The sequence below is a fragment of the Paroedura picta genome, chromosome 3, assembly GCF_049243985.1.
Source record: "Paroedura picta isolate Pp20150507F chromosome 3, Ppicta_v3.0, whole genome shotgun sequence".
In the NCBI taxonomy this organism is placed as follows: Eukaryota; Metazoa; Chordata; class Lepidosauria; order Squamata; family Gekkonidae; genus Paroedura; species Paroedura picta.
In genome coordinates, this window is record NC_135371.1 from 124,124,037 (window position 1) to 124,196,125 (window position 72,089).

The window sequence follows — 72,089 nt, forward strand, 5'->3', positions numbered from 1 at the left end:
CCTATGTAAGATGCATCTAGACCTCTCCTGTATCAAAACTGTGGACATTTTGCATCACCTCTGCTCGCAAATCAGTCTATATCTGGTGTGCTCTAGCACCTGAAAATACGGCAGAGATACTTTGTATTGAATGATCAGTCTTGGACATGTGATGGGTCCCTTATCCACCTAAGTGTTTAAGTGTCCCGCTATGCATATTGTTGAAAGGTCTGTGCTGGCTGCCAGATTTGTATCGTTTCTTGACACAACCTGTGAGACCTTGTGCCTCCCTGCTTCCAAATGTAGTATACTGCTGACAAGTTGTCTGGTGCCACTAGTACCCTTTTTACCTTTTAACAGCTCTGCAAATAAAAAGAAAGCATATTCAATTGCCCTTAATGTTAATATGAAGGGTCGTTTCTACTTGGGACCAACATCCTGTTATAATGGACTGCAAGCAGTGGGCCCCCCAACCGTATAATGAGGCATCCATAAAAAAATCTAGGGTACCCAGTGCCATTTCCTTAATTTGCACCATCCCAAAGACTTCGGTACAGGCCTCAATCTATGACGTCTAAGGAACCATGACTGTAGCAGTCACATGAACAACATGAACAATTGGGAATGACCACTGTGGTGCAGGCCATATGGCTCAATAACTTCTGTATGTCAAGCAGCCTCTAGTAGCAATTGTGGATAAATCTGTACACAACCAAAGAAAAGAGTGCCACCCTGTCAGGAGTCAGGGATGCTAAGTTGTGGTCAGTGTCCAACAAGGCCCCAATAAATTCCAACTTACGTGAAGGTGATAAAATAGATTTTGCTGAATTAATGACAAATCCCAGTGACTTCAAGAGAGATACCCAATGTGAGATGGATGAACTAAAGCCTTCTGGGGAGTCTCCAACCAGAATCTAGATATGGACAAGTAAAAGAAGATCATTACTCAGGCTGGCTGGCAATTTAAAGGGCTATCCAAACCTGCAAAAATGGTTTTGTTATAGGATTGCCAACTCCAGGCTTGGAGGTTCCTGAAGATTTAGGGAACAGATCATGAAGAGGGCAGTGTTTGGGGAGGGAAGGGAGCTCAGTAGGGTTATGATGCTATGGAGTCCACCTTCCAAGGCAGCCAGGGGAACTGATCACTGTAGGCTGGAGATCAGTTGTAATTCTGGGAGAATGCAAGATCTCAACTGGAGGTTGGCAACCCTGCTTGTTTAGAGCTGATTACAGCTCAGAACAGATATTTGAAAACCAAGGGCAAAGGTGGCCTGCAATATTGCCATTACCCATGCATAAAATATAGCAATTCTCTGAGCAAAGAGAAGTAGTTTGGCTTCATTTGTTGAGCAAAATTTAGTTTTTTTTGGGGGGGGGGGAAACCCCACTCTAACTTCAGCACAAAAAAGTCCCATGAAAGAAGTGCTGCCATAATGGCTTGCAAGAATCAGTTCAGAGACAAAATCCATTTTCACTGATCAAAAATTGCTTTCTAAATCATTTCAGAGAAAATTTATCTAGGAAACATGACATAAAATGACTGGAACATCAAGTCTGTTATGAAACAACACTGCCTCCTTGTGGCACGAAGTGTCCTTTCTGGACCTTGCTGAAATAGCTGTTTCTTAAGAATCCCAATAAGTGTTTGTTTTCTTAAATTTGTTCCCATGAATTATATTCTGCCATTCACAAGGCAAATTATACATAGTGAATCAGTACAGACAATGAAATGGGACATTTAGTGACCAGTGCATTAGGATATTAAAAGTCTGGAGCCACCAGAGAGAACTGAAGCACAGCGTACATATTAGTGTGACTGTTGTCTCTATGGACATTCAGAAACCTCAAGCTTCCATTAAGGACTGGAATCCTGAAGTTTTGTTAAGGATTTGATGGGTCCTGGTTACAGTCAATTAGCAAGCAGACTTATGTACCAATCATGGGCCTCTGTTAAGGGCCAATCGTTTGTCTTGGCAGGAGTCTCAGGAATGCATATAAGTTCCTAGTTATGGTTGTCCATGTTCAGTATTTCTGTTTCCAGTAAAGTTGTTGGAGGCGAGTGTCCATGTCTAGCTGTACCCACAAATTTATTAGTGACACATTAAGCGGTTCAGAAATAACATAATAGATGCCTACTTAAAATAAGATATATACAACAGTATAGGCCACAGTTCCAATAAAGTTGTAAACCGTTTTCCACAGGGCGACTGTACTACCTGCTCAGAAAAGGCATCTTGAATTATTCATTTCTGCCTAATTTGTGGAAGGCCAGGAAAGTGGCAGCTTTCCTGACCACCTTGGGCAGGCCATTCCATAAGGTGGGAGCCACAATGGGAAAAGCACATGTACAGACAGTTGTTTGCCCATCTGCAGGCTGGCACCTGCAGGAGCTCCTGCTGACATGAGCGAAGTTGCCATGGCAAAGCATAGCGAGAAAGGCAGCACCCACAAATAAGAAGGGCCAAGGGCTTTGTATGTGATAGCCAATACCTTAAAATGAGCTCAGTAGCAAATGGGCAGCCAATGGGATGTCTGCAGAATGGGAGTAATGCGAATGCTATCAGATGGCTCTCTTTAGTTAAAGAGCACATTGCTAGGGTCAGTGAGGGCAACCATTTGCCACCTGATCCCTGTCTGTGCTGGTTGCTCAAATCAGGCAAAAGACAGGTAGGAGGCCTCTTGAGGGTTATTATCAATTTCTCTCTGGTATCAGGAGAGTTTCCCGAAGGGCTGAAGGAGGCAGTGGTCCACCCTCTCCTGAAAAAAGCATTGCTGAAAAAAACATTGCTGGATCTGCAAGACTCTGACAACTATCACCCAGTCTCACACCTCACGTTTCTGGGTAAGGTAGTTGAAAGGGCTGCTGCAGAGCAGCTCCGGGCTTCTTGGAGGAAACCTCAGCCCTTGATCCATACCAGTTGGCCTTCCATCCTGGCCATGCAGTACTAGTCACCTTGATGGATGATCTCCGTCGCTAACAGGATTAGGGAAGTTTGGCTACCCGCCTCAAAAGGACCGGGATTAGGGGGGGGGGCAGCCTTACAGTGACTGGTCTGTTTTCTCCAGCACCAGACACAGAGGGTGGCAGCCAGCGTAGAGCTGTCTGGCCCCTTTGCGTTCCCCTGTAGGATGCCACAGTGGGCAATAATCTCCTCCAAGCAGGAACAGAGCCAGCTTGGTGTAGTGGTTAAGAGCGCGGACTTCTGTCAAGCCGGGTTTGATTCCCTGCTCCCCCACATGCAACCAGCTGGGTGACCTTGGGCTCACTACAGCACTGATAAAGCTGTTCTGACTGAGCAGTAATTTCAGTGCTCTTTCAGCTTCACCTACCCCACAAGGTGAAGAAAGGGCCGCGCGGCTCGCAGTTGCTTCCTTGTCGGCAGGGCACCTGCCAATTGGCCCGGCCGATGGTCTGTCCGGAGGAAGGGGCCAATCGGCACCCTTCCTCATCCTGGACCGAGCCCGCCCTAACTCCTCCCGCTAAGCCTTTACAGCTTTATTTAGTCCCCCACAAGTCAGCAAGCCGGACTGGTTTGGGGAGTGGTGGTGGATAAATGCAAATATGAATGAATGAATGAATGAATGAATGAATGAATGAATGAATGAATGAATGAATGAATGAATGAATGAATGAGCGAACGAGTCCTGCTAATAGTTGAGCCACAGCGTTCTAGACCAGATGGAATTTCCAAGGTGATTATGAGGGGAGACCAATGTGCATTGCACTGTGCCATTTGACTTGAAGACAGGCCTTATGGGTGGGAAGAAAGGCACCGACAACTGATGGCATTAACATGGCCACAGCTTTAATTTGCATACATTTCTGTTGGCATATAAATGAGCACGGTTTTCGGAGAGCGTAAACTGCGGCCATAGCCGCCCCAGCTTGGTCCAGCTTCCCAGGGTGTCCCCTGCCTCCATCCTCAAGAGCACAGGTTACCCTTATGGCTGGGCCATCCTTTTGTAAGAGATCCTTCTTGATGTGCCGGAGAGAGGCGCAGACCTCCTCCAAGCACATCTGCCAACTATCTCAGCGAGCGTCCAGCCTCCCCATCCGGGTTGGCCTAGCTTGCTCCCAGCCGCCTCAAGATTTTGAGGCCCCAAGTGTCAAATTGGAGCTCTATTAAGCTCACCCTGTGCTCTCCAATCGTGCCATTCCGCCACTAGAACGCTGGCACTTAAGTGCCTCATTCCCGCCCAACAGAGCCTCCAACTCCAACCAAACCCTCACTGTGGCCTGTAACCCACTAAGCCATCTGTCCATGCCCGGGCCTGAGAGATGCACCCCATCCTCTCTGTACATCTCCGAGTGTTTGCTATTGACTCCTAAGTGAGCCACCACTAGGCAACCCCACCGCCTAACTTCCCTGGCTACTGCCTTATTAACTTTTCGAACTGTCTTATTAACTTTAACTGTGGACCTCGCCCCTCGCCAGGCCAATCGTTCTACCACGCTTGACCAGATAAACTGAGTCCTGGGAAGTCGCTGTTTTAAAGCTGCCAATTCGTGGCTGATGACCTTTATCATCTCCATGCCCTTTGCTTCTGGCAGGTCATTGCCTCCAAGGTGCACGATGAGGGCTGCTGGGGCCCCGTGCTCAAATACCTCTTCAGCCACCATATTCCATAGACCTGCTCAGCGTAGCCCTTGGCGACCCAGCCAGCGAATTGACACGCGATCCTCCATTCCCAGGTGCGAGGTCCAGCCGGATTCTGCAACGTAGCGTCCAGCCCAATATACATAACTGTGGCCGATGATCAACACCGATCGACGGGGAAGCAGTGACCCTGAAACAAGTCAAAGATTAGTTCTGGTTCCTGGGCGTACATACCCCTTGTAAGCCCTGGACTTCCACCGGCCCAACCTCATGTTCTGCTGAGGCGATGCCCCTTGTTTGAAGGCCTGGGTGGCTGCCCCAATCCTAAAAGAATGAATACTGTAATGCCTGGGGTTCATATGAAGCTGCTTTAGGCATGCTTTCAACAGGGCCCGAAATTGGTACCAAGAAAAATTGGAACCATCCCTGTGTACAAATAAATGCCCCGACACCTTGGGGTGTATGGCTAAATATGCTTGTAAACAGCGCACCGGGCAAACGCCCCTGAGCCTCGAGCTGGGGATCGAAATCCGGCTCCCTTTTCCCAGCTGGTCCGTTTTAGACCACCGCAGAAGGATGTGCAAACAATCCTTTTGCACTACCACATCCCCGATCTCCAGGGCCGGACCTGGCAAGGACCTTTTGGCAGGTGCCAGGAGTTCGCTGCTCCTAAATGCCCCAAAAAACGCTAACGAAAAGGCCGCCCTTGCAAGCGTGCTCTCAAACCCCCCAGAGCAAACTGACTCCAACTGCTTCACCAATTGCTTTAACAAGCTAAGTTTGATCGGAAGCCGTGGATCTTGTCTGCTTGGTGCCATTCGCTTCCAGCCCTCCACTGCCCTGCGGGCCAGAAAGGATGAGCCCGGATCCCATGTGCCAAACGCCTTGCTATAAAAGGAGAGACTAGAAAGATGAACACGCATGGTTCCCGGGGCCATCCCCTTGCCCTTCAGATACATCAGATATTGCAATAAAACTGGTTCAGTCATGGGCCATTTCGACCCGTGTCTGCATGCCTTGGCAAAGGCCAGGAACAATCTGGCTGCTCCCTCGTAGGCCCGCCGTGTGGTGGAGGCCATAGATCCCAGGACCTCCCGGAGTATCACTCTTTGCCAAGTTCCCATACCTCTGCCGGGAACTTCTCTGGCTCCTGCCGTGCCTCTGGGGCGAGCCGCCAAAACCTGTCAAACTGAAGACGAGATAGAGCATCTGGCAATTCGTTCTGTACCCCGGCAACATGCCGGGCCGTAAACTTAATGTTAAAGTCCAGACAGGTTAAGACCAACCACCTCACAAGGCGCATTACCCGTTCTGACCTGGAGCTTTGTTTATTGATGACCTTAACCACTGCCTGGTTGTCGCACCAAAAGATCACTCGCCTGTTGGCGAAAGTCTCCTTCCATAAAATCACTGCGACCAAAATAGGAAAAAGCTCCAGGAATGTGAGGTCCCGCAAAACTGCCGCCTTCCAATGGCTAGGCCACCGCTGAGCACACCACCGGGTCACATAGTAGAGGCCAAAACCCTTACTGCCTGATGCATCTGAGTGCACTTGGAGATGATCCCCCACATTCAATGGGGTCTGCCATATGGCCACTCCATTGAACCGCTCCAAAAACTGCTGCCACACCCGCAAATCCTCCTTAATACCCCTTGTGACTCGAATATGGTACCCTGGGGCTTGTACTCCTGCTGTGGCCCGTGCCAGCCTGGCACAAAATGCCCTGCCTGGCGTGACCACCCTGCAGGCCAAATTCAAATGCCCCAAAATGGTTTGCAATTCTCTGAGAGTGACCTTCCTTCTGCCCAGCACCTCTTCAATAAATTGCCCCAGCTTCTGCAGCTTGTCTGCCGGCAGCTGCGAGGTCCCCTGAACTGAATCCAATAAAATTCCTAGGAAGGTAAGCTGTGTGGCCAGCCCCTCTGTTTTATCAGGTGCTAATGGCACCCCGAGTTCCCCAGTCAGCCTCTGAAAGGCTGCCAACCGCTCAGCACATAACGGGGACTCCGGGGGGCCAGAAAAAAGAAAATCATCCAAGAAGTGCGTGGTTTCCCCGAATCTCCCAACCTCCTTAACTGCCCACTCCAAGAAGGTGCTGAGCATCTCGAAGGCTGCACAGGCTACCACACAGCCCATTGGCATGGCTTTATCCACATACCATGGGCCATTAAACTTGAAACCTAGCAGGTTAAAATCCTCCGGGTGAACCGGGAGAAGCCGGAATGCTGACTGGATGTCACACTTGGCCATCAAGGCCCCTCAACCACAGCCCTTTTACGATTTGCACCACCCTGTCAAAGGATGCATAGCGCACTGTACATAACTCTGGTGCAATCCCATCATTAACTGATGCCCCTTTCGGATAAGAGAGGTGGTGAACTAGCCGGTATTGACCAGCTGCCTTTTTAGGCACCACCCCTAATGGGGATACCCTTAAATTGTTGTATGGGGGCATGGTAAAGAGGCCAGCAATCCTCCCCACTCTTCTCTCCTTATCCACTTTCTCCTGTACAATATGAGGTGCCATCCTGGCCGATTTTAGGTTCCGGCAATCTGTGGCCACCTGTTCCCCTGTGAAGGGTATGCGAAAACCTTCAGTAAAACCCGTGAACAGGTATCGCGCAGCAACCTTATCCGGATACCTGGCCAGCATAGCTCCCAATGCCTCCACTTTCACCGGGGACTGTGCCAGGCGCAGCAGTTTTGCTGGGATGGCTTCAAGCAGATTTGCTGGTTGCAGAAGGGCCACTTTGTCCCGGTCCCCCGTCCCTTTTGCCGAAAGACCGGGTCCCTCGAAAGGGCTGTAGACCCCCCCTGGTTCTTGTCGCAATTCTTAGCTGCGTGGTTGCCTCCACATGCTTCACAGGTATGACTATATCGACAGGGTTGCCTCTTACAGGATTTCCGATTGAAGTCCCAACAGGGAAGAGTGGATACCCTGTGGCCACTAATCCTCCTCCTATCCTTTTCTCTTTGAGACCGCACACTAGGCCCCACCTTAACTAGCCAGGTGTCATGATGCTTCACATCCCACCTGGCTGCAGAGTTATAAGAGGCCAGCTCTCGAAAATCTTAATCATAATCAAGAGCCACCTCTTCCCCACCATGTTCTCTTGCCTTCAGCACGTGGGCCAGGTAACGAGCCAGATGCCACCCTCTTTCAGGATATGCTGCAGCCACAAGAGCCATAAATTCAGCAAATCCCCGCAGCCAATTGTTAAAGTTCCTCTCGCTCCTCTGCACCTCAACTTTCTTCCTGTCGTGCTTCTTGCCTGTATCCCCACCTCTCTTCCCAGATCCTACAAACTTAAAGATGTCAACAAAATAGCCCTCCAAAGCCCTCTCTCGCAACTTTTTTGGGAGATGAATGCCCAGAGAAGTATCAGAATCAGTGTATTTTGCTGGCGGCTCATGAGCCATGTTAGCCAATTCCCCTGACTCTAAAAGGCGCCTAGCCTCTCTGCGCCTCTTGTGCAACCAGGCTGGTAAGCCCGGAACAAAAGCTCCCTCGAGCCAGTAGCTGCCTTCCTTCCGTGCTTCATCAGTCCCTTCACTAGAAGAGGTCTCACCCGAGGTGCTAGAGTAAAGCCTTGCGTGGCGCCGCCTGTGGCTCGACTTCTATCCCTTTTTTCTACGCCCTGCTCTGGGTGCCTTATTGCTGCTGGAGCTCCCTTCTGAATTATCTTCATCAGACGAGCTGGGGCTCTCCCGCCGATGATGCTTGGCTCTTGAGCCAGACAGGTGAGTCATTGCTTGGGCGTATCTCCGCCAGTAATCTGATGTGCCACCCTCAGGGGAATCAGTATCATCTCCACCCCGTACTTCCATGCTGTCTGACCCGCTCTCTTCATGACTCCCTGAGGCTTGTGCTGAAGTCCCGGGCTCTGCCCTACGTGCCCTCCTGTGGCCACTTGAAACCTGCCGGCCCTTAGAACCCCTGCTGCTCTGCCCATGGCCTGGAGAAGGGCTGCCGCTGCTCTGCCTTATTTGGTCCCTATCTCCTCTCCTTCGGGACTGCCCCCACCTGCTCTGCCTTGGCCCCCGGGCCCTGGCCCGCTCTTGCCCTTCACTGGAGGGGGAGCCATGCATCCTCCTGTCCTGGGCCCTACCGCATGTGCACCTGCCCAAGTTTGCCCTGGACCCAGCCCCACCGCTAGCCCTGTGAGACCCCCCCCCTTTTGGGCTGATCTCTGAAGCCTGGGCTGGGCTGGCTGTTTCCCACCGCCCAGCAGGCACCGCCGATGCCCAGCGAGCTCTAGCACGTTTTGCGCTGGCCCGTATTGCCCTGTCGTCCGCCCTGCTGGCCCCCGAGTCATCTTGGCCAGTTGACTCCTCCTCCCTTTCCCCTTCTCCTGTTGCTGGCCCTTTTCTCCTTTTTTCCGGCGCCATCCCTCTCCCCGTGCTCCGTCTTTTTTTTTTTTAATACAATCACCGCACACCAGCAACCCTAAATATACCCCTCCGGCGTGCCCACCCCTCCCTGCTGTAAGGTCCCGTATCTTCTTCCCCCCGCCCTGCCGCTTCATCAATAGCGGCTTGAGGGGCAAGGTAAGACCCCAGCCGCATTTGTTGCTCTTATAAAGAATTGTGTGCTCCTGATATTAAACTTATTTTCATTCTGATTGTGCTGTGACTGGTCTCTGTGAACCACAAAGCCTTGATTGATTGTGTTTTCCAAGGGAGATCCCTATCCAACTTGAGTGAATCAGTGAGAGCATCTAGTCCCTGGCAAGAAAAGTGGCAGATATGCCGAAGCAGAACTGAACCTCTTGCCACAGGAAGAGCTTGGGTTCAGACAGACCCTCCCAAAAGGTTACCTCATCATCAACAAAGCCCTCCTGAATATTCCAGCATATCAATGGGCTACTGTCCTTACTGTCAGATGTATGAGTCCCCCTGCATACCAACCCATGAGGGTAATGATGCCCACCATGACAAAGCTGAGAAGCACCCTCAGAGTAGCAATACTAAATCCAGTGTGGGTGGGGGAGGGGGTATTCCTGGGACAAACCCAGCAGGTGAGACCAGAGAAGTGGAAAAACAAAGAGACTTTCACCTTGTTGCCAACCAACCTCCCCTTCCAGATCTTACTCACTTCCTCCTGCCTCAGCTTCCATTCTTTTCTATCACCAGTACAAGGGCTGAAAGGAGCCACAGGCAGATTGTCAGTTGTCTACAAGTGCGGATTGCCTAGCACTGTGGGCACGAGCACCCTCCACCATGCTGATGGCTGCCATGGACCCTTGGACAGGCACGGAATGCTTCAGAAAAGAGATTGTCACTGTTCAAACTTCTGTGGACTATGACTGTTCAAATGCCTGCTAAGACTTGTTCTGACCACTCACTTTTTCTGAAGGTTGTTTCCTTTAGACCATGTTTTCATTCAGATTTCTAGTCAGTTTGGTATGATCTATCCAATTACAATCTTACATTTTGAGCCTTTTGTAAGGGTTAGTTTTAACTCTACTTTTTGCCCCTTTTTAACACTGCTCAGCAGTTGTATGTATTTCTTGTATCACTATTTGCTGTGTTAATTTTCTCTCCTGGATTCTGCCAACTCACCCCCCACACACACACACACAACCTCTTCCCAATGTACATTTGTCAGAAACGAATACATTTCATTTGGATGAGATTCGGGAACATTTTAAAAAGAAATTGCTAGTCTAGGTGTTGCAGAACATTTTTTAGTTTCAAGAGCCTCCGGGGAGGGCGGTATATAAATATAACAAATAAATAAATAAATAAATAAATAAATAAACTGCATACCCATAAAGATTATAAATGTGGTAACTTTCTGAAAATATTAAACAAGGAAACTATTATGCCTGGTTAATTAACAGATCCTCCTACAGAAGGCACTATAGGATAGACCAGGGGTAGTCAAACTGCGGCCCTCCAGATGTCCATGGACTACAATTCCCAGGAGCCCCTGCCAGCGAATGCTGGCAGGGGCTCCTGGGAATTGTAGTCCATGGACATCTGGAGGGCCGCAGTTTAACTACTCCTGGGATAGACTATTGCAAAGTGAACACACCCACAGGAGAAAGAAAATAGAGTTCTTTGGGGGACATGGCGGGGAATGACATTCAGACAATTAAAGTTATACAGGTATGTTCCTATTTTTCAGTGAGAAGCTGGAAGACATTATATAATCTACTTTTATTTCAGGAGTTGATTTACTACCACTCAAAAATTTTAAGGAAATTTACAAAATAATAAAATTCAAATTTATTGAACATAAAAACCAGTCTATAAATACAGATCAAGACTACAGAAGATATCTTATATAGATCCAGCATCAATAAAATAATTAGATGATAAAACAGAAACATGACCGCAGCAATAGCAAACTGTAGATTAGTGGAGTTAACAGTCTGGGTAACCTAGAAAGCTTAAGTGTTTGAATATAAATTTGATTTGGCCATAGAATTGTAAAAGGGAACATTCTGATTTAGCTTGGATTTTAAAAATTACAACCAGAATCACCCAAATATCACCAGAGTCTAAAAATAACAGAAACACTAGCGCGCTGCTTTCCATAAAAGTAGAAACTATCAATATCTAACTTCTGACAGTGAAGCAAGAACAATCCAAGCGAGAGCATACAGGCAAATAAGGGCAGGAGAAAAATATCTTATTGAGGGCCAGCATAGTATAGTGGTTAAAGAGTGACAGATTCTAATGTGGAGGATTGGTTTTGATTCCCCATTCCTCCACGTGTAACCAACAGGGTGACCTTTGGCTAGTCATAGTTCTCTTAGAGCTGTTTTCACAGAGCGGTTCTTTTAAAGCCCTACTGATCTCAAAGGGTATCTGTTGTGGGGAGTGTAAGGGAAAGGTGTTTGTAAGCTGCTTTTGCACTCCTTCAAGTAACGAAGTGGTTCTCAACCTTCCTAATGCCGCAACCCTTTAATACAGTTCCTCATGTTGTGGTGACCCCCAAACATAAAATTATGCAAGTGTTCTTTCACACAAATCAAACCAAAACTGACCAATGGCATGAAGATCCATTGTTCATGATTGGGTTTTTTCCCAGGATTTCTCAATTCAGTTCTGCCTCTTGTCCCACCATGCCGATCTCGCCCTTTCCCGCTGCTCCAGGAAGATGAACGCTCTATTTCGATCTACCCCATAAGGCTGTTGTGTGGATGAAATAGAAGAGGAGCGATGTTGGCCACTTTCGGAACCCCTTAGAAAGAAGGGTGAGGTACGAACCGAGTAACGAAAACCAATGTATATCAGTCAGTGAAATATAAACACATACAGTGAGGAACTACTTTCTTTAGCATATTAGTAGGGATGCTACTTCCTCCAATTTTCCAGCATCCATTTCATGCATAGTTTGAGTAATCTATCAAGCACAAAAACCATGCAGCGCTGGGATACTCCAGATTGGCTATGGAGTGCCCCATAAGTAAGTGTGTATCTTCTCAGAAACAATCCATGTTTGGCTAGAGTAGATATCAGAAAAATTGTATGGGAGGCTCCTATTGTATGGCTGCAGGATTTGCACAATGGAACAAGCAGTTTTGAACTAACAGGCATTTCTCCTCCAAGCCAAGTCATAATTTTCCTAAGACATCATAAGGATCAACTATACTTTCTTCAGAAGGAAGCTCATTATGAAGAATGATTACATCTTTACAATGCTAGCATGTAAACCATTCCTTGGGGGTTTTTTGCTCAGTTACAAGGTTTTTTTAAAAGGTGCTAGTAAGCAATTAAATTGTAAATATGTTAATACATAATGTATTCAATGGTAAAATTGTATAAATTGATCTACATCCGGTAAGCATTCCCCATGACTGTATCATTCAGTCATTGACTCCATTACGAATCAACAGACTTTGCACTTGCTACCGCTTCTCCTAAAGGAGCAGGAAGTTCTGGATTCTGCTCAACTTCGTCTCCTAACTTGACAATTCGCACACAGTTTTCCTTCTTTGGTAACCAGAAGGCAGGGTACAGTGGCTCAGCAAACTTGCATTCAAATTGATGCAGGAGAGTCATGATATCCGAAGTGATGCCATAAAAGGAAAGGGTGCCCCTGGGGTAATCCAAGTAGACTCCTATCCTACCAAATCCCTGGGTTTTCAGTGGTGTCTCCATATCGCTGTGCCAAGCTGAAAAGTCCTTGCCATTCCACTTAAGACACCAGGAGAAGTTATTCCCCGAGATGCAGCTGTTGCTCTCAGAACCTTTCCGGTCAATACTTTTGTACGTCATGCCAACATAAACACCAGCCCCTGAGATTTCAACTTCAAAGTAGTAGCGCCCGATATACAAACTCTTCCCTGATAGAACTTGGCGCCAGTTCTGAAATCGTTCTGGGTGATCTGGGTAAGGGTGCTCCCATGGTGTGGTGTTGGTGACTTTGTGGTTATCATCCAACAGCCTCAAGTACCGATGAGCTGTAACTGGGTCAAATGTTAATGAAACGGTATCTAGAGAAGGGGGGAAATAGTTTTGGACATCATTAGTAGTATTATTACCAAACAAGTATCACAAATTATTCAGGCAAAGATAATTCTAGTCTTTAAGTGACAGCTAATGATGAAGATTTCATACACTTTGTTCTGGCTGCCATCTACACAATTTAAGAGATTCCTGTTGATGCTTAAAGACATGCTTAAACCGCCCTGAGCCTCCGGGGAGGGCGGTATAGAAGTATGATAAATAAATAAATAAATAAATAAATGTTAACATTTCACATACAATAAATAAGCTTGTTTAAAGACAGGAATGTACCAAAACTATATATCTGTTTCTGTCAGATTTATAGCCTGTTACTCCTGACCAGGAGTAATTATCATCATCATCATCATCGTCGTCGTCGTCTTTCCCGCCACTCCCGAGACCAGCTTGTGGTGGGTTAGAAGAAGAAAAAGAAGGAGAAGAGTTGGTTCTTATATGCCGTTTCCCCTACCCGAAGGAGGCTCAAAGCAGCTTACAGTCGCCTTCCCTTTCCTCTCCCCACAACAGACGCCCTGTGAGGTGGGTGAGGCTGAGAGAGCCCTGATATTACTGCTCGGTCAAAACAGTTTTATCAGTGCCGTGGCAAGCCCAAGGTCACCCAGCTGGTTTCATGTGGAGGAGCGCAGAATCGAACCTGGCATGCTAGATTACAAGTCCGCACTCCTAACCACTACACCAAACTGGTTACAATCATCTATGCTAAAAAACCCAATAAAATTCCATTAAAACAGTCCAAGGACTGTGGTGGTGAACTGATATGATGACCATAAAAGGCTCCAGGTATATGGACTGATATGCTGGGAATGCTGGCGGTGGGGCAGATCTCCACAAACTGCCCAGCCTCAACCAAAGGCCTGGTGGAAGAGCTCCATTTTGAAGGCCCTGTGAAACATACCTAGCTCTGACAGGGCCGCCAGCTCTTCTGGGAGCTCATTCTACCAGACCAAGGCCAAGGCCCGGGCTGAGAACTACTTGGCCCTGGTCAAGGCCATGTTAATTTAGTCATCTATATTGTCCATGGCTGGGGACAAAGGCAAAATAAATTGATTTGATATGTGAAGCCGGTTTGTTTTCCCCCAGTAGTTCCTTTCTTGAGATTAAAATTAGATTACAAATGAAAATTTTATCCCCACTCTGATTTTTACCATTTGAAATATTATATATATCATTTTCCCTATTTCATAAAGCAATGGTATTAACTCTCTGGTTCACAGACAATCACATATGCATTTACCATCAACCGAAAAAGCCACATCACTATTGCATATCCCATGTGTAGGGTAGACAAGTCCAGGGTTGAATAAGTGCTAGAGATTGGGGAGCGGAGCCTGGGGAGGACAGGATTGGGGGGGGGGGTTAGTGGAGCATAGTGAGAGTTCACCCTCCAAAGCAGCCATTTTCTCCAGGGAAACTGATCTTTGTAGTCTGGAGATCAGTTGAAATTATTGGGAGATCTCCAGCCCCACCTGGAGGTTGGCAAACCTATCTGTGTACCACTCAACACAGAAATACAATCGTATAAAAGAATCATTATTAAATATATATACTAATTTTTAAAATTATCACAGTATGTCTGAGTTTAGATTCATAGAGTTGGAAGGAGCCATACTGGCCATCTAGTTCAACACCCTGCTCAATGCAGGATCAACCTAAAGCAGTGGTTCTCAACCTTGGAGTTGGCCCCTTCCATGGGGTCACTCTGTTGCTGGCCACCGTGGAAGCAGGTGGTAGTGGTGGTGGCCGGTGGAGGCAGGGGTGGAGCCATGGCACCGGCTGCCTTGTTTGTTGTGTGCATGCACACCTGCACACCTGCACACCTGCACCCGTTGCGCGCACGCTGCCTACCCACATGCACTGCCGCCGCCAAAGTTGGGGTTGCAGTGCCAAAAAGGCTGAAAACCACTGGTCTAAAGCATCCATAATATGCATCTGTTGAGCTGCTGGCTGAATGCAGCTGATTCCACTGCTGTAGGGTTGTCTCTCCCCATTGCTGAACCTTAATTAGCCTATATGTCATTATAGTGAATGGAAGGTCTTCTCTCTATGCCTTGCGACTTTTTCCTCAGCTTGACCGATTATGCATGGGCTGGAATGCCCATGACGGCAGTGATAGGGCTTTGGGAAAAATCCCTGATTATGCATTGCCATCTGAGGCCTGGCCCGACCCAGGCCCTCGGAAGACCCGTGTTAAGAAAACGCAGATTCTTCCACAGACTGGGACCCACCACTGGGTGCAGGCAAGGGCTAGGTCGGGCTAACCCTGTGCATTTCGGCCCGCCTCCTCCTCTAACCTATGGCATCCCTGCAGGGATGCCTCTCGCCCCTGCCAGCTCCATGGCTCTGCAGAGTTGACAGAGGCATCTCCCTACCCCTACCCTATCATGCAGTGGGGGGCCCATGCCCCCAATCCCTCCCCGCTGCTGCAGAGTGCTCCCGGAGCTTCCGGCCCTGTGTTGTGTGCACAGGGCCATTGCGTCAGCATAGCAACATGTGCCAGGGGAGCCCCTCCCCCGTGCATACATAGGGAATGGCAGGGCATTTTGCCCCACCACAACAGAATGGCGGCAGCCCGGCATAGCTGCCACCATGCATAATGGGTCCTTTAGGCACAGTAGCTCAGGTGAGAGAGTGAAACTGCTATTGTGCCTGTAGGAGAGTATGGAAGCTAGCTGTGGACCACTTGCTCTTCCTCGGTGGCTATGGGGTGGTGGTTTTACTTTCTTTTCTCTGTGCCCAGATTGCTGTCCCTCCAACAGATGCCTAGATCCTGAGATGAGAATGCAGAGGCTGTGAAGAAGGGTAGGGGTTTCTGGAGAGGATGAGCCCTTTAAATCCATCTCAAATGTTTAAAAATAAAAAACTTGTCCCTATCCCCACATTTAGCAACTATAAAGCCACCTTGACAAACATAAAAAACAGAAAGCCTGCATCAGAAGACAGTTCAAGATTTACATTTAAGGAAGTCACTCCTGTTCTTGGGTTCCGGAGCTGACAGGCGATGTTTGGATGGGACAATTGCAGACACCGTGGTTTTGATACCAGCATCCTCTGTTAAAAGAAAAATAACATAAGCCGATAGGTCTAGAAATGGAAAGGATTAGTGGAAAGGACTGATGGGTATACTCACCATCTTTGGCAAACTCTTGCAATGTATCACTGTAGGTCGTTTGTAAAAGTTGTAGAAGATGATCAGTGGAATTTGAGATAATCTTTCGGAGACTTGACAACTTATCTTTTAAACCAATATACACACTGGGCAATGTATCATCTCCTGCACTCTTTTTGAATTCACAGTATTCCTGTTAATAAATATCCGCATTTTTTTTTTTTTAGTTTTCATTTAGCATAGTATTTGAACATTCAAAAGCATTCACCCTGGGATTCAGTTTCCCCACACACTAATCTGGAGCTTTAAATACCAATTCATTCCTCTCAGAAGCCTCAAAATGACTGACCACGGTTCTACACCAGAAAATACTAGAGTTCACCATGTTTTCTGGCATTTTACAAAGCTGTAGTTGATGCTATCTTCTCCTATTCAGCCCTTCTCTCCCCTCCCCCTACACTTTCTGTCTTTCAGTAATAGCTGCAGGAGTAAGCACACACATTGGGCATGACTTACACAAGCCATCACAGCCTAGCAGTCTCTTACTGGATCCTAGCCAGGCAGAGGGGAGGTAAAAGGAGAAGAGGGGTACGGGGGCAGACGAAGACAAAAGGATGTGATTCTATCCCCTACCACAACTCTTGGATTGATCTAATCTGTTTCAGGGCTCTGGCATTTTTACAATTATGAGCTTATTCCTGATGGCCAGCCACTGATTTCAGTGTCCACTTTATTTTAATTTTGCTTTGGACATATGCTCCTGGCTTTATGCAACTTCATATTAATTTAATTTTTATATTTCTTTTAGGGAATGTCTAGAAAAGAATGCATTGAAATGAAACATGCCTCATGTATGTTATCTTAAATGAATTAACTATTCGGGGTCAGCAGCTACTTTCATCATCTTCATCACTTAAAATACCTTTAGGAAAAGGATGTCATTGGTGTGGATGGCCATCTTCTCCAGCCTGTTTTTACATTCCTGCATGGTCATTCGTTTCTTTTCAAGGTGAATCTTTATGCCGTTGGCATGGCTAACTGCCGCATGTTCCTTTTCTTCAAGAAAAGCCAGCACATCAGAGTGGGCTTTCTTGACTGCTTTCAACAGTTCTTCGAACTGCCCTTCCACCATGGCTTTCACTTCAGATACTGAACTCTGGTGGAACAAATCACATTAATCTCCTATTTATAATCCTGTCTCTGTACCATGACTGAATAAGTCTCATTTATCTTCCATTTAAAAGTAAACACAGGGGTCAGGGGAGGAAAAAACAGAGCTCAGATTAAACATCCTGCCAAGTACGTCCCAACAGTTTTCAAATACAAAGCCACCATTTCAATTTTTTTTTAAAAAAGAAGGCTACACCACAAATTGAACAGATTAAAATTGCCAAACATGGGAAATATTCCATTTCAAAGTTAAAGTCTGAGGGTACCTGAGGGTTCATCAGGGTTACAGGATTTATATGTGCAGGAAAGTCCCTTAAGGAAAAAAAAATCACACTAGCCTCGTGTGAACAAAAATAACAATTTACCAAGTAGTAACTTACTGTTTATCTACTAGTTTAAATCAGTCTGACAAGCCCCCTACACACTTTCCCACAGGGGAGGTTGTTTCTTGTTTTAACTCAGGGGGTGGCAGAGGGACCTGTCTTGGGTGGTGGAGAGAGAGGTCCTCTGTGACACCAAAAGAGCCTGGCTTTACAGTGAATGAATGTTACTTATCAATGCATTTCACATGGTCTGGTAATCCCAGATGTCCTCTACCATTATGTCTCATCTGTGGCAGAACATTTGCTAACGGAGCAATGGTTCCATCTGGGTAACATCACTTTTGAGTGACATGTCACTTCTGGGGAGCATGGCAGGGAGGCATGGCTAGCTTCCAGTATGCCTAAAAGCCTGAAAAATATTTCAGCTGTGTCACCACAGTCAAAAGTTGAGAAAGGCTGCTGTAACTCCTGAGATGTCCATAGCAATATCTTTCCACACCAAACTGTGAAAATCTTCATAGTTATTTTCCCCTTTTAACAGGGCAGGGATTTTTCTTCTCGCCTCAGATGATTTGTCTCTTTTGGCCTGATTGACCGATTATGCACGGCAGCAGCAGGACACTTCTGGGGCATTGCGGTGTTCTCATAGACCGTTTACGCACTGGAGGTTTCATGCCAGGCTGCAGGCTGGAGTTTTAGTCATGGCAGGTAGCCCCACCTCTTCTTGCACCCACATGGGGGAGCATTTGGCCTGGTGTACCTCATACGCACCCAATTTGTGCTCCCGCATGGAAGCCGGGGCAGTGAAGTTCCCAGTGCATAAACGGTCATAGGCTTACTATATAGTTGGCTCAGTTTAAAGATATCTTTGAAACTACCGAAGAAATCAGTGGGACCTGAGAGGAATTTTTCTTCTTTCTGAGTGGTTAAGAATACCTTGTAGGCCCACCCAAAGCACACACACATGCCCCAGAGGTTACATTTCTGGTATCAGGCTAAACAACTGGTTTACCAAGTGGTTACATGGAAGAACTGGACACTATAAACTACCATTTGATACATGATACTTGTGCATATGGCAGGGTATTGTACTGCCATAATTTATGGAGTTGTGCAAAAGAAAGAAACCGGCTGCTGGAGAAAAAAGGCAAAAGATACAGTGAAAACAGGCAATGAATGTCAGAGGTAAAGAACACTATCTTCCTCTTCAGAACTAGCAGCTGTCCAGCTCTGATCAGACAAGCCTGTCATATAAAAATCTGATACAACAGGTCAAGAGGAGAATAGCTGTCCCTTGTGTCCTCAGGTAAAACATTAGGCACTCAGGATATCAGATCAAAGCCATTTGTGACAGGAACCTATCAAGGCAGCTAGGTTCTAAATGCCTTTGTGGAAGCAGATATCCCCTTCATTACAGATGGGGAATATTTCACATTCCTTAGAATACTGCCAAATGTTTGTGTAACACAGCAAATTTTCCAAGACGTGAAAATGAATTAGTCAGTATTATTGTAATGAGGATCATTATACCCTATGAGAAGTCTATTATGTCAAGTAAAAACATGCCTCAGAAGTGTATCCGCCAGATGATCTCATTAAACTGTTTCCACAACAAACACTGAACCCACTCCACTCCCCATTTGCAAACTTTGATACTTGCAAGCTTTCTCACTTTGGGAGAAAAAATATGCTTGAGATGACAAATGTATTCATTCAAAAATGTTGGAATATGCAAGTTCTACAGTGTGTATAATTGAGCAGAATATGAAGGTTGTTCTGCAGGGGGCCTCGGAGGAGATGTATATTTAGCACAGATAGGATTGGAACTTCCTGATGATTTTCAAATTATCTCCTCCTGTTTGATTGGCTCAACAGGAGGGTTCCTGCTCTTTGAGTACACTTCCTCCCTGCTTGACTTCAGAACAGTTGTTAAAACAGAAGAATAACCGTGGACAATAGCTCATACATAGATGTTTCTCTTCTGAATAAAAACTAGTTTATTCTTTAAGCAGCCTGGTCCTCTGCTCTCTCTGCACATTGAAACTCTGTCAACAAAAAAAAGTCATAGGCGATTCCCTTCCCTGGGTGTGATGAACCACCACACTGGGAGACAGAGCAAGGATTTACAGACTTAGCGAAGAGTAAATAAGAGCAGGTTGTGGCCTTACCCTACTGTGTCACATCTGCAGTGGCAAGGGCATTTTGAGATGGAAATGGAGAGTAGAAAGAAGGTGATTAAGAAAAGTGGACAGACAGAAAGGAGATCTGTGATTTATTGCTGAGACAAAACCTTTTGGCTAATTTTTCTATTCAGAAAATAACTCAGATCCTTTTGTAAGAGCCCAATAATTAACAGGTCCAGAGAAAAACAGTCTGCTAATGAGAATGTATATGCCAATAGAAAACTATAGGAAGGATTTTTTTTTGGGGGGGGGGGGTTACCTATAGTACAACCAAGTGATCTAGATGCAATCATCACTGGGAACCCATTCTTACCACAATGGACTCAGAATTCTTTTGCAGTTTGACAATTGCATTTTCAGCTGAGTTCAGTTTCCAGTCATATTCTGCTTGGATCTGAAGAAGTTCATACTGCAAATGGAATTAATCACAAGAAAAAAGATAAAACATTCAATTTGTTGGATGAACACTCAGAATGGAAATTGCCTAAAATTGTGTTAACTTTGAACAGTTCTTTTAAGCATGACTGATTATACAGAAGCTACTGGTTCATTATTTCAGTATGTTCTGCTGATATTTAAATAGCTTGTAGCATCAGAAAAAATTAGACAGCTGCCAATTATCGTTAATGGTCTCCATATCCTGTTGACCTCTGTTGTAAATTCTCTTTTCCAGTGTCCCTCTCAAAATACAAAACACAGCTTGCTTTCTTAAAAATGGCCTTACCCCACCTGAACGCAGACAGGATTAACTATAGCTAGATTCCACTTTTCATAGAGTTGGAAGGGGCCATACAGGCCATCTAGTCCAACCTCCTGCTCAACGCAGGATCAGCCCAAAGCATCCTTTTCCAGGAAGGGATAAAGCAGGCAACCAACCAAATTAGTTGAAAGCACTAGGTGCTACAGCTGAATCCTGGATGTCTTTCTATAACAACATATCATAGCACCTCAAGCTGCAACTCGATCTTTCATAGGAAGTTTAGCTCATTGCAAAGAGGATGTTTCCACCTTGCTCAACACAATTGTCAGCCACCATTGCCTCAGCCTTAACAAGACTAATTCAGTTTATTTCATACAATGTATACAAATACTTGTAATTCTAAAATGCAGTTCTTTGTACTGAACTATCCTTCAAGGGGATCAAGTTTATCCAAAAGCCTTGAAATGTTCTCTCTACATTCCATGGCTCTTGGCTACCTATACCACCCTCTATTTTTAAAAAAAATCTTGCTTTTTTGTGACAGTCCCCTAACACTTCACTTCAGATTTTCAGGAGGCTCCCAATATTCACTAATTTGGTAGGTTTGAGTTTGAGCATTTCATACTCAACAATGGTCATAACAACATGGCAACAGAAACAGGACGTCTTCTGGCATCATAGACTGTTCAGTCCCACTCTAAGTGGCAGCTAAAGACCCACAGATGTAGGTATCCTTTGGTAACCCCATAGACTGAGAACATATCCTCCTTCAGGATATAATAAGAGCCATTCAAATGGCTCCTCAATGGACACTGAGTAAGCCACACTACTAGGAGCTGAACAGGCCATGTCATTACCTCAGGGTTGTCAAATCCAGGTTGAGAGTCTTCTGGGGATTTGGGGATGGGGCCTAGAAAGGACAGGGACCTCAGTGGGATACAATGCCAAGGACTACACCTTCCAAACAGCCATTTTCTCCAGAGGAACTGATTTCTGTAGATGAGATTATCTGTAATGCTGGGGATTCCCCAGGCAGCTCTATATTACCTCACAATATATGCTGAATCTAGTATGGATTGAAAGAAGACACTCAACCATAGCTTTTGAACCAAGTTTGGCATGTGCACTCAGGGACACACTAGACATGATGATGTTCTCATGTTTCCCACAGGAATGCTGCTACTATTCTAAAGCCTAGAATGAGGAATTTTAAAATTTAAAAATTCTGAGGGATAAGGAACAGGCCTGCAGCCCAGTGGGACAAAGTGCTTTGTTCCCCAAGCACTTTTTCTAGTGTTGAAATGTCAATACACCCCACACTGGCCCCCCACCCCGGTACTTGAAAAAGTATGGGGGGGGTGAAGGGTGCCTTGTCCTGCTCTGCTGTGAACCAGTCCAGGATCATGCCCACATTTTTCAAATGCCCACTTTAGTACTGAAAATGGCAGTAGGGCCCTGGTGGCAGACAGGAGGATGCTGTGACATCTATTGTGGTTCTTAGCAGTCATGCAAAATTTACAGTTGCTGTGGCCCTTAATGGTGGGTATATTTAGGGTTGCTGGCTCTAGGTTGGGAAATACTTGGCAATACTGGGAGTGGGACTGGGAGAGGGCAGAGTTTGAGGAGGGGTGGGAACTCAGCTGGGTACAATGCCATAGAATCTACCCTCCAAAGCAGCCGTTTTCTTCAGGGAATGAAATCTGTAGACTGGAGATCAGTTTTAATGCCAGTCCCTGTTTCATAATCCCTCAGCCCTACAAACATTCTCAGAACAAGCACTGTATTTGAAATGTAATCTAACAGGAAGTGCTGTGCTTCATTCTGAGTTTCGGTCTACAAATAAGACACGTACACAAAGCGTGTGAGTGAAATCAAGGCCATATTTTTTAGCAACATGCCATAACATGCCCTTTGTGTCAATAGCAAGTTAATATAAATAAACAATTTACCTCTTTCTCTTTCCTGGCTACGGCGCATGTCACAGCCTTGTGCCCTTGGTGTCCATCAGTAATGCACTCCTCACAGACACATGCAAGGTCATTGTGGCAGAACCAGCTCAGACGACTCTTGTGGGCCTCACAGCTCTGCATATCAATGTCCTTCAGAGGGTCCCTGAGCTTATGGGTCTGCAGTTTGGCAATCTCCAAGTGTGGGCGCAAATGTTCCTGGCAATAATTGACCATGCAGGTCAAGCAAGACTTCACTGCCTGGCTCTTGTTACCCAAGCAGAAATCGCAAAGAACCTCTTCTTTAGCTGCTGTGCTCCCATCATTCACCAAACCAGCGAGGCCAGGTGGCTCCTCCACAGATCCATTCACAATCAGATTGCTTGTCAAATTGGCTCCATTTGGCTTAATTTCCAGTTCTGACAGAGGTTCCGCTTCATTTTTTAATTCTGTACCTTTGTACTCTTCTTCACAGATCGGTTCTCCGTTTCCGACAGGAACTGAGTCTTCTTTAGGCAGTTTTTCCAGACTGCTTGATTCAGGGTTAGCCATTTCAAGAGATCTCCTTTTTTCTACAACGATGACAGCTGCTTTCTAAGGTGTTTTCACTGCAGCTACTGCACACAGCCCAGAAATGAAAGAAGTCACACCTATGTTTCTGCGTGCCTCTGGATATTAACTCTTTCCTCCCTCCTACCAAAAGAAGAACTAAAGTGAGCTAAGCCATGCTTCTGAAAAGAGGAAAGATAGGGTTTGCAGCCCAGTGATGTAAGCAACCAGTTTGTTTGGCCAGCTCATGTTGAGAGAGCTCAAGTAACCACCACTCCTCACAAGTTATCTCTCTTGTTTCATAAAGGAAGGAGGAAGGACTAAATCTTTGCCCTTTTCCCTAGAAGCTGCTCAGGAAATACCTGTAGATATTACTCATTCCATCATCAAGTTTTTATATGCTAATTCCTGGTTTTCTGAAATAGGAGCTGAGCTCAAAGCGTAATGAAGAAAAGTCAGGTAAAACTAAAAATGTCCCACTTTGCTCTGTATTGTGCTGAGTTGGTCAAATATCACAAATAGACAAGGATGGGACTTGTTTTTAGATTTTATTTTATTTTTTTAGAATTTGTTTATACATTGGATCTAACTGTTGTAATTTAGGTAGCTGTACTATTCCCACTGAATTGAGATCTAGAGATACTATCGGCTTGGATCTAGAGATACATTTTTGCATGTGCCAGCCCTTGCACAGTCTAAACCTCACTGAAACTGTTACCAGAAATGAACACACATATCCAAGACACATGTCTGAGAACAGTGGGGAATTGCTTGGCGAGAGGTTGGTAACGTAGTATTATGGATCATTTGCCAATGTTTACGAGGTGATTACACCCTTTAGAACTCAAGGCAGACAACAGGTAGTTACAGTAAAATAACAAGTAATCCTTATTGGGAGAAAATACTAAAATAAATAGACAAACATATATCTGGCACGTTAACATTCAAGCAGATAGAAAAATAAAAGGGTGGAAAGAATTGCAATCAGTATATTTACCAGTCCTGAAGAGGATAGAGGCAGAGAGCGACATGAACAGTGTGAAGGGTATTCTGAATGGATCTGATTAAGAAGCACACTTACACTTTATATACACATACACTTTATATATGTTTTTGGAAGCAGAGGTCATGCTGAGCTCATGATGGGGGCATGATAGGGGGAGGTGAGCACATGATGGAATTTTCCATAGCTAGAAAGGTGAGAAATGGCCTAGCCAGGCCCAGAGATGGGTGTTAATGGGTCCACACAAAGGGAAACATCATATCTCAATGGGTCTAGATATGGAGGTGGGAGAACCATATAAAATATGGAGAACATTAAATTAATGCATACTGATAGCCCAGTAGTGATTGCCATAGGAGGGAGGCCCATGGGAAGTGGTGGCTCAGGTCAACCTCAGCAGAATGCCTGGTGGTCAGGGCTCTGATCTCCTCTGGGAGCTTGTTCCACCAGGTGGGGGCCAGGATAGAGAAAGCTCTGGCCCTGTTTGAGGTCAAGCAAGTTTCCCAGGCCAGGGATCACCAAAAAATTGGAAGTGCTGGAGCGTAAGCTATTTGGGGTATAAGCAGAGAGGCGATCCCTCAGGTACACTGGGTCCAGACTGTATGTAGCCTTAAATGTGATAACCAGAACTTTATGTCTGAGCCGGAATTCTACCAGAAGCCAGCGCAGCTGCTGGAGGACAGAACGAATGTGGGACCTCCGAGGTGTTGCTGTGAGGACCCTAGCAGCTGTGTTCTGGACCAGTTGCAGTTTCCAGATCAAATTCAAGAGTAGGCCTTCATAGAGCAAGTTGCAGAAGTCCAGTTTAGAAGTGACTGTCATGTGGATCACGGTGGCTAGGTGTTCCAGGGCCAAGTACGGTACTAGTAGTTTGGTTTGGTGAAGGTGGTAGAATATCAGCCATACAACTGTTGCAATCTAAGCCTCTGTTGAGAGAGAGACATCAAGAATCATGTCCAGATTCCTGGTGGAGTGGGCCTCTAATAGCTGTACTCCATCCAGGGTGGGTAGGCACGCTTCATTGTTTGGGCCTTTTGTACCCAGCCACAGGAAGGTTTGAGCTTTGAAGGGTTGAGCCATCTTTGAAAGGCTGAGCTTCAGAAGTCTCTGCTTAAGCCATCCCCTCACTGCTTCCTGGCAGCTGGCTAATGTTTCTGAGGGAGAGTCAGGGTAGCTGGGTAGCATCAGCACATTGGTGGCAACCCAGCCCAAATTTTTGTACCAGTGGAGCAAGAGGGCACATAAAAATATTGAATAGAATTGGAGAGAGAACTGCCCCTTGAGGGACTCCACATGCCAGTTGATGATAGCTTGATGTGCTCTCTCCCAGTGCTACCCTCTGTCTGCAATCCCAGAGGAAGGAGATCAGCCACTGAAGGGCAGTTCTTCTGATCCCAGCATCAGTGAGGTGGTTAGCTAAAAGCTCATGTCGAATGCTGCTGAGAGGTCTACTAATATAAGGAGCACCAACCTAAGCTGGTCTAACTAGTGAATGAGGTCATCCGTCAGGGCAACTAGCACTGTCTCTACCCCATGTCTAGGCCGGAAACCCAAGTGGGGTGGGTCTAGGGTCTTAGATGGGTCTTAGAAGCTTCTTCTAAGTATGCTTACAGTTGGTCCGCGATAGCATTTTCAAGCATCTTCCCCAGAAACGCTAAGTGTGAGACTGGGTGATAGTTGGAAGGCTGTTGTGGGTCCAAATATATTTTTGTGATCAGCGGGCAAACCACTGTCTCCATTAACCCCCCCCCCCCAAGAATTATCCTGTTGTAAGGGTGAGGTTGATTATCTCCTGGAGGGGGGCCACTATTCTTCTATGTGTTGTTTTTAGTAGCTATGATGGGCATGGGTCTAAGTAACAAGTGGTTGGCTTTGCTGCCTTTAACATCTTATCCACTTTGGTCAGTGTGAGTCATCTGAAGTTATTCAATGCACTCTCCAGAGACAGCCAAGGGGCCTCTAGTTCACTTTCTGTCTCTAAAGTTGGGGGGAGGTCATGGCGGAGTGTTGAGATTTGATTATTATTTTGTTGTCCTAGGGCAATAAGAGATCAAACTATCCTAAATAATTGTGCTCACCATGAGTTAGCACACACAATTTCAGTCAAGTAAAATTTGCGTTTTACTGACCTCACCGCCATCTTATAGGCTCTTAACTGCATTCTATCAGATGTTCTCACAATTTTGTCCTGAGTCTTCCTCCAGCCTCGCTCTAGTCGTCTCAGTTCCCGTTTCTTCTTGCGGAGATCCTCGGTGTACTAAGGAGCCCGCTTGAGATGGGGGTAGAGAGGTTGTCAGGGGGCCATCAATGGTGGCTGCCATTCTGTCATGCCAATCGCTGACCAAACCATTTAGAGAATTGTTGGGAGGCATCAGGTCATGCAGAGTGTTCAGGAATCCAATTGGATCCATAAGTCTCTGCGGGCGAGCTAAAATCTGCTCAGCGCTCAACCCGATTCTCCAGATTAGAGTCTGCCACTTTTAACCACTACACAACACTGCACCATGCAGAACAACTATAAGAGATTCTGAACTAAAATACTTGCATTCCTTCTTACATAGATTACATGTTAATGTGACTCATGCCAAGTATTGCAGCAGCCATTATGCAAACTTTCTGTTCCAACAGCTTTAGTCATGGGTACAGAATATCTTTCTAATATCATTTGGAAATTTTACAAAGTTTTTTTTAAGGATGGTTCCTCCATCTTCTACTGATTTTCAAATAGCAATTGTGTTTTCTACCTATTCATGTTTCCTGAATTTCCAGTCTTTGAGTTTTACAGTACCTTGGAGCCCAGATGGAAATATTGGCTTGAAATATTCTAAAATTCATTTCTTCAGATGAAACAAGATGATCTTTCTTCCCATCAGCTTTCTTCATTATCCAGCTTTCGCAACTATACATAGTAATGGGAACTACCACAGTATGAATTACCATATATACTCATGTATAAGCCAAGTTTTTCAGCATAGTATTCACACTGAAAAAGTGCTCCTCAGCTTATACGCGGATATATACGGTAATTGAAATAACAGCCTGCTCCCAGCCAGCCAGTTGTTACATTGCTTCTGCAAGCCTCTTGCAAGCTGAAGCTTGCTTGTTCTGGCTGCTTGTAGGACAGCAAGGGTTTGACTGAGGGACTCTGATGTTGTTTTTCCTTTGCATTCACGTCTTCCAAGCTATTCTTTTGGTTTCTGTGGGTGGGATGGGCTGAGGTGGGTTTTGGGGGTGCTTTGGGATTTACTGTTTCTCCTAATGTTTATTTCTTCTTTTTTCTGAGAGGCAGCATTGTTTGCCTGTTCTTCTTGGGGTTGTGTTTCTTTTAAAAGTTGATTTTTACAGTTCTTTCTTTCAGTGTTTTGTTCTGGGGGGGGGGCACTGTAGCTGTAGTTAGAGTAGTCCATTCTCCCAGTTTGGTAGCTGTTGTACTTGTTGTAGTAGGTTGCCAACTTTGGGCATTGTTGGTCTGCTCTGGTTTTCTGGCCCTCTTTTGCACTTACAGAGCTATTTTACTGTTTTTTCTTTGAAAAACGTATTCAAAAACATTGAACCTACGGGTGCCTCAATTAATATAAATTTACCAGTAACTGCTCCATTTCCCACCCTCGGCTTATACGAGAGTCTATACATTTGCCCAGATTTTGTGGTAAAATTAGGTGTCTCGGCTTATATGTGGGTCGGCTTATATGCGAGTATATATGGTAACTAGTCTCTTTGTGAATGCCCTTCCCTATCTCAATCTCCTGATTTCTTGGTTGCAGTCTCCCTTTCGGTTGATAATTGAGCTAAGGAATAGAAAATCTCAAACAACTTCATTATCTGTCTTAAAGTTGTATGATTCCTCAGTAGTCGTTACTTTTGTCTTCTTGATGTTCAGCTTTAAACTTCCTTCGGCATTTTCTGCTTTAATCAGTAATGTGGTGTCATCTCCATATCTCAAATTGTTTATTTCCCAGTTTCATCCCACCCCCATCTAAATCTCAGCTGCCTTTCCTTATGATATGGGTGGGGGTGGGAATCAAGAGGTTTTTTTGCAAAGTTTTTTTTGCAAAAAAACCCTGAGTCCAAATACTAGTATTCAGATCTGGGATTTATTTTTTATTACTATTTTGGGGGGAAACACTGAATTGTTTTCAGCCAATAAACTTTAGAAAGAAAAAAAATGTTTTTAAAAAGCTAGTCTAGCCCAGTGGCTGGCTTGGCTTCTCTTGCAGTAAAATTTAAACCATGTCCCCAGGACCTGCATGAGGTAGGGCAGTCTCTTCCCACTGCATGCAAGCCCAACTGGCAGGGCTTCTGCTGCTGGGTGGTTTAAACCAAACAAGAGTGGTACACAGTGTAAATAAGTCAGACAGAAAAGCAAAATGTAACATTGTTTTAGGCAAAATCCAAATTCATTTCATTAGGAACTACAACATAAACATAACTACTGCCCAATTACATATTTAGTAGAGATGTTAAAACATTCCCCAAGTTGTACAAAGCATGATTTCAAATGTACAACCGTCTCTTCAGGGTTTCTGCTATGCAACAATTAGGTATTGAAACTGATGATAAAGAATGGCATCCAAAATATAAAAGTTCAAAGACGGACTTCCAGATAAAAGCCGTTCCAATAGTTGGTTGCCAATTTTCTTTGCCAATTTTCTTCTTCAAACAAAGCATTTCAAGCATTAATGTCAACTTAGTGGGATTCAAGCCATGAACTTTGTAACAGGAATATTACTTCTTATCCTCTACGTAGGCTAAGGCTATTGAAGGGGTATTTGTCTGGAAGTCCATCTTGGAACTTTTATATTCTGGATACCATTCTTTATTAATACTTTCATCATCTAATTGTTATGGAGCAGAAACACTGAGGAGACAATCATTTGAAATCATGCTTTGCACAATTAACATCCCTACTAAATATATAATTAGGTAGTAATTATGTTTATGTTATAGCTCCTAATGAAATGAATTCTGACTTTGTCTAACACAGTGTTACATTTTGCTTTTGTGGGTGGTTCAATATCCTCTTCTTGTTAAATTGGGCCCTCACCTGACTAGTTAGAACTCTTTTCTGTCCTGGTGAGGGGCCAAGCGCCTTCCAATTGGCCCCTCACCCGGACTGGCCCCACCCACTCTCTGCCCACTTACCCCTTAACGAAATATGATACTGCTCACCGAGCGGCTCCAGATGTTAATAGATGGTTGTGAGCCACCCTGAGCCCATGGAGAAGGGCAGCAAACAAATGCAAAAAAAATTTTTTTTAAATAGTTTATAAAGTATGTGGGGCTAGAGCTCTTATTTTCAAGCACCTCAAGATATAGGAAACAATGTTTAAAATATAAACATGAGCGAGGGAGAGGCAGAAAGAACTTACCTAGTAAGAGCGCTCCCCTCACTCCCACCCTCATGGATACTGGCATTCAGTGGGGACATAATCAATTCCAGCTGCACTTTTTTGGTATTAAAAGTAGTCTGGATTTTATCTTGGTCTGAAAGGCTTCTATAATTGTTTTTCAGTTCCATTAAAATAGGAGAAAGCTGCATCTTTATTAATAGTAAAAATATATATAGCATAAAGTCTCAATATGCTTTCACTTTACAAATAAAATTGAGGACCAGGACCAAGATAACTGTGTGATTTCAATCACACATTCATGTATGTGTGTGTGCGTGTGTGATGTGCTGTCACATTGCAACAATCATATGGTGATCCCAACAATGGGCTTCCAAGGCAAGTGAAACCAGAAGTGGTTTGCCATTGCCTTATTCTGCAGAGACTTTCTTGGAGGTCTCCCTTCCAAATGCCGACCCTGCTGAGCTTCCAAGATCAGATGAGATTTGGCTACACCATGCCATTTTCCCTACCACATTCAACTCTACATGTGTTGAGTTTAACATGAGAATTACTCAATGCACATATAAACAAAATCTAGTGCACTGGAGAATTAATCTGCCCTGGACCCTCTCTCTACCTTGCAGTTCTGTTGGAACTTGTAATGCTTGTTCAGTGGTAAAAAAGCACACATGCCTTTTTATAATTGTCTGGAACACACTGAATGTTACTGTGTGTGTGATGGCAGATGCAAATCCCAGTTGGGCATGGGCAAGAAACCAAGCTGCATAAACATGTCAACTCTCTCCCAGGAGCCTAATGGTCTTTGAGAATTGATTCTCATTTTGGCAAGTTTTCAGTGCTTTTTTGCAAACTGACCACGAGGTGTCACTCAAATGACATGTAAAGGAAATATGAATTTTTAGTCTCCGATGTCAGAGAAGATTGAGCCCTGGAAGAAAATGCTTGGAAAGAAGCCAAAGCAAACCTTTCAAAGATACTCCTGAAGATATGTGTGTGTGTGTGTGTATAGATATGTGTGTGTGTTAGAATGTGTGTCTGTATGTGTTATATTTCTATCATCACCAACAACAAAGTGTGCTTTGAAAAGCTTTGTCTTCCTCATAGCTTAGCTTTTAGGTCTCCATTAAAAAAAACAATACCTTACTCCTTTTTAAAACCCTGGTGCGAATGCCTTCCAAAAAGTTTGTGCCACAATGCATTTGTTAGCCTTTAAGCCTGCCACCAATTTCCTTGTCAGGTATCATGTCTTAATGGACTAGATCTCTGATGGTAAAAAGATCGTAAGTACAAGGTACAAGAATGAAAGTTTCACTTGCAGGGCTTAACCCAACCAACCAATACTTGCTACTCCCTGTACAGTGCAGCAAAAGGGTTAGAGGGAGAGTGGGTGAAATTTTCCTCTAAAACATCCTTTCTCAACGATTGAACCATTATGAAATCCCTGAAAAATTCTTCAGGTTTCAAGAAACCCTGGAAGTGGCACGATCATGCAGAATATGGCTGGGATAGAAGAACGCGTAGATTTCTCGTGAACAATAAGAAATCAAAATCAAAATGGTACAAATGTAATAAAGTCTTTTTTCTTATTAAATTAATATATTTCTAAATCCCCTTCCCACTCCCTCTAGGCCCATCATTGGACATTTGGATGTGGGGGGGGGAGGTCAACATGACCATATATGGTCATAAGTAAAGGTAAAGGTAAAGGTATCCCCTGTGCAAGCACCGGGTCATGTCTGACCCTTGGGGTGACGCCCTCCAGCGTTTTCATGGCAGACTCAATACGGGGTGGTTTGCCAGTGCCTTCCCCAGTCATTACCGTTTACCCCCCAGCAAGCTGGGTACTCATTTTACCGACCTCGGAAGGATGGAAGGCTGAGTCAACCTTGAGCCGGCTGCTGGGATTGAACTCCCGGCCTCATGGGCAAAGCTTCCAGACGACTGCCTTACCACTCTGCGCCACAAGAGGCTCTATATATGGTCATAATACCTGACAAATGTATGGGTGGGAATTAATTAATTATTAAACATTTGTCAGGTATATATGGTCATAATACCTGACAAATGTTTAATAATTAATTAATTCCCACCCATTGGGGAAACCCTTTCGTGGCTATCAAGATATTCCAGGGTTTCACAAAAAACCTGGTTGAGAAAACTTGCTCTAGAATTTGATACAAGATACTGTGTTGATGAATAGCAATTTGGGCCCATCACTAAGGTTGCTAGCTCCAGGTTGGGAAATACCTCGAGATTTTCAGGGTGGAGCCTAAGTAAGGCAGAGTTTGGGGAGAGGCAGGGCTTTGATTCAATATAATGATAGTCCACCTTCAAAAGCGGCCATTGTCTCCAGGTGAACTAATCCCTGATCAGCTGTAATCGCAGATCTCCAGATGCCACCTGGAGGTTGGCAGCCCTACCTATCATACACATACAAAACACCTCTGCCCTCCCAACAAATTCCTCTTATCTTTTTCGGGACTCTATTCCTACGGTCTTATAGTATGACTAGAATTAAAGCCCATTGTAGCAGATACAACGGGCGCTAGCAGGGGGTGAAATAGCAAAGAGTGAGGGAGGTAAAAAGGAAGAGTGTGATTAAGATAGAGAGAGCTTGACATTGGGAAGAGTAAGGGAGGGAGTTGTCCAGTCTGTAAGGTCATGAGGTTGAATATGTGTGTTGGAAGGGGGTTGTTGTGGTGGCATGGTGACAAATGAGGGCATGGGGATAGAGAGATGGGTGTCAAGAACCTGTGGTTTGGAATGTTAGTTGAGTGTGGGAGAGGACTGACCTTTGGGAATTGTGGCATAGTGGTTACAGGTGAGCTTTCCAGAGCCATGTCCTCAGATATGTGAAGGGGAAATCAGACTGGAGTCTCGTCTTAGGGGGAGATTACATGGCAACCAATTCCTCCCATTTCTGTGGCCCTGCTCCTTTCTTGTCCATTTTTTTACACATGCTTCATTCACGGTTGACCCTTAGAAGAAGTGCTGGATTACCCTGCTGTTTACTACCAAAAGGAGACACAAAGTGGTTTACAAAGACCGTTTCCATTCATCTCCCCACAATAGACAACCTATGAGCCATGTGGGGCTGTGAGAGGTCTGAGAGAACTGGGAATGTCTCACAGTCACCCAGCAGACCTCAGGTATCTCTAACCAGTTTAAACTCACCTTCCCTTCCTCTCCCCATAACAGTCACCCTCTCAGGGAAGTGGGGCTGAGAGCTCTGAGAGAACTGAGAATGGTCCACAGTCACCCAGCAGGCCTCAGTTGTCTCTAAGCAGTTTAAAAGCACCTTTTCCCTTCCTTCCCCCATAACAGTCATCCTGTCAGGGAAGGGGGGCTGAGAGCTCTATGAGAACTGAGAATGGTCCACAGTCACCCAGCAGGCCTCAGTTATCTCTAAGCAGTTTAAAATCGCCTTCCCTTCCTCTCGCCATAACAGTCATCCCGACAGGGAAGTGGGGTTGAGAACTCAGAGAGAATTGGGCCCACAGAGCCCCCAGTCACACAGCAGGCCTCAGGTGTCTCTCAACAGTTTCAAATCACCTTCCCTTCCTCTCCCCACAATAGGCACACTGTGAGGGAGGCGGGTGTAGGGGCTGGCCCAATCAGGGTACCGCCAGCTCTGCTGGCCACACCCTGATTGGCCTGTATTTACCCGCGGATGGCCAGGACACGCTCCTCCCACAGGGCCACTTCACAAATATATAGAGGAACCATGGATACAATAAGCACTTTGGAAAGGTCTGATTATCATTCATTGCCAAACTGAGTTCTATGAAAGCACAATGAAAACAGATGTCCTTGGAAAAGAAACTATTAACACTTTGGGCAATGGTATTGTGCAATGCATGCCTTGGCTATGGCAGCCAATTTGTTATTTACCTTACTGATCCTTCTGTTCTGCTGAACAACCATGTTGACTGCCCCTCCCCCAAGCCTCCGAAACTAGACAAGTAACCAATATATTAATCAAATATTTGCCTTTCCTTTGGGTTGACTTTGGGAGGGGGGGATGTGGAGGGAGTGTTTTCTCCTGAAATATAACTGAGACACTTACCAACACCCTCCTTCCTCTCTTTCCTCTTTGGTTTCTGTTTTCCTTTCCTTTCTTCCCTTGAAAAAATTTTCTTTTTTGCACAGTGACCTCTGAGGACGTAGCTTAAACAGGATTAACAGGAAAAGCCACCACCCCCTCCACCTCTGTCTCCGTTGACATAGTTTCGGTCTAATTCTTGGTGTCAAAGAAGTTATTCACCTCACCATCAATTTACTGGCCCTCTGCAAGGGGCAATTTGGAGGAGGCTGATGACCCTTCAGGAAGGAAAGCCTCCAAATTTTGAGGCCTTCATGTAAAACAAGCCTTTTCTGTGTGCATAGTTTTTTTCCCCCTTCTTTTTTTCCAGAGTGTGTACACATCCTGTCAGACGATACACATTTCTGCCAGGCTATACAAAAGGGCACCAGGAGAAGGCTAAGCGTTCCAATGGCAAATTCCACATTTGAATTGAGATGTAAATGGCCAAAGGAATTTGCGTTCTCTCAAAGTCTCAATGGGAACCATGCCGCACATCTCAACCCAGCTGCAAGAAACGGAATCAATTAGCCACACCACTAACTGCCAAGGTAACAGCAAACAAACACGTAAGGAATGACACCAAAACATCCTTCTTAGCTACAGATGGGGGACATTAAATCACATTCAATCACGCTAGTACAGGCCAGACCACTTGGTGAAGTTTAGTAATTCTAGAAAGTGCCCTCTACATTAGGTATACAGGCTGAGGAATTGTTGAAGTGGTGGAGAATAGCTGCAACGCAAGGACTCTAGAATTGTGATGCTGTAAATATCAAGTACAAAACATGGTTTATTAAGAGTTTAAGCATCAATGCTATTCCTGCAGATTATTTCACTGTTTTGTAAGGGGGAAAGAATCAGATCAGATCTTTGGGTTACTAGAAAGTGCTGTTCTTTTTACTGTTTGGGGTTGAAGGTTTTGTTTATTTTTTATTTGTTTTGTTCCATACTTCATTTATAAAGCCCCAACGCTACTTACATCATCCTCTTCTCCGCCATTTCCTCCTCTCAGTATCATTCTTCTCTCCTGTGAAGCAGGTCTGGCTGAGACTGATCCAGGGTCCCCCAACAAGCTTCTATGGCAGAGTAGAGATCAGAACCCAAACACGAAGAGATCATGAGGATTCTCAGGATGATGACTCTCCTAGGTCAATTGTGCACAACAGGAAACCTCACAAAACGTCTGCAAAAAAAAACCTTTGCTTTTTGGATTCTGCATGCGGTAGTGGTTTCACCATGGAAAACCCATCAGCGTATTTTTGATTATGCATGACATTCACTCCTCATGGCATTTTCTGCATATTTTCTCACATTATTGCAAACTTTCTTTGCTACGATTTTTTTTCTTTAAGCCAGTTCCAGGGACACATTTTATAGCATGCATAAATATTACTGTGTTTTCTGTTCCCTCCCCTGATCTGTCTTACACCAATGGCTGATTGGAATGCCCAAGAAGTACGATTCCCATGGGGCTTTGCCAGCAGCATGTGTCAGTCAGGTGATATTGCTGCTGACCATAGCCTACCAATGAGCTCCTACTACAATGGATGAAGTACCCTCCCATTTGAGGTATGCTCTTTCAAATGCATAATGCTTTACTTTAATCTACTGTGGTATGCAAAAAAAAAACCTGAATGTTTTTAAAGGGGGTGATTTAAAAAGGGGAGATTTAGCAGCATCAGTGTTCTGACTTCGATGAAAAATTGTAAGTGCATAACTGCCCCTGGTCTCTATGTTCTGCCCTTGTGAATTACGCACACTTCTTCCAGTCAATGTCAGAAGTGCCAGGCTTTGGCAATATATTTTAGCAAAAGTTAGAAGTGTAAATGTTAGGAATTTGTGTCTATTCTAACAAACTGAATTGCCTGCACTGGTTTCTTTCTACCTTCACACACACACACACACCCCAATTAATTTCCGCCTGGTTCCAGGAATGCGAACAAGCATTTTTGGACATCCTTTGATAATTATGATGTTTGGGTTTTAAAAATTCCCCACATTTCCTGGGTTCTCATGGGAGGTGGTTTGAATGTAGGGATATATACTGAACCCATATTGCTTTGCCTCAGTTCTGACAAGAAATTGTTTAGGTTAACTTGATTGCTTTCAATAAATTCAGTCTATTGCACCAAGTCAGAGAATCGTGTATCAGGCTATCTGCAGGAACCTTACAATCTCAATCACCCTCTACTGAATTTGCAGTTCAATCACAAATTTCAATCTACATCCTCAAACACTATACCCCACACCAGCCTTTGTCAACCCTTTTGCCATTGAGAAACCCCTGAAACATTCTTCAGGCTTCGAGAAACCCCAGAAGTGGCATTATAACACAGAAAATGGTTGGGAATCATAGCTGTGAATACACCTACCCAGGGACCATCACCTTCCCACCCCCTCAAGACCCATCATTGTCCATTTTGGTAGGTGGGGACAGGTCAACATGACTATATATGGTCATATAACCCAATACATCAATCAATCAAACTTTATTACAGTCGTTCAGACCAAGTTAAATAACCCAATACATGTTTTGCAAATTTAAAAATATATTTAAAATAATTAACTTCCACCCATTTGTGAAACCCTTCCAGGGCAGTCAAGAAACCCCAGGGTTTCATAAAACCCTGGTTAAGAAAGTCTGCCCCCCCCCCACATACACTGTTTGGGTTTTTAAACACAATGTAACATTACCATAAATTTTTTGAGTACATAAGGTCTCACAATGTTTTCCATTTCCATTGTTTGAAAACTTTGTGAAAGCAAATTGGTGTCTGCCATAAATTTCCAAGTGAAAATAATCTGAGTGATGAAAAATTACAAAAGGTCTTTCCCTGGGAGTGGGGGGGGGGGGGCAACTGTATGCCTTGCCCAATATTCTAGCCTTTCTCATTTTGCCTGCTTAACATAGGTTGCAAAATATTTATATGCTCCTGCACCGCCACCTGGGAACTATAGTATTAGCCGGCAGTTTCTGAACCATACAGCAATATGATGAATGACATACATTATGTGCATGAAAATGAGCATATCACTAATTTCCAAGTTGCATCAGAACAATGTATTCCCAATAGGGAACCTTCACTCTCTGATAGATGGGCAATGGCGAGTCTGCCCCAGCCCTGGCCACCTCTCCCTCCTTCTTCTTCCAACTTAAAGAAGAACTGGTTGCTCACCAAAAGGTAAGCTCTCCAGGCAGTGGGGGCTGGCAGGGAGGGAGAGTCTGGGCTGCAGGCCAGGGCACAGGCCACCTAACCAACCAACCAACCAACCAACCAAGATAATGAGGGTAGTGGCTAGAAGTTAGGAAAAGGCAGGTAATTGGCACTATGGGCCCAAGGTGGCCTGTAGAGGCCTCTTCACAGACTGTCCCAGTCCAGAGGAGCTGTGGAAGGCCCTGAAAATGGCTGCCTTCTGGCTCTGTAAGGCCTGCAGTCTTCTGTGGAGGTCTGTCTGCAGCCCAACCCATCCCAGGTCCTATGAGCTTCAGGGTGGCCTTCAAAGCCTTCAACACAGCCTCTCCAAGTCCAGGGGATCACACACAGGCCTGAAAAGCCCCCTCCCCACTGGACCTGTGGGCCTGGAATTGACCTTCAGAGCCTTAAGTGTGGCCTCCCTGAATCTGGGTGTGTGGGTTCCAGCAAGATCCTGGAAAGGCCCCTCAGTAGTCCTGTGGACCCGGGGCAGCCATGAGAGCCTTCAACTCAGCTTTCCTGAGTCCAGGCCAGACATGCAAAGGCGTGGAAACTCCCTCCACCAGTCCTATCAGCCTTTGATGGCCTTTGAAGTCTTCAACATGACCCTTCCCCCACAGCCAGGGGGTCACACAAGAACCTGGAAGGCCCCCCATCACCCACTCCAAGTCCAAGGGTGTCAGACAAGGGCATGGAAAGCCCCCCCTTGATCCTATCGGCCCAGGAGTGGCCTTGAGAGCCTTTAGCATGGCCTCACTGAATCTGAGGGGGGGGCTAGGCAAGGGCTTGGAAAGGTCTCCCATAGGTCCTATGGGCCCAGGGTGGTCTTGAGAGTCTTCAACGTGCGCCCTGAATTTCTTCCTTTTTTCTGTCTTTCTCCCTTCCCTTCCTCCCTCCATTTCCCTCACCTCCCCTTCCCTTCTTTCCTTCCTCCCTCGCTTTCTTTCCTTCCTTCCTACCTTTCTCTGACATACCCTACCCTTCTCCTTCCTTCCTCTTCCTTTCTTCCTTGCTTGCTCGCCTGCCTGTCTCTCTGTATTTGTTTTTCTTTCTGTCTTCCTTCCTTCATTGACTTTCCTTCCTTCCTTTATTCTATCTTCATTCCTCCCTCTATTGCTTCCTTCGACCCCCTTCCTTCCTTTGCCCCCCCACCTTCCTGCCTTTTTTCTGCCTTCAAACCTTCTATCATTCCTTCCTTCATCCCCCCTTCCTTTTTCTCTCTCCCCCTTCCTTTTTTGTGTCTTCCTTCTTTAATGTCCTTTCCTCCCTTTCTCTTTCTCACCCCTCTCTTTCTCTCTCATACACTCTTCCTTCCTTCCTGCCTCCCTCCCTTCTTTCCTGTCTTCTTCCTTTGTCATCTTCCTTTCTTTCATTCTATCATATTTCCCTCCATCTTTCCTCTCATTATTTTTTTAAAATTTTCATACCGCCACTCTCCCATTGATCTTGCGGCAGTTTATGCAAGATAAAAACAGTAAAAATACAGTAAAACCCCATAAAACACCCCTTACAGCATGATAGCAAATAGCAAAATAGATGGCAACCTCTCACTCAACTTGTCTACTATCCATCCCCTCCCCCATTCAGCCGAAGGGCCAAGCTGTCTAATGCTGGGACTAAGGAGCCAGATCTGATAGACATCAAGGGCATCGAGAGGAGATACTCCAATGAAAAAAACGTGACTCCACACTGGCCTCAACAGTATGCCTAGCAAAAGAGCTCCATCTTGCAGGCCCTGCAGAAAGTTGACAGCAGGGCCCTCAGCTCTTCCAGGAGCTCATTCCACCAGGACCAAAATGGCCCTGGCCCTGGTTGGGGCAGTGGGCCAATAACTTATGGTCGACCACATCAAATGAGGTCAACAGGTCTAAAAGCAGGAAAATGGCCTAACCACCCTGATCCAGATGGTTTGGCCTTGTATGCAGAACCAATAAGTGGGCCAGAAATCAGGGTTGCCAGGTCCCTCCTGGCAACTGGCAAGGGATTCTGGGAGGAGTTTACCAAGAGAAAGAGGAAGGCCCAGACCACAATACTGGCATCACACAGGAAGTGACAACATAATACTGCAATGTCACTGTGATGCTTGGGTATTTTGGCAAAAACTGTATGGTAAAAATGGCTGCTTCCGTAGCACGTCACTCAGTCATCAGTGTGATGACATCACTTCCTGTGTAACACAGATGATATGGGCTGGGCTGGGGCTGGGAATCAGGGACTGTGGATCCCTGCCTATGCTGCAGGGGAGCAGAGTTGGCAACCCTATCAGAAATAGAACCATTCTTGAAGACTAGTTATATTTGCCTTTAAACAGGGGCATTTGTATACTTGTTCACCTGTTTTAGAACCTGGCCTTATAACACCTCCCCTCCCCCACCTGAATATATCTTATTGGTCATGCTCTTCTTTAGCCTACCTGCTGTTCCACAAGAACAGACTTGACAGATATCCCCCAATAGCCTCTTACTTTATTAAGGGGAAATAAATTAGCATTTTCTGTGCCTGAGAAATGTGGTCCTACAATGTGAGAAAGGCAGACTTTTTCTTCTCCCAGAGCTTCAAGTCTGCTTTTTGATCAGACTCAGAACTTCACTGGGAATACGTAGTCTTCTCTCTCCTCCCTCCCACCTCACCTGAAACTACATCTGTCACCACTCACCAGCATGCCGATTCCTTGTATCTCTCATCATCGCTTCATTAGTGTCAGCAGCCAGCGCACATATTAAGTCCTCTTTTAGCCCCACCCAGCCCTGAAGCCAAATGGCAGGAAGGCAAATTACAAGAAGATGAAAAGGCATTGTCTATCCAGCTGAGCAGGTTAGGGTTGTTCACTCTATGGATGCATGTGTGTGTGTGTGTTGCTTAGCACTGGTATGTGGGTGGCAGAGCCCTCCCTAAACACCTGTAGAGAGAAGGGGGGCAAGATATTTGCCTGTGGAATTAGAAGGCTGAGAAGCAGCAGAGGAACTGGCTCTAACTAACAGGAGTGACAGCTTCAGCACTGAGGGGACTCAGCCCCTAATATCAGTATATATTGGGCCAAACTGTACATTATAATAAGACCTCCATAAATCTACCTATTCAAAAAGGGGAGGATCTATTTTTATTTTTTAAACAAACATGGCACACATGGATGAACAAAACTAGAAGTAGTTTTTGGTACTTTTCTTCAATCACAGCACACTTCTAGTGTCAGGGAAGTAGGCCAGAAGTAAAACAGCTAGAGGGTGTGGTAATATAAGGCATATTACATGGGTATGTAAAGAGCCATCAAGTTGCAGCTAACTTACAGCAACCCTGTAAGATTTTGAAGTCAACGGATAGACAGAGGTGGTTTGCTATCTCCTTCCTGGCATGGAGATCCTAGCCTTCCTTGGTGGACTTCCATCCAACTATGAACCAGGTTCAACCCTGCTTAGCTTTCCAGATCTAAAAAAATCAGGCTAGCTTGTGCCAGCTATGCCAGGGTCATTCAGCAAGATTGTTCCCCTTACCTTTGTGCTTTGTTCTTGCTTTTTAAAAAAAGGAGCCCCCCCCCCCACTTTCAATATGAAAGAATGAACACAATTGAAGTCCCTGATCTTCTACTACTACTACTACTTTTAGACTGCCTGTCTCCCAAATTGGGCTTGAGGCAGTTTCCAAAGTTAAAATACATAAACACACTTTATGAAATTTAGAATTTAATTTTTAATAAATTAAACCAATTCTCTATTAGCAACTAATTTTATTATCTAACTACACACACACCCCATATCCTAGCCATAATTTATCTTCCCTGTCCATTCACTATGGAAGGTACCTCTGTCAGAGACATGGAGGAAGGAGGATGGAGCAAAGGCCAGAGAGGGATGAAGGGAGGTCCATGTTTGGTTGCTCTGGCCTCAACCTTAGGCCTGATGGAAGAGCACCATGCTGTAGGCCCTGAAGAGCTGTAATAGTTCCATCAAGGCCTAATCTCAGTCAGTAGCTCATTCTACTAGGGCTGTAATGGCTTTGGCTCTGGTTGACTTCAGACAGATGTCTTTGGTGCCAGAGACTACTGATAAATTTGCACCAGATGAATGAAGTGCTCTCTGGGGGACATATTGGGAAAGGCAGTCCCTCAGATATGTGTTTAGCTCTAAAGGTCAATACCAACACCTTGAACCTGATCTGGAACTCTACTGGAAGCCAATGCAGCTGTTTGAGGACTGGTTAGATATGTGCTCTCCTTGGGATCCTTGTCAGCTGCATTCTACCTGGAAGCTGCATTCTACACCAGCTGTTATTTCCAGGTCAGGATCAAGGGTAGCCCTGTATAGAGTGAATTGCAGTAATCCAGCCTGGAGGTGACCATCACATGATCATTGTAGCAAAGATATCAAGGACCAGTTAAGGTGCTAGTAGCTTCTCCTGCTGCAGATAGAAACATGCCTGGCATACTACCCATTTGAGCCTCCATCAAGAGGGAAGTGTCAAAGAACCCCCACAAATTCCTGACAGTGTGTGAAGTAGTTTATTGTACACCATCTAGACAGAGGATACACACTTCCTCTCCTGCACCTTTCTTACCCAGCCACAGGCCTCCATCTTTGAGGGATTAAGCTTTAGACGGCTCTGTCAGAGCCACCCAGACATGGCCAACACACTGCCAACGTAACTGGGGGTGTATCCGGCTGGCTGTCTATCAGTAGATAGAGCTGGGTGTTCTCAGCCTATTGATGGCAAGTCCAAACCCTTGGACCAGATAAACAAGAGGATGCATAAAGATATTGAATAACATCAGGAAGAGAATTTCATTCTGGGGCACCCCACAAGAGAGTGGGCAGCAATGCAACTGCTCTTCTATGACGGTGCCCTCTGTCCCTGACCTTGGAGGAAGGAGATCACTGTAGAGCTGTCTCCCATATCCTTGTGTTAGTGAGGTGGTTCATGATCTACAATGTCAAATGCTGCTGTGAGATCCAATGGCACCAGCAGCGCTGAATGGCCTTGATTCAGCTGCTTCTGAAGGCCATCAGCAATGGCAACCAAATGCTGTTTCCATCCCTGGCCAGGCTGGAAACTTGACTGGACTGAGTCCAGGACTGATGTTTCTTTTAGGAATGTCTGTAGCTGATCCACGGCCACCCACTCAACTACCTTACCCAGAAACAAAAGATGCAAAACTGAGTGGATTCTTGCAGGTCAAGCAATGGTTTCTTCAGCAAGGGCCGCACTACTGCTTCCTTCAGTCCCCTTGGGAAATTTCCTGAAGACAGGGACAGATTTATAATCTCTCAGAGGGGTTTCCCAATCCTTTCATTGCCTGCCTTATTGAGCCATGAGGAAAAAGGGTCTAAGGGGCAAGTGATTGGTCTTACTGAAACCACCCTATCCAGCCTGAGAGAAGTTTGCCTGGCCTCAACCCGGGCCAAGGCCTTTTTGGTCATGGCCCCAACTGGTGGAATGAACTACTGGGAGAGCTGAGGGCCCTGATGGAGCTATCACAGCTCTGCACAGCCTGCCAGACAGAGCTCTTCCACCAGGTCTTTGGTTGAGACAAGGGCAGTAAGGTTGGAGACCCTTTCTCAGGCTTCACCAGTACATCAGGTGAATCCCCCCCCCCCACACACACACACACACACACAATGACAATTGCTATCTGGCAGACTGGGGGAGGGGAGGGCTAATGTTGGCGATCAACTATTGGTTGGATGCTGGATTTTATGTGGAGGGTTTACTGGGGATTTTTAGCGAATTGTTGTAATCTGCCATGAGCCGTTCTGGGAGTGGTGGGCTAAAAATCTAATCAATCAATCAATTTACCTCAGTTGGGTTGAGACTTTGACCCTGTTCAAGTAGAACAGCCATTTTCCCTCAGTTCTAGGGATCTGGCTGAGGGATTTTTTCTTTGTAAATGTTTTAGAAACTGCTCTGCCCTTCTTGACAATTCTCTGCCTACAGAGTAAGGGCTTCTGCAGATGCACAACAAGGGAAAAATCAAGTGTGGTATATGTATAATGCAGCAGGGCTTGACACATAATATGCTGAGCTTCTTTACATACTGCATAGTGATTCAAGGAGCCAGAGGGAGGGTGGATTCCATCTCATGAATGAATGAAGACAACCCCCACTGGCAAAATTCCCAGCAAAAACCATTTGGGGTTCTTATGTATCTCTTCTTCTAAAAGGAAGAAAACACTTGTGAGGTCTGAATCACACATACAAAAGTGGTGGCAGTGGACTACATCACTTCAGCCTGCAGGTGGTGGTTACCTCCTTGACTGTTCTCTTGTGGTAAAAACTAATTGAAACTGAAAAACTAGCACAGCAGGGAGAAAGATTCTCCCCATACTCCCACATGTTGGGCTAGATTTTTATTTGTAGCAAGTTTTTCACACAGGAGACAAGTATGAACTTTTACTTGAATCCTCAGCTTAAGCCCCCACTTCCTCTTTGTTGGTGATTGGGGCAGTTCTTTGTGACTGGGCCTCTCTTTCATCGAGCTTGGGTCCCCATTTTAAGAAATGAAATATCTACTAGGAATCTGGAAATGACAAATGTCACAAGAGCAACATGCTTTGTCTGGAATGGTAAATAGACTGCCATATAAGCATGTATGAGTATCATGCTACTAAAGGCCACATTGCATCAGTGCCACAGTCATGCTCATTATGAGCATGATGCTGATTGTGTGGGGATCATTTGAACAAGCTGCTACATGATAACATATCCCTACTACCACCATAACACTAAGTGCTAATGGCCATATTCAACTATTCCTCAAGAAATGCACTAATATTTAAGTACTTTTTAGATATTGTTGAATGAAAGGAGATGTGACAATGGTGGGAAGGATATCCTATTAAATTTATTTATTTATTTATTTAATATTTATATACAGCCCTCCCTGAAGGCTCAGGGTGGGTCACATAAAACAGAAACAATGCAGGTAACTTATTTTTACAATAATAAAGTGATGACAACAAACAACATAGAACAGTAGAAAAATATTGTTGTTGTTAGGTGCAAAGTCGTGTCCGACCCATCGCGACCCCATGGACAATGATCCTCCAGGCCTTCCTGTCCTCTACCATTCCCCGGAGTCCATTTAAGTTTGCACCCACTGCTTCAGTGACTCTATCCAGCCACCTCATTCTCTGTCGTCCCCTTCTTCTTTTGCCCTCGATCGCTCCCAGCATTAGGCTCTTCTCCAGGGAGTCCTTCCTTCTCACGAGGTGGCCAAAGTATTTGAGTTACATCTTCAGGATCTGGCCTTCTAAGGAGCAGTCCGGGATGATCTCCTCTAGGACTGGCTGGTTTGTTCGCCTTGCAGTCCAAGGGACTCGCAAGAGTCTTCTCCAGCACCAGAGTTCAAAAGCCTCCATTTTTTGACGCTCAGCCTTCCTTATGGTCCAGTTTTCACAGCCATACATTGCAACTGGGAAGACCATAGCCTTGACTAAATGCACTTTTGTTGACAGGGTAATGTCTCTGCTTTTTAGGATGCTGTCTAGATTTGCCATAGCTTTCCTCCCCAGGAGCAAGCGTCTTTTAATTTCTTTGCTGATCTTGGAGCACAGCAAAATAAAATCTGTCACTATCTCAATTTCTTCCCCATCTATTTGCCAGGAATTGAGGGGGCCGGATGCCATGATCTTCATTTTCTTGATGTTGAGTTTCAAGCCAACTTTTGCACTCTCCTCCTTCACCCGCATCAACAGGTTCTTTAGTTCCTCTTCGCTTTCTGCCATTATAGTGGTATCATCTGCATATCTGAGGTTGTTGATATTTCTCCCTGCAATCTTGATCCCAATTTGTGACTCCTCTGATTCTGCCTTTCTCATGATATGCTCCGCATGCAAGTTAAATAGGCAAGGCGACAGTATACAGCCTTGCCAAACTCCTTTCTCAATTTTGAACCAATCAGTGATTCCATGTTCAGTTCCCACTGTTGCTTCTTGACCTGCATATAAGTTTATCAAGAGACAAATAAGATGCTCTGGTATTCCCATCTCTTTAAGAACTTGCCACAGTTTGTTGTGCTCCACACAATCAAAGGCTTTAGCATAGTCAATGAAGCAGAAGTAGATGTTCTTCTGGAACTCCCTAGCTTTCTCCATGATCCAGCGTATGTTGGCAATTTGATCTCTAGTTTCTCTGCCTCTTCGAAATCTTGCCTGTACTTCTGGAAGTTCTCGGTCCACATACTGCTGGAGCCTAGCTTGTAAAATTTTGAGCATAACTTTGCTAGCATGAGAAATGAGTGCAATGGTGCGGTAGTTTGAACATTCTTTTGCATTGCCCTTCTTTGGGATTGGAATGTAAACTGCCCTTTTCCAATCCTGTGGCCATTGTTGAGTTTTCCAAATTTGCTGGCATATTGAGTGTAGCACTTTTACTGCATCGTCTTTTAAGATTTTGAATAGTTCAACTGGAATGCTGTCATCACCACTAGCTTTATTGTTGCTCAGACAGAAAAATATAGAGAACATTAAATTAATGCTTACTGATAGTGGATTAGGCAGAATTGTAGTGGGTACCCTAGGAGGGAGGGCTCAGAGGGAGGGCCCATGGGCAGTGGTGGTTCAGATCCACCTCAACCAAATGCCTGGTGGAGGAGCTCCCTTTTGCAGGCCCTGCGGAGCTGTTCAAGTTCTGCCAGGGCCCTGATCTCCTCTGGGAGCTCATTCTACCAGGTTGGGGCCAGGATGGAGAAAGCTCTGGCCCTGGTTGAGGTCAAGTGAGCTTCCCTGGGGCCAGGAATCGCCAGAAAGTTGGAGGTGCTAAAGCATAAGGCTCTTTGGGAGGTGTAAGCAGAGAGGCGATCCCTCAGATACACTGGGCCCAGACCACGTATGGCCTTAAAGGTGATAACCAGAACACAGGACCTCCGACTTTGAATTAAAATATTTAGTATCCCATTATGTCATGCTTTGCAAGATTATAATAGAAAATAGATTGCTTATAATATGCACCTTGGATAATAAAATTAAGATAATGGTGATAGTTTTCTCAGATAAGAAAAGAAAAGTAGCATTAATATTTATGTAATATTCTGAAATCATATTCTAAAATGTACTAAAGCTTAAGTAAAAGAAAAATAAGGAAAGCTTAGGTGTATGAGATTGCTGAATATCTTAAATTAAGTGGGAAAATATTACAAATAAGTTAAATAGTTAATCTTGGGAAGTAATTGCAATGGTGGTTATTTCTAGATTGAAAATAGAATTACCAATGTTTTTAAATATTATACAAGAATAGTAATTTTTTAAATTAAACTTTACAAAAAATATTAAGATATATGGTGCATGATGAAAAGGAAACCTTATCTCAGAATTTAAAGAGTGCAGTTAAATATTTCCCATTTCTTTATTTAATCTTTTATTGATGCAGAAGGAAAATGTTATAATCTTATCCATATAATCCTCATAATATTTGTGAAACCGGCCCTGGGGTGGAGGTAGTCTGGGGTGGCCGAGTTGGAATAGGGCCATTCAGGGTGCGGCCAATCAAGGTCCGCACCCTGATTGGCCCTGCCCCTACAGCTCCTGCCCTACGATGCTGCCTGGTTGCCACTTCACTCCCAGACATGCCTGGCTGCCAGAGCCAGCACATCTGCCACGATTCATGCCTCTACCCTGCCGCCACCATGCTCTCTCTCACAGTAGCTGCTGATGGCCCACCCCAGCGCTACTGCAACCTTGCTGCGAGGGAAGCTACGGACATGGTTCATGCCAACGAGCACTCTATGCTTCCTTAGGGGTGGGTGGGGAAGACGTTGTCCTGAGGCCTTTACCCCTGCGCACCACTGGTTAGGTTCAAAACTAGTTCTTCAATTACAAAAAAGAAACTAATTTTTTGACAGACTGTTCATCAGTTCACCAACCCCTTCACGGTTGTTCAGCAGATTGCTTCACCATGCTCCTTCCTGACAGTACTGTATTGCAGTAATCTGCTTTTCACAATCTGCTTTTCACAATTGTGTATCCTCCCAATCACAACAGAATTCTACTTCTCCCCCCCCCTTTTCTGCATCACTGTTCAGATGAGTGGGCAATTGTTTAAATATACAGTTAAATCAGTTACAAATCATAGAATCATAGAGTTGGAAGGGGCCATACGGGCCATCTAGTCCAACCCCCTGCTCAATGCAGGATCAGCCCTAAACATCCTAAAGCATCCAAGAAAAGTGTGTATCCAACCTTTGCTTGAAGACTGCCAGTGAGGGGGAGCTCACTACCTCCTTAGGCAGCCTATTCCACTGCTGAATTACTCTGACTGTGAAATTTCTTTCCTGATATCTAGCCTATATCGTTGTACTTGTAGTTTAAACCCATTACTGCATGTCCTCACCTCTGCAGCCAACGGAAACAGCATCCTGCGCTCCTCCAAGTGACAACCTTTCAAATACTTAAAGAGGGCTATCATGTCCCCTCTCAACCTCCTTTTCTCCAGGCTGAACATTCCCAAGTCTCTCAACCTATCTTAATAGGGCTTGGTCCCTTGGCCCCAGATCATCCTCGTCACTCTCCTCTGTACCCTTTCAATTTTATCTACATCCTTCTTGAAGTGTGGCCTCCAGCACTGCACACAGTACTCCAGGTGTAGTCTGACCAGTGCCGTATACAATGGGACTATGACATCTCGTGATTTTGCTAAACATGAGCAGGCAGTGTGATGCAGCCTTTTTTACCGGAAAACAGAATATATAACGCTCCAATTTATTCAGTCCTTTGTTCAACTGTAATAATGGGTAAATTAACTAAGAACCAGAGCTTTCCTTCCTTCACCTCGCTTTTTCCTATAACTACAGAGTCTGCAGTGGATCCTTTCTTTCTTCCTATAACTTCTACCTATCTGGTCTAAGACATGTTCATCAGTCAAATAGTTCAAAGTTGACCATTAGACTTAGGTGATACAATTTCATGGCAGGATGAAATTAAGACTTTAATACTCATAATACATACTTGGCTTGAAGTGAAGTCTGTAATTTCATATAAAAGCTTTAGGCCACATCTCTTTCTGCTCTAAGCACAGGGATGCTAAATCCTAAATTACTAGAATAAGAGGTCAAAATAGAAACTTCTATTTGTGGCCAAAGCCCTACCAAGGATGGTCCCAAGCCCAGCTTCAAAAGGAGGAGTGTGGTCACTCTGCTGAGGTGACCAGAACTTGGAAACCAGGGAGACCAGGCAAAAAAACCACATGGAAATTGATAATTTTACCACATCCAGGGCAGCCAATGCACCAGCAATAGAGATCCAGGGTTCTGGTGAGAAGTGAACTACTGGCCGAAAAATTTAACTTATGACACCAAAATCAGAAATTCATATTACCACTTGGACTGTATGAACTGGACATCATGTTGGACAAAAGGAAATCGTAGCTATGGAATTGTCAAACTGCAAAATTTCAATTGCCACACTATCTGAACTGCACCTCACTGGATCTAGAATGCTGAATATCAAATCAAAAATGACTGATGAAACAATGATGCTATTATACTCCAAGGGGAGAAAAGTGAGAAGCTGGAGTTGGCTTCATGGTAGACTGACAGGCTGCTAGGAGCGTAATTGCTTTCCACCGACCACCACTTATTGACTTGCCAGAAAATATATTCATCAGCATGAGCCAACTATCAATGATCTAAAAAGTGCAATAAAATCATTGAAGAATGGAAAAGCACAATTACTGCTGAAATGATTAAATCTGCAGGACATATTCTACTACAGCAGCTCTAGACCCTCTTAACACTCATATGGTGCTCAGAATGTATTCCATCAACATGGAAGAAAGCCATCATAGTACCTATCCTGAAGAAAGGTGACAACTGAGAATGTAAGAATTACCATGGCATCAGCCTCTTGTCAGTTATTAGCAAAGTATTCATCAAGGCTATAGGAACATTGTGAACAGACTAGTAGAGAAGAACAAGCAGGATTTAGGCCACATCAGGGCTATTTTGATCAAATGTTCGCCATCCATCAACTAGCAGAGGAAAGAATTAGGTGCAGAAAGATAACTGTCATCGTCTCTATTAACTTCAAATCTGCTTTTGATTGTGTCCACTGGCCTTCTCTATGGAAGGTACCAGAAAATGAACATGTGCTCCCCAAAATAATCACACTCCTCCAAACAGCATATGATAGTTCAATAAGCCAAGTGCAAATTCGAAATGAGCTATCAAAGAAGTTCACCACCCAGACTGGAGTGCGTCAAGATGTGGCCTCTCCCCTAATTTTTAACATCGTAGTTGATGCCATTATGAGAAAAGTATTCAAGAATAGATATGGAGTTCAGTATGGCCTAAACAACTTCCTGACAGACCTAATGTTTGTAGATGATAGTGCCATATTTGCCAATACAGAAGCAGAGGTCACTAACATCCTCTATGACATTACCTGCATTGCCTAAACTTACAGCTTAAAAATAAATATGGACAAAACCAAAGTCATAACCACAGATGGATCACCGACAAATGGATCTCAAATTGAGCAAGTCAAAAAATTTAAATACTTAGGCTCATTGGTGCAAGAACTGAAAGTGTCATCTACCACTGAAGCTCACAACATCAGTATTTGCCACACTTATATGGTGCCTCTGGAAAAAGACAAGCATCTCTCTCAAGACCAAAGTTCATTTCTTCCAAACACTAATCCTGCCAATCCTCCCATATGGATCAGAAACATGGACTTTACTAAAACCTGACATAAACAAACTCAAGACCTTCCAAATATGATGCCTGTGGCAGATTCTGGGTGTCTCTCTATGTCAGTGGTTCTCAACCTGGGGGTCAGGACCTCTTAGGGGGTCGAACGACCCTTTCACAGGGGATGCTGCAGGGCGAGCAACTTGGCTAGGAGGGCACGCCACTGTTGCCACTCCTCCTGAAGGCGCCTGCCAATTTATATACAATACATTTTCATTCATCATTGTTAATCTAAGTTATCTGTACTGTTTCTGTTCTGTTTCATGTGAACCTCCCTGAGCCTTTGGGGAGGGCAGTATACAAATATAATTAAAAAAATAAAAATTAAAAAAATTATAACAATTTATATACAAGCATGAACAATGGATCTTCACACCATTGGTCAGTTTCGGTCTAATTTCTGTGAAAGAACACTTGCATAATTTTGTGGCTGGGGGTCACCACAACATGTGGAACTGTATTAAAGGGTAGCAGCAGTAGGAAGGTTGAGAACCACTGCTCTATGTTATCATAATAAAAATGAGACAATTCAGACAAACAAGATGTGACAACCAGCTGCAAATTAAAAAAAACAAATCCAAAATGCAGACTACTAAGGGTTGGACATGTCTGCCAAATGAACACCGGTAGACTGCCTCATAAACTCCTCTGGCGAACAACTGAATGGAAGATCCAACAACTGGTGATAAAGAAAATGTGGCTTAAGCAGATTGAGGAAGACTTTAGAAACCAGCAATATACTATCCATATAGCCAAAACTACTGCCACCAGTCACCAAGAATGAAAACGTATTATAAACAAGGCAAGAAATCCAGCGGCACCTACAGCAGTGTATTGGCTGAGCAATTGGAGCAATTACATTGAAATTGGAGCAATTACATTGAAAGCAAAATTTGTATGAATTAAACTGGACTAACTTGAATAGGCCAGATCCATCCACATTTTTCCACAGACCTCACAAGTGACCTCATAAGGTGGCCAAAATGTACCAAAAGCAAAGCAAAGCCTTCTTAAATACAAAATTTAGATTATTAGTATCATATGATCAGGTCATCTTATGACATCAGAATTCATCTTTTTGTGAAGGTGAAGCAGCATTTGACTAAAATTACTATCAACTATTTTATAGGTGAATCGGTTACTACTTATGTATAGTAAAAGTGTATATGCCATATACAAAGCATTGAATTCCATGATCAAAGACACCCTGTATACATTGGGCATGTACATGTTATTGGAAGCTGTGGCCTATCATGGTTTCCTAGAGCACAAATTCTCAGCATGTATACATTCATATACTTGGGGCATATGATGACGAACATGAAGGGTACATACTGTACATGAACTGTACATACTGAAGATACTGTTACAGTACATGAAAGACCATCACAAATGACGCAATAACTTTGTCTCACCAATGGATAATATTGTTCCATAACAAGTTAGCCTGATGTCTTTCTCAGCAGCTAAGCAGGGTCAGCCTTGAATGGGAGACCACCAATGAAACCCAGGATTGCTTCATAGAGGCAGAACATGGCAAAAAACTTCTGATAGTCTCTTGTGCTGAAAACCCTACAGGGGTGACTGTAAGCTGGGTGTGACTTGATGGCACTTTCCACCATCACCATAAATTCCAGGGGGAGGAAAGATATTTATTTTTATTTATTTATAATTATATTTATATACCGCTGCTCTCAATGTCTCGTGGTGGTTTACAATAAATTTTCATCTGATTTCTCCAGATCTGCTGAAGATACTAGGCAAAAGTACAGTCTTTTTCTCAGAAATAGTAAATGATGGTAGAGATTACATACTTCGCAGAGTTCCATGTTCCAGCCACATTTTCACACCAATTTCTATGTTCATGCTTATTTGGCTGGCAACATTTTCTTCAGTGTGGATGGAAAGGGTAGGATTTTGTGTTCTTTTGGCTGCAGGGCACAAGAAGCTTGGGAAAATGAAATCAAGAGCAACAGCTGGCAACAACCAACATTCTTGTGGGGGGGGGGCTTCACTAATACCATACAAATATGGAAATAGCTAAGTGCTCCCAATTTATGTCAGTGGAGTAAATCAAGCATGCATACGAGGCACATACGTATTAAATTAACCTGCATGTTTTGTTACAATCAACTCCATTTTCTGTCTGTATAATCTTGCAAGCATCCATAGACAATATGCATTTCAAGGGCAGAACTAAGCATTTAAATCATGCCATCCTCCTGCTGCTGTGTCTCTTTCTGCTCTCTCCCCCTCATATTATGTACGGCACAGCACAGTACATGAAGTGGTAACATTTGTCCATCTGTCAATGATGTGAGGTGGGTGCAAGAGAATACCCAACACAAAATTAGGTCTCACCTCATGGTACTACATATAACAAGGCGAAGCATGCAAAGTGACAACAATCTGGTAAACACTTCCTCTCTTGGCCTATCTAGATCTTCATAATCATCATCATGGTTTACATAAAGCTCACCCACAGTCTTTCTAAACAGAAGTTACATTCGTGCAGGAAAGTGTCACGTTATAGGTACCTCAAGATACACACAAATAAAATGAGATTAACTGATTGGAGAAATTGGATAAATCTATTTATTCGGAAACTAGATAAATCTATTTATTTATATAGAGCAGGGGTAGTCAAACGGCAGCCCTCCAGATGTCCATGGACTACAATTCCCACGAGCCCCTGCCAGCATTCGCTGGCAGGGGCTCCTGGGAATTGTAGTCCATGGACATCTGGAGGGCCGCCGTTTGACTACCCCTGATCTAGAGCATCAAGGAATTGAGGCTTTTGAACTCTGGTGCTGGAGAAGACTCTTGCGAGTCCCTTGGACTGCAAGGCGAACAAACCAGTCAGTCCTAGAGGAGATCAGCCCTGACTGCTCCTTAGAAGGCCAGATCCTGTAGATGAAACTCAAATACTTTGGCCACCTCATGAGAAGGAAGGACTCCCTGGGGAAGAACCTAATGTTGGGAGTGATTGAGGGCAAAAGAAGAAGGGGACGACAGAGAATGAGGTGGTTGGACAGAGTTACTGAAGCAGTTGGTGCAAACTTAAATGGACTTCAAGGAATGGTAGAGGACAGGAAGGACACCGCACATTACCTAAGGCATATGCTCTGTAGAAGGCATCAGGGAACAGCACGCCAGCCCTTCTCCAAGGGTCCCTGGCACTGCCAACTGTATGCAGACCTCACTAAAAGCAAGGCAAGCCACCAGGCATTGGTGGTTCGCGCTCACCAAGTTGTGCTTTCCAAAATAGATGTAGGTGGAGGAGAGAAGCACCAACTGGTGAGAGAACTTCATCCAGTCTGCATGGACTGATCATTGGTGGATCTCGAACTTCAGGATGACTCAAGGGCCTTTAAGGAGCTGCTCTCTGTGCTCTGAGGGAGGCTGCAGTGGCAGACCACCAACATGCACCAGCCCATCCTGGTGGAGAAGAGGGTGGCCACAACTCTCTGGTACCTAGCAAACAGCAGACATCAGTACAGACTGATCTCCGAGCAGTTTGGACTGGGCATCTCAACCATGGGAGAGATCATCCTCAAGGTATGCTTTGCCATGGAGGCAGAGTTATACAGGAAAGTGGTCTGCTTGGGTGAAGGGACTGGGAATGTAGGTTGTTCTTGTAACACACAGCAACAAGGCCATGCTGCCAAGCCCCATTGGGCATCTGTGGGGAAGACTGCGAGGCTGGAGTACTCAGTTGCTTTTTGCTCAGCAGACTTATCTGTGCATTTTTCTCTCACAGAACATGGACAGTTTTGACCATTTAGTATTCCCCAACATGCCCCAAACAGGAGCATACAGAAGTTTGGCAACTGCTCTGTTCTTCTGCTCTGTAATCCTGCAAGGGAATGCAGACTACAATGGAAAGTTCATCGATGCAGAGGTGGACTTTTTTTTTTAATATAATGATTTTTTTTTATTTTCATAAAGATAGAAATATAATAATCATTTGAGAATATACGACCCCACATTGACTCCACAGTGATATAAACTTTTGCCCAAAACTTTAAGAGCCATGAGTCTAAGAGCCGTCCACATTTCCACTACATTAAAAAAAAAAAAGGCCTGTTTAGATATACAAAAGAAAAGTTATTATTAGTCAACTTACTTGAGAGATCGTAGACCTCACATTAACTGCTTGATACAATCTAAGAGCTATCCTAGCAGATATTTCTAGGTTTGAGTTAGATGCTTAATATTAAACATTTCTTATAGCACAGTATGAGTTTTGGCCCTGTATCAATACCCTGATGAAGGGAGAGGAAAGTAGGGCTTTGCCTTAAAGATGTACAAAGAAAGAAAATTACAAAAGGATTTCATAATTTCTCCTTATCCTTAATACAGATACATCTACAAACCATTTATACTTGACCCATTCTAAGAGCCATCCTGACAGGTATAAGTTGAGAGCTTTGCATTTTCTACAGATCAATATGGGCTTTGGCCCTATAACAATACACCAATTAAAAAAAAATAATAAGGGGGGAAAGCCCCATTTTATATTTCCAACGCTAACGATTATATTACCTATATGCCTACTAAGAAAAAGAAACAAGAGAGAAAAAAGGCACTGCTTCCCCTTTTTCATAAAAATAGCAATGTAGAATACAGTATATGTTGTTAATACAGAGAATAATAAGATTTCCAGGTTTAGATTAAATGCTTAACATTAAACATAAAACAATATAAGCTTTCAGTCTTCTATAGCTTCTCCTTATCCTTGGTTCTGATACATCTACAAAACAATTTATGCTTGACCCATTCTAAGAACCATCCTAACAGATATATTTTCAGATTTAAGTTGAAAGCTTAACATTAAACATTTTCTACAAGTCAGTGTAGGCTTTAGTCCTAGGACAATACACTAATAGAAGAAAGAAAAAATAAGGGGGGAGAACCCCATTTTACATTTTCAGCACTAATGATTATATTACCTATATGCCTACAAAAGAAAAGAGACAAAAAAAACAAGAGAGAAAGAGACACTGCTTCCCCTTTTTCATAAAAATGGAAATATAGAATACAGTATAACATTAAACATAAAACAATATGAGCTTTCGGTCTTCTTAAGGGGGTCTCATCTCGAGGCTTGCTACATCTTGTCGTTCCCGTAAAATTATATTCTGTCCCATTGGCCTTTGGCGTAGAAAGTGCAGTTGTACTCTTTCCCGCAGAGTATGCATCGATAAATCTTGAGGCCGTTGCACCTCCTGGACTCCAGTATCAATACAATTTTTTCCCCAGAGAGATCCTTTAAATCGGTTACTTTCACTGCAGATCCATATTTCTTTTGATTGATTTTTGTACACTGTTGCTTTGAGATGGCTGTATGTCTTTTTAAAAAGGGTGTCCTTATCTGGGCTGCAGAACTCCAGCATCCCATTTTCCGTCTCCAGAATTTCAGATTTCTCTTCTACTGTTGGTTTTCCACCTTGTTTAGAGCTGTCATCAGCCACTGTTATTGATCCATTATTCCTGTTAAAGACGTCTTCCTTGGCATCTTGGATCTCCTTGAAGATATGAATTTCAGATTTCTCTTCTGCTGTTGGTTTTCCACCTTGTTTAAAGCTGTCATCAGTCACTGTTATTAATCCATCATTCCTATTGAAGACTTCTTCCTTGCCATCTTGGATCTCCTTGGAGATATTTTTGATCAATCCATCTAAGAATACTTTGTAATCTTGGGTTTGTATCTCTATTAGATGAGCCAATCTTTTTAACATAGACATGATTTTGACTTTAAAAAAACCCGGCCTCAAACAGTTTTACAAGTGGCCAGTAGAGGTCCTCTGTTTTATCCTCTGATGTTCCGGCACAGGCATGTGACGTATTGAAGTGAGTTAAGGCAGAGATTCTCGTACTGGCACAGAGTTCTCGTGAGATTTTCCCATTCACAGCTCTTATCTTCTTATCTTCGAAAACCAAAACAATTACAATAAGAGCTTTTGCCAATTAATTCGAGTTGATTTGAGTCCTTCTTCTGCTTAGTTAGGAGAATTAGCCTGCCTCTTAACGAGGTGGCTTCAGGCAGAGCAGAGTAAGAGGAGGGGGGAAACAAAGGGCTTTGATGCAGGAAGAAAGACGAAGAAAAAAAAACGAGAGATACTTGCAGTAAATGATGTTTTGGAACTCAGCCGATGTCCTCCCCTCAGTTCAAAGCGTTCATTTGTGGTAAATCATCATGTAGGGTTGAAGCAGATACTTTAAGATTGAAGAAAGAAAAGAAAGTCCGAGGTAGAAAATGGCAGTCATCCTCTGGACCTGGAACGCTGACAGCCTATAATCCAGGGAGATATACTCCCTAAAGGATTGGAGACGGCCCCAAGAACTTCCTGGGTAGAAAGGTGAGGTGGGGTTTGCGTACCCCTCCTCTTTTCTGCCAATTGCTTGCACAATTGACCCCTGTCAGGCTTCAGAGATAGCAGAGCAGATGCCCTGCCACCCTCTCAGGACGACATCTTTAGCCACACCCCGATGCAGAGGTGGACTTGAGTGGCCAAAGACATGATGCCTTTGTCTTTGAAAACTCCCACCTCCACAGGGCCATGGACGCTGGGGTCTTCATTCCATGGAATCCGACAGTCACAATTGAAGGGGTTCAAATACCAGCCCTGATGTTAGCTGATGGAGAATACCCCCTGTGGAAATGGCTCATGAAGCCCTACGAAGGGCCATGCACCAAGGACCAAAAGTAGTGGAGGATGCCTTTGGGAGACTGAACACTCACATGAGGTGCCTTCTTGCACACCTTCATGTCTGCCTGGATAATGTCACTCTGGTGGTGATTGCCTGCATGACCTTGCATAACATCTGTGAGGAGAAGGGCTACAAGATATCTGTGGACACTGAGGAGCAGGACACAATAGATGAGAGGCCCTCCACACAGCAGAGGAAGAAGAGGATTTACAAGGAGTGACTGAGGGCTTGAGATGCTCTGGCAAGATTTCTCTGTAGACTGTCTCGGGGGAGATAGGAGGACACCTTTTAGGCTGTTACCAAAAATAAAGTTTTCAATGCTTCTGAACCATATGTGACTCTCTAGTCTGACTTTGCTGATCTGGCAGGGGACGAAGGGGGCACACGAGCTGGATGGGGCAGTCATGGCCACTTCCAGTATTACTTCTTAGCCCAAGTACAGGCTCCAAGGCCAGAGGGCTGGCAGACTTCATTTGGCATCAGCCCCAACTGGCCCACCAACCAGTTACATTGTAAACAACGGCTGGGAGGGAGGTTCCTTTGCCTACTTAAATAAAGCCTGCCATTCTGCAAAATGTTTGGGAGAGCTGGCTTTTTGCAGCAGGCAGAGGTTGAGGCCCTGCTGGACAATGGGTTAGTTTCAGTGTTTTTGTGAATGGGATGGCTGGTTGAAAGTTGGGGTTGCATGTTCTTCTTGTTTTTACAAAATAAAATTATCTTCTATTTTCACCTCACGAGCCTCGTGTTTCTATCTTCCACTGCTGCAATGGCTGCCTGCTTTCCAAGTCCACCTGTGAATACACACCCAGCACAACCACAGAGGTTGATGGCATGCCTGCGGACCACTGCTTTGCCCCTGCCATAAAGGCATAAGCCCATGGTCAAAGTCCAGGTTTGCCTGCAAAAACAGCACAGCAATTATGTTTTTTAACAAATAAACAAGATATTTATTGGTCCAAATAGGGGAGGGGGGTCATGGGTAATACTTGTCCCTGGGTTTAACCAGGCATGCCCTTTTAGTCTTAGGCCCCCTTAGGACTACACACCTTCTCCTAGTTCCCTGGTTTGTTCAAGGAATGGGTTGGGGTGGGACAGCAGCTTCAGGGTGGGGAGAACCAGCAACTCATTCCCCCACACCTCTCTTAAGGTACCAGTACCTACCCATTGTCATAATCATCCTCCCAATTCCCTCAGGAGTATTGGCTTTGAGGTTCAACATGCCTTCACCTAACTCCACATTCCTGTTTATTTTCTGTACAATCCCTCCCTGCCTCCCATCCCATGGTTTATGACCCGCAGAGGCTATCTCCCCAGCTGCAAAGTATTTTTCCTTATTTATCACTGTCCTTGGTTCACATGGTAGGAAATTTACTGCCAGGAATGGCGGAGGGCACAGACTGACTGTCTCCTGAATTCATGCCTTTTAGATTAAAAGTCTCCCCTATGAGAACAGTTTCTCCCGCTTAAACTAACCCCCTAAATATATATGTCCAAGGGGGCTACCTGTGCTTGTCTCTGTCAATACTTCTGTTCCTGCCAAGTGCTGCCTTTCTTTGCCTCATAGAATCCCTCAATAAAGACTGACTTCCTTGCACCACATGTATCTGGAGCAATTCTCTATGAGGGGTCTCCTATGGTCAGCCGAACCAGCCTGCGGTCTGTGATATCTGTCTAGGTGGCTGAGGAGTAACTGTCCTCCAAGTCCTCCTGATGAGGTGACATCTCCTGAAAGTCATGTAGGAGACTCCAGGAGAGGATGTGCTGTGAATAGTAAGCAGAGATTGTGGCCAGCAGGCCAGATCACTTTCCGGGCCTGGCAGATGAACACACAGGTAGGAAGGGGTGGGGAATACTAGGGGGACAGTCTCGGGTGATCAAACTCACACCTTGAAATGGAGGAGCCTCAATCAGGCAGGGGCTTCTCTGGAAGACAGCCCCATTTAAATGCAGCAATGCAGCAAACTATGGCTGCAGGGGAAATTTAAATAGGGCCCAACACCCCAATCCCACTGTAGCTGCACCTCACATACCTGAATGAAGAGGTGTGGAGCACTGATGGCTCTGGATGTTGCTAAGGCAGGTCGTGGCAAGTTGGGAGGGGGTGTAGCCTTCATTGTTGCAGCTAGGGGAAGGGGTTCCTGCAGCTGCTTCTGGCTGGTCTCTCCCATTCCTCACTTAGTCACCTTCAGCTTGAGTCTGCAAGCCATGCACTTGGGGTGAGTGCTTCCATCCCCCTCCCCATAGATCTCCCACAGATCCTTGAAGTAAGGGCAAGTCACCGGGGTGATTCCAGAGCCCCTATTGTAGGCCACCACCCGGTAGTATTGCTGGCGGAGGCTTTTGGTCTTGGTGCGGCCCAATTGTCTATGGCTGAGAGTGTGCATCTGCCTGTACACATCCTCAAACACCTTGCGGTTCCTGTGGGAGGTGTGCAGAGTCTTCTGGACCTTCACATGAAAATGGCCAGGAGGTCTCTCAACTTGTTGTCTCTCCATGATGGTCCCCTCATGCCAGCGGTAGAGAGAGCGGAGGAAGAGTATGAGTTCGAATCCATTTTTGCCATGCAGTTCTTTGCTCAAAATGGCCTGTAGGCTGTGAACATAAGGTTTCTGTTCCCACCTTGCTCCACCCAAGGGAAATCGAGACTCCTGATAGGGTTGAAACTCATGCTGGCCATGGTGATTGGACCCCGAGGATCATGCGGTTGCATTCTTTGTTCCCAGCAATGTTTGTCCCCTCCATGAAGCACACGGCAGATGCCATTTCAGAGAACCAAAGCAATGTGTCCGCATAGCCATGACCATTGAAGTCAAAAAGCCCATCTTGCATTTTCAAAACACAGAATCAAGATACATAACACTGATGCCACGCTAATAGAGATGTCTCCAACATAAAATGTCCCCTTCCCTGTTCATCACCACCCACCAGAAGAAAAAGACATGAATGGGTCTTAGATGGGGTGGCTGGCCACTCCCAAAATATAAATGTGCACTTTGGAGACAACATGACAGTACATTCATTTTATTTCCACTGGTACATGGCCACATATGTTTTTGTACACGTTGCCATGCAGATGCGAGGGCTGGCACCATGCTACTGAGACTATCACACATTTCTCCCTTCAGATGGGCTTGCCTCTATTTACACCTCAATTTGCAGCGAGACGAGAAAGGGGAAGTGAGATTTTGCAATTTCCCTCATTGCAGAGCAAACTGGATGAAAACTCGCAGCAACTGCTGCACAGCTGCAGGTGGGACAATTGTATCTTACAGGACCACCTTTCCCACTATGCCCCCCAGATAGCTTTAAGATTTAGCCAGCAGAATCTGCTTAGGATCCCCAGCCCTAAAGATTTCATATTGGCCTCGAGCAGAGCCAGGGCTTTTTGGCCCCTGGCTTTAGCCTGGTGGAATGCTCTACCAACTGAGATCAGAACCCTGTAGGAGTTCAGACAATTCAGCAGGGCTTGTAAGATGGGGCTATTCTGCCAGGCATACGGCTGAAGCCTAAAAAAGCATCTGATTAACTGGCCTCTGTCAGAATCCCGATTTACTTAAACTGCCCCCTCTTTCCCATGACAGAAGAACAAGCAAGTAGTTTCATACTTGTTTTAATAGGTATAACTTAAATGTATTTATTTTAAATCTATATTTGTATATTATTATTTGATATGTTTTTACATTTATTGTGATCCGTCCTGAGTCCCAAAAGATAGTCTGGATAATAAATATAACAATAGCATCAACAATAATAATAAAATGTTTTTCAGCCTGTGCTGAGGCCTGTGCTGAGGCAGCTGCACTGGTTACCAATTGCCGTCCGGATCCCGTTCAAGGTTTTGGTTCTAACCTTTAAGGCCCCGCGCAGGGCTCTGTGCTCTGCAAGTGAGAATCTTCTGGTCGTTCCCGGACCTAGGGAAGCACGCCTAGCCTCGACCAGAGCCAGGGCCTTTTCGGTCCTGGCCCCCACCTGATGGAACGAGCTCCCAGGAAAGCTGCAGGCCCTGCAGGACCTTTCAATGTTCCGCAGGGCCTGCAAGACGGAGCTGGGGCTGCCATGGTACATCGACTGCTCTCCTCCGGGCTTCTTCTTGAACACCGTTGACTTCCTTCTCCTCTGCCCCCCCCTTTTAGGAAGGGGGGTAGGAAGGGGATATTATTGTGGCGCCATGTTGTGATGGTTTTTAAGTCTTTTAATGGGAGTTTTACTGGGGTTTTAAGACACTGTAACCCACCACGAGATATTTGGGAGTGGGGGGAAATAAATCGAAATAATAATAATAATAATAATAATAATAATAATAATAATAATAATAATACACAACACAGGTTCACAGGCAACTCTACAAGGTTAAAATGTGATAGTAAAAGCCACTCTCCTGCATGGCTATTAATACAAGTGCATTTCTGTCTCAAGGGCATGTATAGCTTTATTTCTGCCTTTCAGTATGCACTCCAACAGCTGGAGGGTGGGTCCAAGGCTTTTTATGGGACACATGTGAAATCTGTCTAAGTAATTATTTCCAGTGATGGCAAGTGTCCACTATGAAACAGGCAATTAACAATAATCTGTAGAACTTTTGGGGGAATAATTAGTGGATCTATAAAAATTTCCCAGTCAGTGCTCTCCCTGCCAAATCCTCAAGGTCTGCATCATCCCAGATTTGGCCGTCTTTACAAAGGATGTCTCTTTTTATTTCATAAAGATCACACATTTGCTAGCTTAACCAAGATTAGAAGGTTATGCTTTCAAGCTGTGCAATCAATAGCTTTTCAGAGGCTAATTTCTTCCATTAAGTTGAAATATGACAATAGCATTTGGATGATGTGCTGCCTTTCATTTCAACAAATGAGTGCTTGAGATAACAAATCAGGAACACGGAGGTAGGAGGAATTATAGTTCAATAGAAGGCTACAGCTTGGAATGTTGGACTCTCACATTGGATCGTCATAGTCTCTGCTTTCCAATTAATGCAAGATCCAAGCCCCTTTCTTTCTGAACATATTTGCTGTTTGGTGACTTCTCTGAGATAGGAAAGCCAGCTTGGGGGGACTGAAGAGAGTCTGTTACAGACAGATTTACAACACAACCCTATTTATCCCACTTGGAAATACATCCCCCATGATTCAGTGGAACTTTCTTCCAGGGAAAGGTGTATAAACTTTACTTAAGCAGAGTCACACACATTTATTATTATTATTATTATTATTATTATTATTATTATTATTATTATTATTATTATTATTATTATTATTATTATTATTTCTAGCCCGCCGCTCCCCTGAGGCTTGTGGCGGGTAACAACATGTAAAAACCCCATAAAACCCCTAGTACATAAAACACCTAAAAACAGTCACCAGCCCACCCAACCCACTCCACCTGATGGCGGCGGAACTATCCGGGAAACCAGGGGTCACTGCTGATGTAGATGAAGAGGGGGGGGATCTAAAAAGGGGAGGCGCCGGCCTCAGCCATAAACCATAAAGTCCATTGAAATCAATGGGCTTCAAAGGGTGATAATTCTGTTCACCACTGTACTGTTAGATTCTTAATATGTAGAGGCTCACAAAGAACGTCTCTTTCAACTCCACACACTGAGGTAGAATCTGTTAATTCAGACCTGCTAATCTAGATTTTGATTTTTTTAAATTAACCCTCAATATAGGACATTCTACAGCTATTGGAGTAAACCTTGTTATATGTTTCAGAGGGAAACCACAGTGGTCCACAGTGTGACAATGAGTTCAGTAGCAGCTTGAGAGACTAGCAAGATTTTCAGGTTGCCAGCTTTTGAGAGTCAAAGGTCCCTTTGTATCTGAAGATGCCACTGGACACAATTCTAACTTTCCCCTGGCTAATGAAATTCAAACTACCATTGTGTTTTTTCCCCAAGTTTCCTTCTTAAAATTTCCAGCAATAAAACAATTGTTCCTACTTTTAAAACAAAACAAAACAAAAAAATCTCTCCTCATCAAGTTCACTGTTTCACATCTAAACATATGCAAATATTTTTGTCATCTCTATGTGTGGGAAGTCTTTTAAAACTTTTTCACAGACTAGTTGGCAATTTATCATAGCCCATACTCCATAGTTTTCTCACTGATTTATTTAAAAGGTTTTTAGGCAGCATACCGCTCCCAAAGTGTATAAATAAAATAAACCACAGAAAATCACATTTGCATAGAAAACCAGAGGCAGTAACCATAAGCTATCTTGGAGGGTATTGTGCTTCCTCATTTGGTGGGATTCAGCTGACTCTTGCTGACTCAGGTAAGAGTCCTGGGAGTACAGAAGACCCAGTAGTATTGCTGGAGAATCATGTTAATTCAGAGGCAAAACCAGGTTTTTACCAGCTTCATTTAACCCAGAAGATTCCTTGATCAGACTGAACTGGTGATATGCTACAGTAACCTCAGGTCTAGGTAATTTTAATGCATTTTGCACGGCTTTGCCTCAAAGACAACCCCCAAAATCAGTGAGAAACCACAACTGGTACAGAACACCATAGTTCCATTATTATTGAGAACTGGGCCAAATATGCATATTACACCTGATCTGTAGTAACTCATTCCACTGGTTACCAGTTAGTTCCCAGGGCTGAATCTGCACGGAGCTTTTATTCCAATCCCAAGTCGATTGAGTCCCTGCTGTCTACACTGAATGTGATTATCTTAACACCACCCATGGCGCCGTGGGCGCCACGGACTAAATAAAAGGGTAAGGGGTTCTGGGGCGGGATGTGTCCGTGATGAGGAAGGGTCCGGATTGGACCCATCCTCTGGACAGACAATCGGAGGGACCAATCGGCAGGCGCACAGCGCCTGCCGATTGGTCCCTCCAATTCCCAGCCCCAGCAACTGCAAGCTGCATGCAGCGCGGCTCGCAGTTGCTCCCTTTGCCGCCGGCCTGACGCGTTGGAGGCGCTTCGCATCAGGCCGGCCGCAAGCCAGCCCCTGGCAGCCACGCAGAGCGCGGCTGCCGGGGGCTCCCTGCCCGGCGGCGTGACATGGCGAGAGGCGCAAAGCGCCTCTCGCCGCGTCACACCGCCGGGCAGGGAGCCCCCGGCAGTCCTGAGACGTCCCGTCCGCACCGGAGGGAAGCAGGGAAGGAGGCATGGCAAGTCTCATCCGAAGGCTGGAGGCGGCCCCTTAGAGCATCCTGGCCGTCCCTTCTTCCCACCGCTTGCCTCTCTCCATTGAAGACGCTGATCGCTTTAAACCCCCGGCTACTGCAGGCCGAAGGAGACTTGCCCGGGAGTGAACTCCATTAGACCGCCCTCAGGAAGAGCCTGCACAGCCCCGCTGTGGAGGGGCGTGTGCCTCCACTTCTGTTTGCCCTGCAGCGACTCGCCTGGCTTAGTCGGAGAAGAGCCAGCTGCTTCCTCAGGGAATCCCCCCGAGCTGCTTTTGGCGAAGCGGCGAAAGCGAAAGCAAAGTGCTTCTGCAAGCCTCTGGGACTTTTGTGGGAGCTCGCCTCCTTCCCTCCGGGGCGGATGGGACATCTCGAGACTGCCGCAGGCTCCCTGCCCGGCGCCCTGACCCATCCGGCCCCGCCGCTGATTGCCTCGCTGCCAACGCCCACAGCCAGTTCGGGCGTCGCCAACGGAAAGGTAGGCCACGCCGCCGGACTCGCGGGCCCAGCCCGAGCCGCCCCTGCCCAGCCACGCCCTGCCAGACTCCCCAGCCTCGCTAGCGCCCGCTGCATTAAGCCTGAAGCGGGCTTATTTACTAGTTTAAAGTATAATTCTACTATGTAATTTCTGTATCATTTAACATGACATGTTTTAAATGCTTATTCTGTGATTCAGGTTTGTTTCAGCGACGTTTCCCATTTCTGCATTCTAACCCTCTTTCATTGCTTATTGGATGTCACCTCCTGTTGATCATGTTGGTTGACACCATGTCATCTGCCTTGAGTGGACTATAAATAGTGCCAGTAAAAATGAAATAAATAAAACAAAGTTCATTTTTCTTTATTGGAAATTCTCTGTAGCTGTAAAGTGAAATTAACAATTAAAAAAAATGATACAAAATCTGAAGCCTCTGAAGCATGAGTTTGGAAAGCTTTGTCTTGCTAGCTTTACATGACTAAACTAAAAGCCTCCACTCACAATGAGAATATTTATGCTTCAGTTCTCACTGAGAGGGTCTCACCCAATCTCCTTATACCTCATTAGGCTCTATTTTGAAAATGATAGAGCAACGTTAGCCTAGCAAAGGCAGAGGTGTGTCTTCCACTTAGGAAAAGTGTAACTTACAGTGAATTGCCATACAATAGAAATGGGATAGAAAGTCCAGTTCATTTAAACTTAAAAATCCAGTACGGATTTTGCCTGCAGCTGTAATAGGTAAAGGGAGTTGTTTAGCAAGTGCATGACAGATAGGAGGAAAAAAACACCTCTCTATAACAGGTTAGTTCACTTGGAATAATAAGAACTGCACAACAGGTGAACTTGCTTGCTGGGCTTCCCCAAGGGATCCTTCGCCACCAACTGCAACCTGTCACCTCTATTAAAATAACACCAAGGAGGATAAAATTAGCAGTAACACCAGTCTTCATCAGCTTTGCCAGACGGCTCGACAAATCCAGTTGTGCTCCCTTTACAGCTCCCTTGAAAAGAAAACGACTCAGTATTTTGATTGCTTTGGGGTCAGCCTGATGAACCTTTCTATGGACCTTCCTTGGGATTGCTCACTACCTGGGGAAGAGGTTGAAGTCCATTGCAACACCTAAGAGCATTCGCTGTCAGGGGCCCATGGGAATTGTAGTCCATGGACATCTGGACTTCACAGTTTAACTACCCCTGCCTAAGAGAATAAAAGTGGGTACTGTCATGGACGGAGACAGAATAAGTGACCCTTCATCGTGACACTGCAAAAACAGTGAAAAACAGCTCGTAATAGAAAGTTTTATATCTAGGTTTATGGCACTGGCAATCACTTAGCTGGACCTTTTTGTTCTGTGTTTAAATCCTTTATTGCTCTGCCAAAGAAAGAATCCCTGAATCACAAGAGGGGTCAGGGGCAAAAAAGCTAACAATATTCCTTAATGAAAGACACTGTTATGATGCCTGGGTTTATCATGTTATCTTCTAAAATGAAAGCTGCAAGCTTATGCACACGTTTGGAATAAAAGCCCTACTAAATTCAAAGTGGTGTAGAATTTACTTGCAAACAAACATGGGATTCAATCAAAGGTGACCAAACCATGGCTCTCCAGATGTCCATGGGCAAGCAGAACTGCACGACTGAAAGACAACTCCCCACCCCAGCAACCTTCCCCCCCCCCCCCATTTGTACTCCTTTAGCTCACTGGATTCAAAAGAAACAGTGTGGGGAACAGCAAATTAGGAGAAGGAAACAAATGAAAGCTCTCTCTGCCCCTCCCCCCATTTAGACAGGGAAGTTGTTCTGTGGAAGGAGCAGCTCCTGTATACTGAGTACAGTGCCTTAAGGTCCAAGCCATAGTTCGGATCAAGCTGCAGGTCTGGAACATACTGAACTGTGCTATGGTGTGGACAGTCAGTGATGACACTCTGAATGAATTCCCAACTAGAAGTGCTTACCAGAATTTCTGAAGTAGCCTGATGTGTACAAACATATTTGTAATACATTGTCCGAAGAAGAAGGAGGAGGAGTTGGTTCTTATATGCCACTTTTCTCTACCCGAAGGAGTCTCAAAGCATCTTACAATCGCCTTCCCTTTCCTCTCCCCACAACCTTGTGAGGTGGGTGAGACTAAAAAGGTAAAGTAAAGGTATCCCCTGTGCAAGCACCGAGTCATGTCTGACCCTTGGGGTGACGCCCTCTAGCGTTTTCATGGCAGACTCAATACGGGGTGGTTTGCCAGTGCCTTCCCCAGTCTTTACCATTTACCCCCCAGCAAGCTGGGTACTCATTTTACCGACCTCAGAAGGATGGAAGGCTGAGTCAACCTTGAGCCGGCTGCTGGGATTGAACTCCCAGCCTCATGGGCAAAGCTTTCAGGCGGCTGCCTTACCACTCTGCGCCACAAGAGGCTCTTGTGGGTGAGACTGAGAGAGCCCTAATATTACTGCTCGGTCAGAGCAGTTTTATCAGTGCTGTGGTGAGCCCAAGGTCACCCAGCTGGTTGCATATGGGGGAGTGCAAATTAAAACCCGGCTCACCAGATTAGAAGTCCACACTCCTAACCACTACACCAAGCTAGCTCAGGAACCAAGAGGAGGGGGGGAGGGGGAACATGGATGGCATAAAACAACATTGTTATTTGCAGATTACAACATGTGGGATTTATCCCTGTTCTTCCATTCTGCACAGGATTCTGGCTCAGAAACTTGCAGCATCAGACATAACTCAGATGACTTTGAATCTGTCTGTTGAAAACACCCACATGATGAACATCAATCAGTCAATCAACAGGGCTTTTCTGGTATTCCAGTTCATTGGATGTGACAAGATGCAAACTTTGGAGGGTAACAAGTCTAGATCACAAGTCTGATTTCCCTGCAGAGCCAGGTCTTGCTTCTTGTTGATATTTCAGTAGTTCACCTTCTCTCCCTCCTAGCAATAAGTCTTATTATTGGTTACTGGGGTATTACCCCAGTTAAGGCTTGCTCCTCTGCAATGCCAACAGTGTTAAATACCTTATAGGCTAAGTATTAAACATGTTCCCAGGAGCTAAAACCTTTAAGGAAAGGCCCTGTGGTCAGTCTTCCTGGAATTAGGAACCTGAAGGACGAATTTCAAACTTAGAAATTCAGCACTGAATTCTTGATTCTTGTCCTCAGATCCTGAAAACTGACCTTTCCTTGTCACATTCCTCTTTTCTGTAATAGTCTATACCTATTGAGTTATCCAGTGGGGGTGCCACATCCCTCCTGGCCACCAGCATGGGATCAGGGTTAGAGTTGCCAGATCCAGGCTTGGAGATTTGGGAATGGAGCCTGTGAGGACATTTTCTTCATGGAAACTGATTTCTGGATTCTGGAACTATAATTCCAGGGGATCCCCGGGTCCCACCTGGAGTCTGGCATCCCTATTATTCAGGTAGTGACAGTCCCCAACATGTACCTTCCATACAAAATGGAATTCTTCCATAATTTGAACCTTGTGTCCTAAGTGGGCATGTGGGTCTCCATGCCCTGCATATTATATGTAACCATTTGGGTGTGATGTATTCTACAATATTTGTATCCTGCTGTTTCTTCAAAGAGCTTGTGGCAGTTCGTGTGCTTTTTCCCCTCCTCTTTTTAAATCCCAAACCTTGTAAAGTTATTTAAATGATGAGAGAGGGCCTAGCCCAAGGCTACCCAGTGAGAGTCATATCAGTATAGGAACCTGAGTATTTTGTAATCCAAGTGTGATACTCAAACCACAACAAAACACAAGGTGTGAAATACTGCCAGGATAAGGTACAGGCAATTGCCATTGTGCAGAACATTATGGAGTCAGGCTAAAGACATATAGTGCCTCTATAATAAGGAGGGCTATGCTGTACCTGTTTCCCAAATAAGCACACTGGCAAAGAAAGAGAGAGAGTAGCTCTCCAAGGAAGGAGCCGCATGTTCTGTTGATAAACTGCTCCATGCAAATCGACAACATTAATATCAGTGGCAGGTCTTGGCCTATTATAATTAAGAAATCACAAATGTCTTTTGCTCAGGGCATTTTCATAACTGATGCTAAGAACACCTACATGTCTGGGAAGGAGTTGTTGTCTCCCTGCCTCCTGACCTGCTGCAATGCCTTCAGCTGCAGCCTGGCACGTAGAAATTGAGCACTAAGGTTAAGGCTTCCAGGCATGGCCAGGCAACTAACAGGAGCTTGGGGGGGGGGGGAGTCCACATACACCAGGATGTCATTTCTGGGGGAAATCAGAAGAGATATCACGTCAGTCTAAGAATCGCTGGAAACACTATAAATTGTGTAATTTCTTTTCTTTCTTTTTTTCTTTCTGGAAGTGACATCATACCATCCTTGATCATGGCTTTTCCCCCTTTCCCACTGCAACACAGTGCAGAGGCGAGCAACGAGAGGTCACAACAAACAGGTCTCCCACCATAGCCAGAAACTTAACCAAAGCTATTGCCATTGCTAATCTCCAGACCAGGAGAACCTTCACTCACCAAATGTGCATATGTTAACCAAAGGTAATACAGGAAAATATACCACTGAATATCCTTATGGCTTTCTGTAAAACCTGAAAGCAATGGCTGAGGGCCCTATGTTTGAGTCTAAACTGCACTTGCAGGGGAGGAGTTTTTCACTGACTGGTTTCCCAATGCCAGTCCCTCCACTAACTGGCAATTCCCATATATCGTTATATGTTTGGCCCAACAGGGTGGGGGGGGGATAGCTGTTGAGGGAAATGGGATTTTTTGCCTGGGAAATGGCCCAACTGGGAGGTCTTATTATCCCAGCAAATTTAAGCAACACAGTTATATGAACAGCATTGTCAGAAGAGTTCAGTCAACAAGGCCATGCCACTGAAATAAAATATTAAAAATTTCTGAAAATGCCTTACTCGGCATTTTTGGCCAACCCTTCCAGAGAAAAGGAATGCTTTTCCTATGGAAGGTCCTTCAGATATGTGAGTCCAGGCTGTGAAAGCTTCAAAGTTTGAACTAGTACCTTCAGAATGACCCTTAGAGTGCTGTTTAAATCACAGAAACAGGCCAGGAAAAAAGGTTGCAACCTTTCCTTGTGGATGTCATTAATGAGGCTTAAAAGTAGAAAAAGAAGCCACTTAAAAAAAAATGCATATTATAGCCAATATAGCTGCAGGGATTGGGGAATTACATTTGATTTCGAACTACAGGGAATCCAGAAAAACTTATCTCTCACACACTACTGAAAAGTAGTCCAAACCTGCTTGCTTCAGTGCCTAGTTTTTATTTTACCAGGATTATCTGGTCCAAATTTGGCCAGCAGGGGGGAGGAAAGAGCAGCCTAAGGAAGTCTGTGCCTAGCAAGTGTTGTCTCAAGATTCAGTTCTTCTTCACTGTACTTCCCCAACTCAGAGCTTTTAAAATTGTGGCACCACCATCATTTCCACAGGTAAAGTTTTGAATTGCATCTATGGATCTGAAGATCAAAGTAGATGACACAAATTAGATGAATGGATCTCCAGTGTGTATTAAATGGTTCAGTAGCAGCCACACGAACACCCGGAGCATTTCGCACCCTTTTAATATAGTGTAACACTTACCATTCGTAGTCCTTATATTCTGGCCCCTCCATATGATGTCACCAACATACAGCGTCTGGGCAGTAACCAGCCAGCTACATCCTCCATTTTAAAGCACTAATTGGTGAATCCCAAAAAGTGGATTCACCAACATTTGTAGCACTACCTAAAGAATATCAGCCAGCAGCCCACCAGCCAAAGAAAGGTATGGAGGCTCAAATGAGCAAAAGGTACCTGCCTGATCCTGCCCTTGCTTGGAGGAAGGACATCTTGGAGGAAGGAAAAGGTGGACAAGTGTGTAGGCGATGGCAGAAAAAAAAATTCCTAGGGGGAGGGAGGGTGAGGAGCCACAAGCCTATGGTGAGAGACAGACAGCCAGCGAGAAAAGCCCCCAGGTAGGCGCCCCTGCCACCCGCAGCAAGGGAACTCTTTGGAGTATATGCGTGCATGTATGTGCGCATGGGTGCAGGGGAGGGGAGGCAGTGAACCCTCACTGGGGTGTGTTTGTGTGTGTGTCTGTGCACGCAAGTGTGTGTGTGCACATATGCGCGCATGTGTGCATGCAAGGGGGGAGGCAGTGGCAGCAGAAGGAAGTCTTGTTTTTTTCAAGTAAAATGACCGGAGCAACAAATAGGCATTCAATCGTGTAGGCAAAGGCATCAACAACAACAAAAATTCCCCAAAGTTGTAGCACAAAGCATGGCTCTCTAAGCTTTCCGCCCAATCAGGAATGAGATTTATTTTTAAAAGAAACAAGCATCGTGATTCCACAAGCGGTGGCAATAAAGAAGCACTATGGATGCATAGTCATTTCAACAGGGAACTACTGATTTAAAAAAAATAGCGGGCATTGCGGGCCCTTCAAAGCATGGAGAAAGGGGATTGGCTGCCTGGCTTGATTGACAGGCAGAAGAGAGTTGTGTATTATTATTATTATTATTATTATTATTATTATTATTATTATTATTTAATTTTTAGACCGCCCTTCTCCCAATAGGTCTCAGGGTGGTTTACAACATAAATAGTTAAAACACAATAAAATCCCCATAAAAACCCCAATTAAAAGTTACATATAACATATCACATAACATATAGCGGCGGTGGTCACAATTCTGATCTTAGTTCAGCCTGGTGGAGAGAATAATGTTCAGAAGAGGGTGGCACCAATACAATACATCTAACCATGATCTCGGTGTTAGAGATCTCAATATTGGAGGGGATCCTCTGATGGATTAGTGGGAGAGCTGCCCTGGCCTCAACCATATGCCTGATGGAAGAGCTCCATCTTACAGGCCCTGCGGGAAGCTGGTAGATCCTGCAGGGCCCTTAGCTCTTCTGGGAGCTTGTTCCACCAGGTTGGGGCCAGGACTGAAAAGGCCCTGGCCCGGGTCGAGGCCAGGCGCACATCCCGTGGGCCCGGGTCAACCAGTAAATTCATACCCGCCGAGCGGAGTGCCCTGCGGGGGGCATAAGCAACCAAGCGGTCCCGCAGGTAGACGGGACCCAGGCCGTGTATAGCCTTAAATGTCAATACCAATACCTTGAATCTGATTCGGAAACAGACTGGTAACCAGTGCAGATGACGAAGCACCGGCTGAATGTGGGCCCTCAAAGGTGTTCTAGTGAGGACCCTGGCGGCCGCATTTTGGACCAGCTGTAACTTCCAAGTCAAAGACAAGGGAAGGCCCACGTAGAGCGAGTTACAGAAGTCTAATCTGGAAGTGACCGTTGCATGGATCACTGTGGCCAGGTGTTCCGAGGACAGGTAGGGCGCTAGTAGCCGGGCTTGGCGAAGAGTAGCCGGGCTTGGCAACGTATAAATCATGTTGCTTTCTTCTGCCATTTCCAGCAGCACATGTGGAGGAGGAGAAGCGCGAAATGGCAGCAGCGAAGAGTAAGGCAGCAAAAAAGGTGAGGAGGGGCTGGGAGGCGCAATCATATGTAGCGTTATGCCACTCAGCTGGCATAACACTATTTTTAACAATGTGCGGAAATGCCCCCATTTTTGGGTTTTGGGCCATAATACAGGAAGGTGTGGAGTTAAACTTTCTACCACCATCACCCCACTCACCCCTCCATGCAATTCTCAGCCCCCTCCTCACATCTCAGCCACAATCCAAATCTGGGCCATCTTTGAAATAGCTTTGTTGTTGTTAGGTGCGAAGTTGGGTCCAACCCATCACGACCCCATGGACAATGATCCTCCAGGCCTTACTGTCCTCTACCATTCCCCAGAGTCCATTTAAGTTTGCACCTACTGCTTCAGTGACTCCATCCAGCCACCTCATTCTCTGTCGTCCCCTTCTTCTTTTGCTCTCAATCGCTCCCAGCATTAGGCTCTTCTCCAGGGAGTCCTTCCTTCTCATGAGGTGGCCAAAGTATTTGAATTTCATCTTCAGGATCTGGCCTTCTAAGGAGCAGTCCGGGCTGATCTCCTCTAGGACTGACTGGTTTGTTCGCCTTGCAGTCCAAGGGACTCGCAAGAGTCTTCTCCAGCACCAGAGTTCAATAGCCTCAATTTTTTGATTCTCAGCCTTCCTTATAGTCCAACTATTTAACTATAAAAAACAGTGTTTCCACATATCTCAGTGTCTCATCTGATCTGATTCTGATACAGCTGGGACATGCATAGGGCCATTTCTTTTAAAAGATCTGGCTTAAAAAGAAACCTAGCCATGCCTGGGACTTGCCTTAGCATTTGGAAGTTGAGGAATGAGTCATGTTTGCTACCTCCTTTTTACACATATAAACAGATGGTCCAGCCTTATCAGTTATTTTATTCAGGTCTTGGGAAGAATGGAAAGCTATAAATGAAGTAAACAAACATACTTCAAATATTTACAAGAGTACCTTTCACCCAACTAATGGGG

At 44.9% G+C, this 72,089-nt stretch overlaps 1 protein-coding gene across 2 annotated transcripts; it reads right to left on the minus strand.

Moving 5' to 3' along the window:
• Window positions 1-10,721: 10,721 nt before the first annotated feature.
• Window positions 10,722-34,507, minus strand: TRIM16 (tripartite motif containing 16). Of its 2 annotated transcripts, XM_077327558.1 has the most exons (7): window positions 34,451-34,507; window positions 22,488-23,177; window positions 20,152-20,247; window positions 17,085-17,318; window positions 16,184-16,355; window positions 16,009-16,104; window positions 10,722-13,025 (listed from the first exon to the last, which is right to left on the minus strand). In XM_077327558.1, the coding sequence occupies exons 2-7, from the start codon at window positions 23,034-23,036 to the stop codon at window positions 12,412-12,414; spliced, it is 1,761 nt and encodes a 586-aa protein (XP_077183673.1). In that variant the 5' UTR covers window positions 23,037-23,177; window positions 34,451-34,507; the 3' UTR covers window positions 10,722-12,411. The 2 variants fall into 2 exon arrangements, with proteins under 2 accessions (XP_077183673.1, XP_077183672.1); XM_077327557.1 differs by lacking the exon at window positions 34,451-34,507 and having other exon boundaries at window positions 22,488-23,341.
• Window positions 34,508-72,089: the final 37,582 nt, after the last annotated feature.

Bases quoted from the DNA above. Each gene is read 5' to 3' on its own strand.
- TRIM16 (XM_077327558.1), bottom strand. From the start codon at position 23,036: ATGGCTAACCCTGAATCAAGCAGTCTGGAAAAACTGCCTAAAGAAGAC. The intron at 16,356-17,084 runs GTATTTTAAGTG...ATTTATTAACAG, and splicing joins ATGACATCCTTTTCCTAAAG to GAATACTGTGAATTCAAAAA. The intron at 16,105-16,183 runs GTGAGTATACCC...TTCTTTTAACAG, and splicing joins GCAAGAGTTTGCCAAAGATG to AGGATGCTGGTATCAAAACC.